Source organism: Salarias fasciatus, chromosome 6 (assembly GCF_902148845.1).
Source record: "Salarias fasciatus chromosome 6, fSalaFa1.1, whole genome shotgun sequence".
NCBI lineage: Eukaryota > Metazoa > Chordata > Actinopteri > Blenniiformes > Blenniidae > Salarias > Salarias fasciatus.
In genome coordinates, this window is record NC_043750.1 from 24,123,645 (window position 1) to 24,193,436 (window position 69,792).

The following is a 69,792-nucleotide window of genomic DNA, read 5'->3' on the forward strand; positions in this document are numbered from 1 at the left end:
GGCTCGGTCTGTAGCCTGTAGCCAGAGTGGAGGCAAGGGGGCGGTCGCCCCAGGGCCCACAAGGTCATAGGGCCCTGTTTCATGTGATGTGTTCACATTTACTCGGAAATGAATTATTATAATAAAATGTGCAGCGTGTGCCAGAAGGTATACGCATATGAGTGTGGGCTCCAATTTGCCAATTCTTACATTCCGACTGTCCATGAATGCATCAGAGCTGTAAGCCAGCGCTGATTGGCTGTGCGGCATGAACGAGTTTTTTCTTTGCACTTGATCTGAACTCTTTGGAGGGAAGTTAAACAGTATGCTAAACACTATGCTAGCCGCTAGCGGTACTACCCAAAACCTAACATCGGAGCCACTAGTGAGTCAGTGAAACCTTCAAAAATATTATCTTTATCAGAATGCTGTGGTCTTAAACACCTGCCTATTTGAATGTGCCTTGTGTTGCTTTCAACTACAAGAGACTGCCGAGTCTATTTTTTTCTAATACACGTGAATTCCCAAAGATATAGATAGCTGTGTCTATATCTATCTGAATAGATTGTGTAATTTTAGACCAGCAGTGTTCATTTTATATTTAAACTGTATCAAAGATGATACAGATGTAGCCCGTGACTTTTTCTCTGAGATTTCAGCACCATGGACAGCGGACACTCTGAGATTGACAGCTGTCAGGCTCTGCATTTGTGTATATGTGTGTGTGTGTGTGTGTGTATGTGTGTATGTGTGTGTGTGTGTGTGTGTGGTGTGTGTGTGTGTGTGTGTGTGTGTGTGTGTGTGTGTGTGTGTGTGTGTGTGCGTGCACATGTGTATTTGTTCTTCAGAACAAGTTTGTGAACTGCTTTGTGACTTTATTTTGCTTTCTGAGGCATATAGGTTTGCTTGGCTCAATTAAAGTGAGCATTAGTGTGTTGTTTGATGGTAGGATGGGGTATTGTTTGAATGATAAAATTACTATCATAAGGGCCCATTGAGAATGCTCCGCCCCCTCTGTACTGAGACCAACGCTCCGCCTCTGGGCTCAGTGTGTTCTCTGTGGAGATGTATGCCATTTTGATGGCATTGAAGTGGATCAGAGAGTAAGACAAATAAAATCATCTGCAGTGACTCAGTGTCCGTATTAAAGAGCATCCGGTCAGGTATATCCCACAAATAAAGTAATGTTGGAACATGCAGAAATGAAGGGACAAGGGGTGGAAATTATATTCATGTGGGTTGCTGCTCATGTGGGTGTTGGAGGGAAAGAAAGAGCAAATAAATTGGCCAAAGAAGCTGTGAGGTAGGAACATATTGATACACCCATTAGACTGTCCAGATCATCCAGATCAGAGGGAAAGTCCATAGTGTGAACTGTGGAGAGAAATAAATAAAAAGTGGCAGTTGCGATGGACAAAGAAAATTGAGGAAGGCACCTTTACAGCATACAAAAGGAAGTGGGAAGTAAGAGGATGAGAGGAGGCAGCAGAGAAGAGGAGAAAACCATTACACGACAAAGAATTGGACATACTTACCGAAATAGTACAAGACATCTAAATGGCAAATATCCAACAGGACTCTGTGATGAATGCCACGACCCAGAAACAGTTGAACACGTTTTAGTAAACTGCAGGAAACATCATCAAGAAATAAGGAAAATGATAGCAGGATTAAGGAGAGGAGTGGGTGGATAAGGGGTGAAGGAAATATTGAAATGGGGAAGAGGGGGAGGACATCTGATTGGCTTCCTAAAAGAAACGGCCTCGGTGGGGAAAATGTAAGAATATTATAAGATAGAGGTACAATGACTAGCAGGTAGCGGTAATGCAACCAATGCGATGCAATCTGCCGTAAAACATCATGGAAGAAGAAGAAGTGGCCTAGTAGGCGGAAGGACCAGAAGTTTACACAGAATAAAACACCTAAAGTAAAACACACTGTAGTCTGGAAAGTAATTTTATCAGATATTGTAAGTGTAATGTGTTACTTAACTTCGTTTCCCAAAAAAGCATTATCAACAACACTGTCCACGAGTACATACTGTTAAATTGCTTCATTTTTTGCAATTATAGGTGAAATTCCAGTCATGTACGCAGCATGTGTTCTCCCTCTCTTGCACACCTGAAGCCCATCATCTGTGTGCTCCGAATATGCCTCCCCTATCCTGCTCCCCCTAGAGGTCAAATACTGGAAACGATAAATGGCTCCTCCAATTGTTCAAACAAAATGGCTCATGTTTGGACTGTTGATGTGTCCCGGATCCAGCCTGCCTTCACCCACTGCCGGCTGAGAGGGGATCCAACCATGTGACCATTTGTAAGACAGAAGATGGATGACTGGATGGGGTGTATACAGTTGTCTGCTTACCATGAAGCTGGGTTTGAAATGTGCTGAATGACATGGAACCATGAGACCACAGAGATGGGTTTTTTCTTTATACAACCTCATAGACTGTCAATTTTTAAAAGTGGGTTTATCATCAAAATTGTGTGGTTTTAACTCTCTTTAAGTGTGGCTTTTAATTTAATCTAATGTAATTAGTGGTGACTTTTTAGTTGTGCCGGAGCTATTACACATTAGGTATGTTTGGAATTAACTTTCCTTGATGCTGCAAACTATGTCAACAGAGAAAGAAGCAATGTTCTCAACAGCATGTCCTGCTTTCGTTGTGGAATAGTGTACAGCACGAATCAAACAGTGTGAACAGAATATCGCTTAGATCAAAGAAGCAACAGTGGTTCCATCTTCCTTTGTCAATCGTGGACTTTGTCATCATGTTTACGTGTTAAACAAGTGCGACTTCTTCTTAGAAACTGACAGTGTGTGCTGTAATTCATAGCAATTTTTTCTCGAAGAAACAAAGTATTTGCTTTACATGGCGGCCTTGTGAGGTGTGCTCTGAGGTGTTTACTGTTATACAGGCAGCACCTGATACTGTGTGAAAAAACAGTAATTGAAATCTAATTTTCACAAGTGAATCAAAGCTGAGACTTCAAAGTGTTGGTTTTTTGATGTGGGAAAATTCATTTAGTCTTCGATCTTAGCTGTGAGTGCACCTTGTCTCAGCTCAATACAACTTACAGGGTTCAATCCATTAGAGAAGCTCCTCTTGAATCAATGCATACTTGCTTCTCTGTGGGATCAGTGTCTGTGTGTAACAGAAAGGCAATTATCTTCTTTGAACAATGGTATTTGTCTGTTTTATTCAGGTTAGAGGCAAATTAACATTGGCTATTGATTTTATTTCTGTACATGGGGGTAATATATATGTGGCTCGTGGGAATTTACATATTTAAATTGTGCTTCAAGGACAAATAAACCAGATGACAAGATGTAAGACAATAGAAAGAAGATTTAGTGGCTGTGTTGTAAAGAAAATATTTTTCAAAATAAAACAAACCCTGGTTTATATGCTATCTAAAGCCATTGAGTGATTGCATATTTAGACAAGCAGGCAGCCTCTGAGTCCTGCAGCATTTTGAATACTAATTGATGCTGTTATCCATTCAGCTTTCACAGCATGTCACTAGAACTGGGAATATGAACAACGTACAGACTCAACAATGGGATTTTTATGTCGTGGCCTATTGTGATCGTCCTTGCTGCGCTCAGTTCTCTGCTAACCGCCACAATACAAGTAACAGCTCATAAACCGTCCTCATCATGTTTTCTTGTCACATTATTCCTACATGCCTGCTCTACATGTATATCGAGAGATTGTTCTTCTCTCATTCAATCTGATTTTATGCTTTTAGGATTCAGTTTTTCTATAAACAAAAGGATCTTAAAATCTGACATCTGGAATAATTCAACTGGGGATTTATTTACTTGTTTTCAAGATTATAAAATGTGTCTTGGAAAAAAAACTGCCAAGGAGTATGTGCAATAGTTTTGTAGACAAAGACAAATTGACCAAAACAAACCGTTATGAAGATTAATTGGTGTGTATTAGTATTCATTGTCCACCGCTGAATGTCTCTGTTGACACATGAAACCATTTTAAATGTTTTTCCTTTTTGCCCAAACAAATACATTCAATCAATTTGAGCAATTACTATTAAATATCCTCTGTATTCCCATCATGTGTGTGTGAGAGACCTTTTTATTGACATACTCTGGATTACTTAAAAGCAGCTTAGGAACATTGTGTGCAGGATGTTGTTGCTGTTGCAGTGACATTCTCTGCAGGATTATGGTCGAAACGCTGAACCGTCTCAGACTGTGAGAAGTCTGTGACTGCTGGTTCTCAACTTGAAGTGACATGGTAAAAACTGTTTTACTTACATCAGATATTCAGCTTTCAGCCCAATTTTTCAATATTGTGCTAATAGTAGTCAGCTCTGTATTTCTATTTGTCTTTTTTAGATTTTGGCATGTTTTATTCAGGATGCTGGTGAAGTAGCTTTAATGACTACGCAGAGGAGATGAATCTTGCAATCTAATTTATACTCCAACTCAGAGGAATAAATAGCAGCCTGACAGTGTTCCCATAAAGAGTCCATTTATCATTTTAAAGTGCTGCTTTTATCCATCCACAAGTGTTTAACTGTGATGGTTAAAATGACAGAAATGTTTGATCTTTCACACAAGGACAGGAAGTCAGGTACAAATGCATGTTTAATGAGCTGCAGAAAAAAGAAAAATGCAAAAACGAATTTGTCACAATTATATTACAGAAGAATAAATGTATTGCACTGTGTCCAAGCCAGCAGTTAACCTATAACACCATGAGAGGATGGTCTCACACTGACTACTTTTCTGGATGATTGCAAAGGCCAGTTTCCTGTCGCTTTTCGCGGCGTAAAGAGAAAATATTTATCACAAGATATTACCAATCCGTGTTGGTCTCTTTGTTGTAATTCATCAGCTGAACTTTGAGTCTATGAAGCCAAAGAAATCTGAATCCATTCAAAATTTCTGAGTAAAGCTGAGCATCAATGATGAATAAAAGACAAACATATTCATCTCATAAAAAAAGATCCAGAGCTTTGAAGCTATTTGGAGCAGATTAATGCATTTACAAGGCAGACAAGTCTGGTAATACAGGTTTTAAAAAATCAGAATATTTTTAACAATCTACAATTTAAAAATAATGATATATAGCTATATTTTTTTTTTTTTACAAGAGGTGGACATGTGAGTTTCCCAGTGCCTTTAGTCACAGAGTGGGGCTTCCACCACAGTCTTTTTTCAGGGCTGATCTCTGCACAGATCTTCAGGCGGCCATCCAGATGGTGAAGGAGATGAGCAGGGTGGACAGAAGCATGAACGGAGTCATGCAGCCCACATACAGCATCATGCACGCTCCACACAGAGCCGTTAGATAAGCACTCATCCTGCTGAAGAAGATCTTTCGTACGTTTGTACAGAACTGGAAAAATAAATCAAAACAAGAGAGAGAGAATTAGATGAGTAAACAATAAATGAGAAGAGGGTCGAAGACCTAAAGACTCATTCATGTGGGCATAAATTAACACTAGGTGGAGCTACTGGCCTCACAAAAACATGCAGCTCACTTTAACCTCAGAGAAGGGAGCAAAGGTCAGGAACCATCACATGAATCCACGGTAAGTCGATTTGAGTTTGAAAGTTAGACTAGTCATTGTTGGTGATTTTAAACTGTTTACCTTTGTCACACAGCTTCATAAGAACAAGCTTAATGCTGCTTTGCTCTGAGTGTTACAGCCTTGCAAAAGCTGCGCATGTGCTCACACTTAAACCCCGGGCTTTTGCAGGTGACCTTTGTCTGATTGATCACCATCAAACTTCTGAATCATGGGTATATATTTTAAAAGAAATCTGTCTCTCATTTCAAAATTAAAATACAGCTTGTTAAACTTTTCAAAACCATACTTCCTCTACGAATAGGGCTATTTATAAAGGATATGTTCATGTATTAATCGTAAGTAGTTCTCATGCATGCATTCATTTTCCCCAGAGGACCTCAGAAAAATGAGAGATATGAGAAAGAGTTGAACTTTAAATAATTCTGCTCCACATGAATAAACTACATCCCATTTAGAAGGGCATGCATGATGTTAAATAGGTTTCAATCAGCTACTGTTCCTGCTCAAGGTTTTTTTCTTTCTCTATAAAAGTGATTCAAAAAGTTACTTTCGACACTGAAATGGATAAAAACACACCCACGCATACATGAACTTAGAATACTGGAAAAATATTCCCTCTCTTCAGAACATAAACAAAGCAGCTGCAGTGCATGTACTGATCCATTTGTTTTCACTCTTGAATAAATCCCCATGCAGGCCGGCCTGGGACAACCTGCGAGCCAAATGTGGCCCACTGGCTGTACAATGCTCAGGTTGATGTATTTACTTCTGTGCCTCAAATATCTTTTAAAGTTTGTGTGAAAAGGGTACTCCACCTGGTACGTCTGGTAGCTGATGGCCATGCCGTATCTGCAGTACATGACGTAGTGTTCACAGTTGTACCACAGCAAGCTGTAGGTGACGGATCCCAGCAGCTTCTCGGCCCTGCGCGCCACCTCGTCCCCGTCCAGAGGAGGCTGGCTGCACACTCTGTCCATGTGGTTGATCAGAATTTCCGAGCCGTAGGCGAAATCCGCCACGGAGTCCACCCTCACGCTGGCGACCTTGGTGATCACCCCCACCAGCAGCCGGTTATTCGTCACCATCTTGGCGATGGCGGCTTTGTTCTTGGTGAACACGGGCAGGATGTCTGGGATGAGATGAGCCACGCGGTTGTCGCCCAGGTAAATGCCAAAGTGTGTGAACATTGTCCGGGGCACCTCCAGCAGGTCGCCGCGCTTGTACAGAGACAGGTCATATTTGGAGTCCTCCTCTTTTTTAGAGGCCGAGAAGAAGAAGCTGAGCAGCTGGTAGAGAAACATGTTGGCAGTGTGCAGCTCGGCTCACACCTGAGCGTTTTATCCATTTTGGAAATGGGCGGATCTGGTGCGGCTTGGAGGATTAAGCGTTGGCCAATGTTTTAGTTCCATTTTGAAGAGAATAAAGGAGCTTTCTCTAATCACTCTGCTGTGGTGACTGGATTTTGAAACTCCTTGTTTGTGGAGTATTAAGGTCACGGCTTCTCATTAAGAAAGCTGACTTGGCAACAAGTGAAATCCTCATTTAAAAAGGTTACAGACATTAAGCCATCCCAATTAAATGACCTTTGTTGATCAGCAAGTGAATTGGTACAATTTGAGTTTGCATCATCGTTATTCGGCATATTTTTGGACAAGCTGAGCTATTTGTAGACATCAGACCAGTCTAGAAATAGAGCACTTTGGACTCAAGTGCCAATTTGTGAACATAAATCCCAAATTTGTTCATTACTTTGGAAGTAATCGTGCCTCAAAATAGAATAATAAATCGATGGCATCTTGATCAGTTTTATTATTTTCTCTCTGCGGTGTGGGAGGAGTGAGATGTTTGAAGAATCTGACTCACACAAAGCACTGAGTAAAAATAAATTTATTCAAGGACTGTCGTATTCGCACAACTTTACAACAAGTATGCACTACGGTAAAATAATCTATGTAAACATTCATATGTTTTAGTCCTGTTTATACACAAAATGATAGCAAAAATAAATCATTATAGTCTTAAATCAAAGATTTCATGCATTTCCACAAGCATTTCTGAGAGAACATTTTCATTACATTCAACATCTTCTGCACATTCATTTTAAGGACAGGTTTGCAGAATAAGGCACCAACACAGTAGTGCGTCACTCTGAAGAGGTTTCTGGTTATTCGTCTCTGACGAGCAAAAAGTTCAGTTCATTTCCTTGAGTCAAGCTCTCCTAACCGGCCATCCACAAAGTGAAGGGGACGAGGATTGTGAGCACTGTGGTTGCGGGGGCCAGCCCAAAGTAAGCGATGGAGATAAATCCAAGCAGGCTGGTGAAAATGACGCTGCGCTGGTCTCGGATTATGGATTTCAGGCACTCAAAGAACTGCAGAGAGAAGGAATGAGATGCAGTGTTTATATGGTTATACTGCTAATCGCTGCACAGTGATGGAGCTCGATCAGGGCTGCCAAACAGATGACCCACGGATCAAACTCCACCTGCCAAAGGGTCAAATACAGTCACACGCCCTCTTTCATACCTGATGATAATTGCACTAATTGGACAAAAAAAAAGAGATTAGCTGCACTTTTTTAGATGACAGTAACTGCTGGGCCTGATTTGTCTGCTGTGGGTCAAACTCTTTCCATAAGAACAGCTGGAATAACAACCAGGAACTGTAGCGCTGATTGCAGGAATCTGTTCAAGTGGAAGCAAGCTGACACTTTTTCTAGAGATTATATTACCGTGAGGGGGACTTGTGAACATTTTGCATCCGTAAAAGCAAAATATTTCTGTTGCCAGTTGTATGAAGAGAATCTCTCAAGAAAAAAAATAATCAATAAAATAAAATAAAATGTATCTGTTCAATAAAAATGTATCTGGACCCAGTCAACTGGGATTAGGACTGGTCAGTTAGAAAAAAAAGTAAAGATAAGCACTATGGCTCACCTCACCACTCTCATGGTGAACACCCTTAAGTTCAGGGTCAACCTTGGGCTAATATAGATTAAGGGGCCCTATAAACCCATGTCTATGCATGCTAAGATTTACAGATCTGATTTTCTGATTTCTTTACAAACGGATACTTTCTAAGTGAAATTTGTACTCTGCATGAAGAACAGAGTTAAAACTACAGTTTGTTTGCTTATTTTTTTTATTTAATTTGGGGAGATGATTATCTGAACTTGAGGACCTGATGGATTTCATGACCTTGAGAGCTATTTATTGCATTTATATGCACGTTTCTTTCTTTCTGTTATAGAAAATAACTTAACAGTGATTGTTATTTTATTAATTTATTTATGTTTGCATTGACTTTTACGCCTTCCACAGCATGTTGTCCACTGCTTGCAGACTTAATCAGGTAAATGCTGATGAGTTTTTTTCATCCATAATCGTGCAGGCTGAACATGTTGCACACAGAATATATTAACTTCTGTCACGCAGCTGATTTAATTTGCAGATAGCAGCTCCCCTCCCGCCATACAAGCTTATCACCAACTTCATGCACTCAGTCAAAGAGGTTTTCCTGGTGGACCGTACCTGCTCCGTCTGCCTGCTGGCTGCAGATCCGTATCTGCAGTAGGTCACGAAGTGCTCGCAGTTGTTCCACAGCAGGCTGTAGGGGAAGGCGCCCAGGAGCTTCTCGGCTCTCCTGGCCACGGTGTCGCTGGAGAACGGCTGCGTCTTCACCGCGTGGTCCATCCGGTTCACCAGGATGCTGGAGCCGTACGCAAAGTCCTCCAGCGTGTCCACGCGCACCGTGGCGCATCTGTAGGCGCAGCCCAGGATGAGCCTGGTGTTGGTGATGACCGAGCCGACCAGCTTGTTGTCGTCGGTGAACACGGGCAGGATGTCTGGGATGAGGTGAGCCACCTTGTTGTCTCCCAGGTAGATGCCGAAGTGGGTGAAGAGGGTCCTGGGCACCTCCAGCAGGTCCCCCCGGCGCAGGGCGGGCGGGGGGCCGCCGTGCGGCGCGCGAGGCTCCCTGTTCTCCCCGTCCAGCCAGGACGGCTCGAAAAGTTTGAACTTGTAGAGGAGCGAGAACTTCTCCACCAGGAATGTCAACAGCTGCAGCATGGTGAGAGTTTTAGGAGAAAAGTTTCCACGAGCGCTTCAGTCACACTCGCTTTTTAACCTCACTGCCATGAGGAGGAGAATCCTGCACGAGGACACGATTGGCCGCGAGGGCTCGTGCGCACGTGCACATTGTCCTTTTTTGACCTCTCGAGCATCTTGAGGATATTTCCTCCTGAAGTTTTGCTCCTTTGGTGCACAGATGTGTGTTTGTTTTCTATTAAACCCGCTTTAATTTGACTCCCAAGAAATGCTGAACCAGACAAGAATTTGATGCATATTAGGGAATTAATGCAGATCGTGAATGGTAATGACGGGCTTATTGGCCTCTTAACACTTGTTTCACGTGAGGCCAGTATCAAAAACGGCACGTGAGTTTACTAGTCCTCCTTAAGCTTTCTAATCCAGAATTTATTGTGGTGTTTTCACTTTGAAACATTAACAGCCTAATTCATAGCACATTTGTGAAAAGCCTTCCAAGATGACAAATGGAGATTTATAAGATGAATCAGGCCTTTCTTTCAACCAGTTCTGACTAAATAGATGTCTCCTCAAGAAATATGCATGATGTTTACATCTGGAGCCCTGATGCATCTTGTATTGCATCCTCAATGTAGAAACTTTGCTCCTACTCCTGCCCTTTCCTTTTTTTCTAGTTCTTCCATTTCTAAAACTCTTCAAACATCAATCTGCTAAAATCAGTGTCAGTCAATTGAGCCTCTCCTCCTGACACAAGCTTTATGTAAAATGGGATTTTATCAGCATTTAAATTAAAATGCTTCTATCACCAACAGCACAATAATGAAGAGAAGACACGGTGTAATGATTTCACCACTGCATGTTTTAGCATGTTCTGCAGGTGGTCAGGAAAAGTCTAGACTAGGATGAAGTAGAAAAAAAAATACTTTTTGAGTGGAAGACTGATTCTCACTTGGTGCATTAGCTGAGGCTCCATATAGGGGGATTGCCAGTGCGCTTTTGCAGAGAGGGGTTTTCAAGTTGTGCTGTTTCTATCAATCAAATGGCGTAAACTTCATCCATCTGTGGCAGGCTCAATTGTACACAGCAACCACAAGTAAGTGGGAACCTGACGTATTATGGGTTCCTTCGTCGTCATATATGGACACATCAACCCCACTTCAACATCCATGAGTGAATTGCAGTAATCCACTCAGAGTCCTTTCACCACCAGGAGTACTGATGAGCATCAAGTTCCCAAAACTCTGTCATTCTCTTTTTTCTAAACTTCATTTCATCTAACTGGCCATTAAAAATTAAAAACATAAGAAGACACAGTCCTATTTCCATTTTAGCATCTTAATGCCATGTTTGAATGTAAACAAATAACATCTACAGAAACAGACTTCACTGATCCCCACAGGGAAATTGCTTCTCTCCATTTAACAGGTTCTGTTCATAGTTAACATTTTCTCTTTATATGATAGTAGTGAACCCTTTGCAATCCCAGCACTCTTCTCCAACATCCACTTCAACTCAGATGGGACTGGAGTTGACAGTCACCAGTTCTGGAAGCTAGTGGCTTATTGATTAGACCACTGAGTCGTCGCATGTTTGGCATCACATTTATAAATCTGGTGTGCATTAAATGCCGGAAATTAAATATTATATCTTAATTACTTGAATAACTTGTGTAAGTAATAAAAATATGTGTAGATCTATTTTCATTTGGAGGAGGATGAAAAAAGGCTTTTTTCTCTTTTTCAGTATTTTTCTTCAGTTTAGTTGTGCATTACATATGTTTTGACATATTTCGTCAGACCTTTAGGGTTGATTAGCATCAAATTAAATACTGGTCGAATCTGTTCTGGGTCAGCCTGGTAAGAGAAAGACAGTGTCCACGGCGTTCACTGAGGCTGTGTAGGAAGAGATGAAACATTTCCTTGACAAGATTACCTTAATCCTGCAGGTCTCAGTTTTTCATGTTTTAACAGAGAAAGCACTGTGAGAAAAAAAAAACTGCTGCCTTTTTGATCTTGTGTATTTGGATCATTTGCTACAGCATATTTGCTGACCCACATTCCTATAAAGTGGAGGAATGATTGCAGCAGCACAGCTTAGTGCAGCTGCTTTTCAGTCTATGGGAACGTGGCTCTGACCCACAAAGCATACCCCACTTTTGAGGAAGTGTGTGATTAATGAGCATATGCGTAGCTCCATGCTGTGTGTTTCATTATAAGAAACGAGTTCCACTCATGAATTATCGGCAAAGGCAGGATCATACGCTCATATTACTGTTTGTACAGTGGGCGTGCTAAAACTAACTGAGCCCTCGATGAATTACGTTAATATTATATCAATATGCATCATTTAAAGATGAGTCTGCTGAAGCAAAGTCAGCAATAGTAAAACCATTTCACGAATCTCTACATTTTGATTATTTGCAATATCCCGGCAGTTCGCCCTCCACAGACTGAGCTTTTTGTCTTGACTTATGCAAAAGAGGAACATTTGTCCATGAAACTATCTCACACTCTTGTTTTCAGTAAAAGATGTTTTCACACGTGCTCGGCCGTCTCCACTCGTCTTAATTTTTCATGTTGGCTGCATAAATTCCTCACATCTTTAACCGGCTTAGATTTTTTTTTTTTTTTTTAACTGACTATAGAAAGTATGTTGGAATGACTGTCCCATGAGTGACCAATTGCATAGATAATGTATTAAAATATACCAGATTCCGCTTTCACATAAATTCATTATGACATCAGTTTCAATTTGTAAGGACCGGGCAATAAGTGTTGTAGAAAAAAAAACTCTCTAAAAGTCCTGATAACACTTGTCCTATATACTGTATGTGTGACACATATTCATATACAATAATACAATGTATGGGATTCCCATCTTGATGCCTTGTCAGTCGTTCTAAACTTTGCCCAGTGGTTCAGTAGTTCAGGGTTCAGGCTGATTCCTTTTCTGATTGAGCAAGACTTCCTTTATGAGTACATTTTGTTGGATTTATTGGTGAATCATAGTTATAGCCCACATGATAAATCAGTTCAGCTCAAGCCAGCCTTAAGAACACAGTGTAACAATGTGAAAAAGAGCAAAAAAAATCCTTCATTCAAGCATAAATCACTCCAGTAATATAAGTAAAATTAAAGCCTTTTATGAACTGAGTGTTCCTGTCTGAACTGATAATTAACTTTGAAGATGATTTATATTTTCTGTTTCTTTTTCTCTCTCCTGTTCCCAGAATGTGGTCCGTCTTCCTACCATCATCGCCAGTTACCGTGAAACACCTGTTTTTAGACTGCAGGAGGAAACTGGACACACACAGAGAGAACATGCAGTTTGCTCACAGAAAAGCCCAAATCCAGACCTGAACCAGGTTTTCTTGCTGTGAGGTGAGAAAGATAAACACTACATACTGAAGTGGTTCTGTGTATATCTAAAGCATGTCTCTCAGTTTGGCAGGAATCCATTATTGTTCAAACACATTAGTGAGCTTCCATCACGGTATGACGTAATGATAACAGATATTCTTTTGCTTTAAATACAAAGAAAAAGAAAACAGGTGTGATCCGCACCAACTGTGTTCCGTGTTGGTCCAGGTCTTTTTGTTGTGTTCACCTGCTACAACAATAGAAAAAGACAAAATACTAATAAATGTGTCCTTTAAAAGCACAGTTTTGTTTTGTTTTGTTTTTTATTCTTTTCACACCTAACTAGGGTGGCTGTTGCTGGGTTGGTCGATTGGTTTGTACCAGATTTGATTCCCCATCTTCATTGGTATGGGTGAATGTGATGAGTTAAAGCACTTAGAGCGCTGTTCAAGTGATAAAAAAAGTCAGTGACGTTCACAAAGATGCGGTAATTTGATGTGAGGACATGTAACTCTGAACGTCATTGCATATTTTATTGCAGATCACACCATATTCAGCTGAGCCGACTTACCGTCTGTGGCCGCAAGCTGAACCCTGGCGTGGCATTAAAACAAACCTTTGCCCCCCCCCCTCCACCCGCCTCCCATCCTGGGAAGATTTACACTATGGTCAAGCCACACCAGACTTATAGTGGTGACCGATCGGAGACCCTAACAAGGCTCTTTAAGTGTAATTCCCGGTCAGGCCACCTCTGAACTGTGCTGACTTTGTTTTGTAGCTGTGAAACTTAAGTTGTTTACAGGCGACTGGACATACTTCTACAAGATGTAAATATTTTCAGGAAATCAGTTCAGCGTCATACCTCCGCGTCTTGATTTATTGAGTGAGGGTTTTGGAATTTCGGCACTTAAATACAGAAAACCAGAAAGTGTGAAATAGTTTTCTGTTGCTTTGCTTCCCGATAAAGAAGCTCCAGGAATGTTATCCTGGCATCACATCATGCCAAGACAGACCCTAAACATCCCGGACGCAGCGCTCACAGAGAGCGCCCATGCCTTCATGGCACTTAGAGAAAGACTGAGACACTTTCCATCTGGTGTTTCGACACAAAGAGGCCAGTTCAGCAAAAGTTCAGCTCTGTTTAGGTTCATGGGCCTGGCAGTTCATTCTCAGGTCAGCCAGGCTTTATATCTGCCCAGGGTCTGTTTCTTTCCACATAATAAAACCAGGTCACACAGAGGTAGTCAAGGTAAGATTTATCATCCAGTGTCAACGGAAGGCCAACAGATGAACCTATCTCATCACATGCATCTCCACTGTTTGTTTTGGTCTCATAAAAAACGGGTGTGTGTTCCAGCAGCACCTTGAAGAGTAATCACAGATTATGCATTGTCAAACAAAGCATCCTTTTCAAACCGCGCGGCAAGGGAAAATTCTGGAAGGACAAAGCTACAGTACAGTGACCTTCAGTGAAGTTAATCTGACGGCGGCCGCCCAGATTCAAGCTTGCTTGCTGATATTACGGCAACATACTGTTGTGTTTTGCATCTGTAGGTTAGAATTGAGATCCTGCCTGAAAAATTGAACACCAGATCCTTTCGCAGGTTGTGGTGTGTGCCTGTCAGTTGTTGGCCGTGATTAACCCTGTGTGCTATTTGAATCTTTCTCAGGTTAGCATGACAGATGTAAACAGATTCACATGTTTTGCTGTAACTCCACCTGAGCTTGGACAATTAACCCCGTCAGTTTATTAAATGGAATCTGCAGACCTCCATTAATCTTTTTGAAAAAGATCTGGACATGTGTTGTTAATAGACCTTGTGAATGTTTTGTATATCAGAGGTAATTTCATTTCAGACACACTGATTTGTTGCTCTGTGAATGAAGTATCAGGGACAAACTGAAGGCTGGGATGGCTCAGAACACTTTTGCAAAAACGAAGACAAAATTGTTGAAGTCATGTGGCAGAATCTCTTTTTTAAGGTGCAAGTTTGTTTGCAGATATTATTTCCCAAGAAGTGAGGAAACAGAATTGTGTTTTGCAGGTGATAGACGGACTCCATGCCGGACAGCGAACCACTCCATTACCAGATGAATGTCTAAAGACTGAAAATCACACGCCAACCTCATAACCAGAGACCAGATGCAAGAATACTGTTGTTTTTATTGAGGAGGAAGCGCAATTCCACCATAATAGGAACATTTCTCAAGACCATTTTTTGGTGCAGTTATGACAGCTACAGCCCTGCATGACATCTGCTATAATTTTTGTGATTTAGTTAGTTTTGATCACTGAGCATGGTCAGAGATCTCTATGAAACCTTCTACATATAAATCACTTCATCACGGAACCCCAAGGTCAGTGACTTGTCTGTTGATAGCATGCTAAGAATGCTGTCAGTATTCATGTCATGTATTTTCTCTGTTGGGATTTTCTTGATCTGCCTTCTTTGGTTGTTCTGTCTTGTGTCAGAGTGTTTGGCTCCAGTTCAGTCAACAAAGCGTCAGCTGCACATGTTGTCCTAACTAAGCAAGCCTTAAACATAGCCTCTTTGCACTCTCAGAAAGGCAGACTTCAGGAAAAATGATTTATTAACTGTTAAATACAGACGAGATAGACATGAAAAACCATCACCCATATTAAGATAGTGTTCGGATGCTGTCTAAATCTGCATAGAAACTAAGAAGAATGTCTTTTGCGCAAGTGTATCAATATTTCATAACAATTAAGAAGCGTAGAAAGATGGCTTTAAAGGTGTATGATGTTTTTATTTAACGTAACTTAATAATCAGTAGAATGAGACAACTCAACAGTCTTCATGTCGTATGTAATACAAGTTTGCACCACAAGGTGGTATATTGAGTCATTTACTGAATTAAGTGGAGTTAGACAGTGTTTTCCACCTAATAAGCAGGTGTAATCAGTTCCCCCACCAGGGCCAGTCAGAGGACTCAATCTACCAACCAACGAACTGTCAAAACTGTGAAAACCAGATGAACCAGATGACTTAAATCAACTCAACATCGCCACCCAGTGTACAGCAGAAACAATACTGGAATGGTGCACAGTCCCCCTCTAATGTCATCTTATTTGATCAGGATATCTCCTTTAAAGCACACATCAACCTGCCTTGTAAAACAGCATATTTCCACTTGCGCAACATAGCTAAAATAAGAAACATTCTACCTAGAAGCGATGCAGAAAAACTCATCCATGCATTTGTTTCCACTTGACTGGACTACTGCAACTCCCTTCTTGCAGCCTGCCCAAAAAGTGCGTTAAAAAACTTTCAGTTGGTTCAAAATGCGGCCGCCAGATTATTAACCAGAACTAGAAGACGTGAACAAATTACTCTCGTTCTAAAATCTCTTCACTGGCTTCCTGTCGAGTTTAGAGTTAGATTTAAAATCCTTCTCCTGACTTACAAAATCCTAAATGGGATGGCTCCGACCTATCTCCAAGATGCTTTAACGCCTTATCAACCAATCAGAGCACTTCGCTCTCAAAATGCAGGGTTACTGGTGACTCCTAGAGTCTCTAAATGGACATTAGGTGGAAAAGCCTTTAGCTATCAGGCACCATTTTTATGGAACCAGCTTCCAAGTGGTGTCAAAGAGGCAGACACAGTCTCCACATTTAAGGTTAGGCTCAAGACGTTTCTCTTCGATGCAGCCTATGATCAGGTCAGCTAGGGATTCTAAACTAAACTAAACTAAACCAAACCAAACCAAACCAAACTAAACTAAACTAAACTAAACTAAACTAAACTAAACTAAACTATCTAAACTATACTAACTAAATACTAGTTTAAATACTAAACTATTCACAAAGCTGCCCTAGGAGCTAGAATGCTGTGGGAAATACGGTGCACTGAGCCCTATCCTCTAATGTCTGAATGTTATTCCCTTTAGTCCGTTCATTGCTTTTCACCTGTTGTCCCCCCCTTCGAGGGGGAGTCTTCTCCAGTTTCAGTTGCTGACTCCACTATCACGAGGGCCTACGAACAAGCTCCGTCCGGACCGGGAGGACACTCCTGTCGGTGCTGCCCGCGGACTGGCTTCAGTTCTACTTCTGGGATCTGTAGTTCCTGTGCTGTACCGTCCAACGGACTGTACTCAACATAGTCCTAGGCTTTACTTCTTATTGTCTCATGCTAGCTGTTGCCAAAGCTGTCCGTCCCTGGGAGAGGGATCCCTCCATACTGTGGTTCTCCCCAAGATTTCTTCTTTTCCCACTGGGTTTTTGGAGTTTTTTCTTGCCGGATGTGAGGGTCGAAGGCGGTGGTTGCTTCGTTTTGTCTCGTTACTGTAAATTTGACATGTTAATATTATGCTTATTCACTGTTTTTATTTTTACCAATCAATGTAACATCTTAAAGCCCTCTGAGGCAACTGTTGTTGTGATACTGGGCTATACAAACATAAATTGATTGATTGATTGATTGATAATGTAGCCCATTAAACTGACTGGAGGACCATATAGCATATATAGTAGATATATATATTAGATGTATTGTCCAGTTCGCTCCATGTCTGACAGAACTGCAGATTGAATATATTGTTGTTGAATGCAATTGGTAATGAAATTTTCAGAACAATGTTACTGATTCTGAAGTTGAAACCTTGAGTGGCCCTGCTTTACAAATGGGTGTTCTAAATGTTATTGTTGACCCAAGGACAATTCAGAAAGACATTGTATGGCAGCACAATTACATCCACAATACAACCTTGAAAGGAGAAAACGAGAAAACGGTGAAGGGAGCAAATCTTGTAATTTTTCTATCTTCTTTGTGTGTTCAAGACGATCTGCGTTATGAAGGCTTGATGTGAACCTCATGAACAGTTCAGGTTCATTTTTTAAGTTAATCATCCATAATTCTTTAAGCTTACAGTGGAGAAAGACCTCTTATTATCAGCTTAGAGTTTAAAAAGCAGCATCCTTAATGGACTGATCTCCTCTTTCCTCCAATGTGTCGTCATTGTCTCTGTCCTACCAACAGGTTGCAACATCCCTCGCTCTTCTAACTTGAATGAACTCTCCCATTTTATTAGCGGTCTGATACTGACATGTCCTTGTGTGCCTCATTCACAAATATGGAGTAAGAAAACCTGAGTCATCATTACCGGCACTGAGATATGCGCAAATGTACAGCTATTGGCACACGTTTCTCTCCTAATCGCTAAACTACAGACATTGATTGACCCTGCTTGATCTGGGAACTGACCACTGTCAGACATTTGAGTCAGAGTTTTCTTTTCACAACAAAGTTGGCGGGGTGTTTGTTTTTGAACCCCTTATCACAGGGCTGCACAGAGGACCTTGGTCATATAAATATACCTCCGGGTTGCAGAGCGCATCAGTCCAGCCAGAGACAGACAGCACAACATGGCTCCATCACTTCTTGCAACAGCAGGAGGACTTTTGTTACTTTTCTCCTTCTCGTCAGCAGTAAGTCACTCTGCGTCTGTTACTTATTTAAAAACACTTTTCGAAACATTAGAAAAAAATTTATATTTTATTTCCATTTAGCAAATCAGAGGAGACAACCTTGCAACATGCAGTCCGAATGATGGCTTTGTAAGTATGCATCGATTAGGATATGATCTTACAAAGTGTTGAAGAGTGAATAGCATTTAGATTTATGTTTATTAGTGCACGGTAAAATGTGTCTTGTGTTCTGTTGTAGGGGAAATATTGTCCCACTACGTGTGGTGTGGCTGATTACATGCTGAATTACTGGGCCAGGGTGGACCATGAGCTGGACTCAATGGAGAAGTCACTCGAAATTGTTACTAATTTGACTCGAGAGGCAGATGAAACTATTACCTACATGAAAGATTCAACGACTTCCGCTCAGAAGAGCCAACAAGGTGACGCACTTAAATTGATGCCACTAAATCATCACTTCACAATCACAATCCGCACAACTTTTGAAAGAACGACTTTTTTTTTCACTTTTTAGTTGATATTTGTTTCAATGTAACACACAAACACACATATAGATAGATAGATAAATAGATAGATAGATACTAAACTGTCTACTTTTTTCTTTTCAGATGTCTACTTCAAAAAGTCATCAAGTATGTTGGATGACATCCTACGATTTGAGAAGGCCATCATCGCACAAGAACAGCAAATATAGTAAGCTGACAAACATACATTTGCTTGCAGTGTATTAAAATGATATAACCTCTTCCTATACGGTATCAGAAAATAATGAAGAGAGTTGTTTTCACCTAGATTCTTAGTTGTGCACAAGTGATGTGCAACTTGGATCACTGTGAACGCCAGAAAAGTTTCATCCTGATGATCAGAGGGAAAACCGTAATTTTGGTTGATTTGATTTATTTGAAATGTCAGTGAATTGTTGCCATCAGCATCCACAAAATGCTCATGATCTTTAACACACATTCAGCTCGGTATGTTGTACCAGGTGTGATGTGGAAATACTTCCTCGCTGCTTCTAATTTGAAGTGATAGGATGAATTATATAATGTCCTGAAGGGACTTTTATTATTTGTCATAGCCAGGATTGTACTTGAAAGTGACCCTTTTTTTTCACCACAGTGGTGCTGTCGCTGCCCACGCACTCAGGTCATTGCACTCCAACCTGAACAGAGGTCATGGACTCATATGCCGCCCACACATCTCCCCCCTGTTGACCCCCGTACCTCAATACTCCAGATATTTCATTGTGTCCTCATCCTAGCAAGAGTCTTTTTTTTTATCGTGATGCATGAGTTAATTTTTTTTTCATTCTTGTCGATTACTTTATACACAAAGTGTATTTCTGAAAGCTGTCATTGTTTTCTGATACCTGTATAAAAATCCTGGAACCGATTCACTCAGAAAGATGGTTCCTACAGGTCAAACTTGTTTCTCTCTTTTCAGTGACCTCCAAAATATAATTGAATCCAATGAGAGGCGAATGGGAGAACTCAAACAGCTCTCCATTCAGCTGCAGCAGAAGTGCACTGAGCCCTGCCAAGATACCGTGGCGATCCAGACTACAACAGGAACAGGTAACGAAAAGAAAAACAACCTGTGACCCTCATGCGTTCCTATTTCACAAGCAGTTTTTCAGTCTTGCCTCATCTGCTCAAAATGTGTCCTTGCTGAGTATTTGCTCAGACAAAAATCAATGTGACGCATCAGTGCCGAGCAAACATCCAGTCTAGATTTAAAGCTTTGTGATTAAAAGTTTCAGCTCTTACACTCACTCAACAACAACTGGAAGTTATAAACGTGATTCATTATGACCGTATTTACCTCTAGTTGTCTTTGTTAAAGCAGACAAATGCCTTGATTTTTACCGTGACCTCTTTCATCCAATCAGATTGCCAGGATATTGCAAACAAAGGCGCCAGTACCAGCGGACTTTACTATGTGAAGCCAATCAATGCAAAGGAGCAGTTCCTGGTCTACTGTGAGATTGACAACTTCGGACGTGGTTTCACAGTGCTGCAGAGGGTATGTCACTGCAAAATGGCAAATGGAAAATATTGATTCAAATGTGAAGCACTGGCCAGTATCACTACAAATGATGTTATCCAATAAGGTGGCGGATTTTTTGTCTATTTACACCTTTATATATATATATATATATATATATATATATATATATATATATATATATATATATATATATATATATATATATATATATATAGATAGATAGATATATATATATATCATCACATTTTAGCCCCAGTTTTTCTTAAGTGTGTTGAATGTTGTTACAGCACACATTATTGTTATCATTAATACTCCATAACTTAGCATTCCCTCTCATATTGAACTGCAGTTTGCTGCTTTTTTGCATCTGAAATCAACATTTCACTGTTATGACAAAAGCATCCCACGTAATATTGTACCACATTTAAAATATTCATATAAAAACATTGCATATGAAACATGCACAATATGTATCAAGTTTTACAATATGTATCAATTTCTTTTTGTTTTTTTTCTGGGAATCATAATTTGTTACATTAGTTGTTACATAATGTAGGGCAGACTCTGCTTGCATGAATTTGGGATATTCTGAATAAGGCAAAGAGAAAACTTTTGTCCCCCCTCTAATCTAAACTGTGTTCATCATTAGAGGCAATCAAGGTTTTTCCTTGTTGAGTAAATGCAGAAACAAGACAGCCAATCCTGACTCTGGCCACTTTCTCATGCCTTCAGAGACGGGATGGCAGCGTGGACTTCCACAAGGACTGGAACCAGTACAAGAACGGCTTCGGTTATCTCTCCCCAGACGACACCACCGAATTCTGGCTGGGAAATGAGAAGATCCATCTGTTGACAGCCTCCAACACCATGCCAACTGTGCTGAGGATAGAACTTGTTGACTGGGAAGGCAACAAAAAGTACATACGCACACACGCATGTGAAAACAGATTATATAAGAAGGAGCTGACAAAGCAAACATGCTCCTCCGGCAATGAGGTTATCCAGCTGGGCAGAGGTTATCCAAACTCTAACCCTGATGCCTGTGTTTTGTTTTCTGCAGGTACTCCGACTACAACATGTTCAGACTCGGCTCAGAGGCCGACATGTACCGCCTGACCTACGGTTTCCACTTCGGCGGCGACGCCGGAGACGCCTTTGACGGATTCGACTTCGGCGACGACCCGAGCGACAAGTTCTACACGTCGCACAACGGCATGCAGTTCAGCACCTTCGACAGGGACAACGACAAGTACGACGGCAACTGCGCCATGCAGGACGGCTCCGGCTGGTGGATGAACAGATGTCACGCTGCACACCTGAACGGAAAATACTACACAGGTACGTTGGCTAAACCAACACCACGGTGCGGTTTATGGTGCAGTTTGGTTTATGGTCATAAGAACACACACACCGCGCCGAGTCGGGGGTGTGGACCAGTTTGAGATTCAGTCTTTCCCTGTTGTGTTGACCCAGGTGGAAGGTACACAGAGAAGGATGCGGGTGAATTCGGCTACGACAACGGCATCATCTGGGTCACATGGCACAACCGCTGGTACTCCCTGAAGGAGACCACCATGAAGATCATTCCTCTCAGCCGCATCACGGCGGGCGGCGGGCAGCAGGCCGGGGCCAAACAGTTCGGAGGACTCGGAGACGCATAAAAAAAAGCAGACGTGCTCGTGGTCTGCCCACTTTTTGTTTATGACAGCCTCAAATTCCCTGTTAGTCCCAATAAAATGCCTCCATGGAAAGTTTCTGACTTCATGATGTGTTTTTCTGTGATCTCTGCACGTTTTAGTCATCTGACCCAGCAGGATGATCATGTTCTCAATTTCCCGTCCTCCTCACTGCTGTTTCTTTTTTGCACTAAATAAACGTGTTTTCTTGAATAAATTTGTTTGGTCATGACTTCGCTGGGCAGTGTTCAGCCTGGAGGCACAACAACAGTAAAGCTCAGGTGGCAAGCAGCTGTTTTATTAACACACGTGGAGATTAAACATAAGAAAGTGGTTAAAAGAAGGAATTTTGTACCCCATGTGTGCCCAATGATTTGGCCTCGTTTTTTTGTCATGATACACATTTATATGGCCGGAAAACAAAATAAAATACTGTTATAAAAGTTTGGCCTTTTTCTGCTTCATTTGTTGTGTAATTGAATCAATATGTAGGCAGCAAAGTGTCCCCAACTTGTTAATTCGATCCTTTGTTTTCTTTTGTTACAATTTGCATGACTTTTTCAACATTGTTACATTTTAAGTACAGCAGATTATGATCTTACACATGGAAAATAACACTTCATATTAAAAAGACACAGCTGGCTACATCAAAAACCTCTTCTGGTCATAAAACCCATTGTTTAATGGAAATGTAACTGAATAAATTTGGCATAAATAGTTGGTTCCTTCTAATTAAACAAATAATTAAAACACAAGCTTTCATAATGATCCCTAAAAGCATTCCTTTAATGCTCCTTAATTACGATGTAATTTTAAGAAGTATAATTAAACTGAACTAAAAGTGCTCTTGGTAGTAGTCAGTTTTAATTATAGTGATTCACCGGAGTCTGAAGAATTCCTTATGAGTTTTCAAGAGTATTTTATTGAGTGTGTCTCATGTGTCTCACAAAATGGAGAGTACTAATTGACATCAGCATTTATCAGCTGATCTATTCATCCTGTTCACTGGTTTATTAAGCTCAGGATTGGAGGAAATCGCCGCTGGCTACAGGTGAATGCAGGATACATCCTGCATGGGTCACCAGTCAATCACAGGGCAAACACACACACATTCACATTAACACAAGTTTACCTCGACTGACATTAGTTAAACTTTCAGAGGAAGCAAAAGTACCCTAACAAATATAGAAGTATGCATACACGGCATTAAGATGCAAATTCAACACAGAGAAACTCAACCTGGACCAGAACTGGGCTTTTTCTTGTTAAGAGGCGAGAGTGCTCGCTCTTACACCATTGTGCCGCAGGCAGACTGTCTGTCCAAAGGCATTATACTTTAATCCTGTTGGAGTTTCCCTCAACATAAAATTAGTTCCACTTCACATTTCATCTAACATTGAACCAGTTTTGATGTTATAAGGATGCGCTGCTTTTCCCACAGCGGCCCTGAAAAAAAACCCTTCATGGAAATTGCACTGTATAAGCCTGAGCCGTGCTGTCGGATTTTCAGGACACCAGAACCACTTTTGGCCGAGTTCCTGTGGCAGAGTTATCAAAACATCATGGTTACCATGTTTATTTTGATCCACATTTGCACAGCAGTTTATTTGCTCGGCATTGTGCACTGCTTGTACTTGTCCCCGTTCATCAGCAGAACTCACTTCCATCACCTCACATTCAGGTCAAATTCCACCTGACTCATTCTTCACGAATGCATCACAACAGAAGCACACTTTATCTATAAATCTATAAACTATATATAACATTTTTTGTAAAACTTAGCTGGAGACACAGAGTTAAAAATCAACCGCTGTTGTTTCGATGCTGTGGGATTTGAGTTTATCCGATTTTCATTTTTGAAGTTCACCCAATGAACTGAAGAAAAATCTTTTATAAAACCAAATCTCATTCCTGGAAATTGCACAATGTTTTGTAACTTTCCGTCTTTTGTTATTTAATTAATCATGAGACACTCTCCACTGCTGTAACAGCGATCAAAGCTCTCTCTCTCTCCTGACAGTAATCCAAGAGGTTACCAGACATGTTACTATGTGATCATGTGTTACTGTCCATAAACTGACTGAATGAGGTTGATTTTTTTTTTTTTAGCTGATGAGCTTCATGGCCTGAGATGACTGTCCTGCTTTCCTGACGTGGTGTGTGCCCTCTCACATGGGGAAATGTGCTCAGGAAATGAGCACTTCGAGTTACACAGAAAGGTTAGAGACGAAGCATCTCTGAGTCAGAACTTCAAATATGATCGATGTTTAGACAAATGTTTCATTTTGTGGTTAATTTTTTGTAGGCCCGTGTGATTCTGAGCTCATATCAGACTTCCAAGAGATGACGGAGGGCTGTTTGAAATTCTGAAAGGACAATATTCATAATTTAATTACAAAAAATTAAGAATATAATTTTGAATTTACCTTTCAGTATACTGAAGTTACTAAGAAAATTTGGGCTTCTGCAGCAAAATTGAATTATTTAATGAACAATCACAAAAAATCAGAACTAGCACAGTAATATGCTGTTAGAATTTATGAATGTGTCTCTTTTTCACAGGACAAATCTTTCATGAATGAAGCTTTTAAGGTTTCAGTTTTTTGAGGACTGCTTCTTTTTTTTCACATCGCTACAAAGGGAGACTAAACTGTGTTTGCTCAGTTCAGGGCTGTGCTCTGGTGTTAAAGGTTTTAAATCCCACATTTTTGAGATGTGCAATGTTCAGTTAAAATGTGCCGTATATTCAGCTACACGGGGCCATTCATAAGGTAGAAAGAACCACTCAAATTGCATAGTAAAGCAGAGTCATTTTTGATAAACCGTCAACTTCATTTTTTAGAGATCAAACAACATTAATTAGAATAATAAGTCCATGACAAACGCAAAGACAGACAATGATAACTTCTGATTTGTTTGTTGTCTCTTCTGTTTTATTGGCCGTAAATCTACATCGAGCATTTTTCAGAAAAGCTTGCTGCAGTATTGATATTATTACCTGAACTCTTTCGTATTATTCTCAGACTCCTCTTCAGTTGGTCTCAAACAAAACTCTATTACAATTTTTTTTTTTTTTTTTAATGTTTGGCTTGGGTCTAAAGAGATCGTTCGGTTCTACCTAAACCTACAACCGCCTCTGCTATTCTTTGGATTAGATAAAGATTAATCAGTGTTATTTGCTGGGCAAACAGAGTCGAGCACAAAAACCGATAAACCCACAGATTTTTCACAGTCAGCAAAATCTTGCAATTTACGTGTATATGAAAAAATGTGAATATTCACAATTTTTACTTTTTTATGTGAGATATTAAAGTAGAAGATGACAAAGAGCTCTCTCTCGCGTTTATTCATAATTAGTTGTAGTACCACCTCCAGCCTTGTGCGGGCGCTAGTTACTTTGTGGCAGCGTTTTCTCATGTTTACTTCCGGGTTCAGTTTCCGTCCTGTGGCGCTCATGTCTCAGTGGTCTCTGCGTTTGTGAAGAAAGTCGAGTTTAACAAAGAGAGATACACGGGAAATAGGAATAATATCACCAGTTGGGACACAGGAGGAGAACTTTTAAGAGCACAATGACTGAAGTGAGATGATTATAACATCTAACATCATTTGTTTCTTGTCGCTCCCGCCGAGCTCACACATGTCGGAGCCGTCTATTTCCTCGAGCGGCTCATTATTTCGTCCGATTGTTTTACCTTTTTATGATATGAAATCGATCATAACTTGTTCAGGTTGTCTTCTTCGTATTGTCTAACGTGGTATTTGTGTCACTGTGGTCCCCAGGACGTGCAGAAGCACTCGGTCCATACTCTGGTGTTCAGGTCTTTGAAGAGGACTCATGATATGTTTGTGTCGGACCATGCCAAAGCCGTGTCCCTGGATGAAGAAAGGTAACTTCACTAAAGCACACTTTGTATTCATCACTGTTGCTCTTGGATAACTTAATCTCTTTAGTCAGTACTTCTGAAGGTTAGCACATGTGCGGTTTGATTGTAAAATTCGATTTATTTTGTTCAGAGTCCAAACAAAATTAAGTTAAATGAGTTGTCTGCCAAGAAAGTTACAGGATAAGAAGTAACATCTTAGTTGAAAATACTCTCAGAAAAACTCATCTTTGCTCTAACTTTCTGTTCATGTTTTTATGTGATTTCACTTTGTAAACAAATGTGTAAATACAAAGCTACAAGGAATAAGGGTAACTTAAATGCATAGATGCATTTAAGATCGTTCAGTATGTTTTTCTATTTATGCTGCTGCTTGAACACCCAGATAAATGATAACATGAATGTCCAGCTGTGTATACCTTTTCACTCAATACTTCTCCCCATCCCACCTGCTCCGCTGAAGTGACTTTATTTCTCTTTTGCTAAACTGAGGACTGCAGAATTACACAAACAGCTTGTTGCTCTGTTATGATGTCTTGCCAGTCAAAATCCTTTCTCATCAACCAAAATGAGCTTTTATGGGGATTTGACGAACATGCATCACTTGTTTATTGTATTTGCAGCCACAAGCTGAAGATGGGTGTGAAGTTAAAGGCAGATTATAATGCAGTTCTACACATGCCTATCCTTAAAGAAGGGAAAGGCAGAGCACAGCTCCCAGATCATCTGCAAGGACCCGGCGGCTACGCTCAGCCAGGTGTGTAAATAACTCTGTGTTCTTTTCAACTCCGATTTAAAGAGAAAGAAATGTTTTCAACTGACTTGAACATCGTATTGCAATTGAACTTGTTTAAATCACAAAATCTAAACTTTATTTGTGTTTTAGATGATGATCCAGAGTACTTAATCACTGGGACACATGCTTATCCCTCTGGACCTGGTAAATCGTGATTATATGAATTGTTGTTAAACCTTTTGATTGAGCACCATCAACATCGTTCTGGTGTTTCTAACTACTCTTTACTGCACAGGAGTGGCATTGACTGCAGACACAAAGTTGCACAGGAATCCCAGTGAGGGAGGAGTGCACTCCATGGCGCTGGCCTTACCGCCTTCACAAGCAAGGTAAGCCCATCAACATGCATCTTAAATGCTGAGTAGTTTGTTTTGGAAATTAATGCCTGAGGTTAATTTAATTCTGCATTTCTTTCCATATAAATGATTTTTTTCCCCATATTATTCAATTAAGGCAGGAAGCCAGCCGCACAGCAGCCAGCGTTGCAGACATCCATCGACATGCAGGAGGAGCAGAAAGAGTTCACCCACCGTCGACCGCAGTGGTGAGCCGCCATGTTTCCTCATTCATTTGTCTGACTGAAGAATTGCAGAATAGAGCTTATAATGTATGTGCAAATATTTCTATTTCAAATTTAATTTTTTAGTCTCTCCTCGAGGGCGGAGCCACCAGAAACTCTGCGCTCATGCGGAGAGCTCCAACGATGCCCAAACCTCAGTGGCACCCACCGTGGAAACTGTTTAGGGTGAGAAGAATGGTTTATTTTTAATTATCTGTAAGAATACCTCTGCAAGGTGTCCTGACTTGTTTTTACTGCTGTTTATTCCTTCTGGCAGGTCATCAGTGGTCACCTTGGCTGGGTGAGGTCCATCGCCGTGGAGCCGGGGAACCAGTGGTTTGTCACAGGGTCTGCAGATCGAACTATTAAGGTGATTGACCTGAAAGTCCTCCTCATTATAATTAATCGATGCTTGAAATGTTCTTGTGAATATTGTAAAATTTAATTGCAGACAAAATGCATACAAATACGAAACAGTGGTTTGACAATATAATGTGAAGCATGGGTCTGCTTTTGTCTCCAGAGCTTCACACTACATGTGATGGTCTTCATTGGCTTGTTAATAATAATAATAATAATAATAATACATTTTATATCAAGGCAATTTTCAAAACCGTCAAGGTCCCTTTTGCAGAGTAAGATGAATGGACTTACTTTTCATGAATCCTTCAGAATGTAATCATACAAGGACAACTTCAAGGCAACAACTTCAGCAGTGCTGCACAGAAACCGTAATATATCTGAGCATCTCTAAAAACCTTTATTTTATTCAAACCATTTAGACCAAATGCACGTTGTATAGCACTGAACCTTTTCACATGGTCTGTTAATTCTCTCATAGCTTTGACCTCTAGGTGGCACTCTAAATACAGTGTATCTGTAATGCTCTGTGTTTTACTTGAGGGCTGCTTGTTTTGACAGATCTGGGATCTGGCCAGTGGAAAGCTGAAGCTGTCTTTGACGGGACACATCAGCACGGTGCGCGGCGTGGCGGTGAGCAGCCGCAGCCCGTACCTCTTCTCCTGCGGAGAGGACAAGCAAGTCAAATGCTGGGATCTGGAGTATAACAAGGTACGCAGCGTTGGAAAACCCCAGAGTGAATCTCCAGTGTCCTCCTTTTGGTTCAAGTATCCAGAAAGTTTGCTGAAAGTGCTTTAATGTGTTGTAGGTGATCAGGCACTACCATGGACACCTCAGCGCCGTGTATGATCTGGACCTACATCCGACCATCGATGTGCTTGTGACCTGCAGCAGAGACGCTACAGCAAGGGTGAGAAGCATTTCTGATCTGTAGCCTGATTAATAATACATGTCGCCTGTATTTCCGGTGTAGCTGTTGTTACCTATGCCTCAATTTCTGTATTGGCTAAATCTCCTGCATGGTCCTGACATGGGGTTTGTGTGTTTTCTGCTTGGTTTGATCGTTGACAAACTTTGTGGCAAACGTTGATCATTTGTCACAAAGTTTCTGAATGACTGTTGAGATAAGGTGAAGGGTTTTTTGTGAATAGACAATCTGAAACGTGTGTAAAAATGTTGAGTTCCACCACTGTGACTGACCTGGACATACAGATGAAGATTAGCTCTGGACAGATAACACACCAGATACATTCACCAAGAGTGTGGCAGTTATTCAATGGTCATTTTTTGCAGATGGTGCAGAACATTACTATTGAGACAACATGAACTTAAACTTAAAAGCTATCATAGATTGAAGAAGTCAATATGCAGAGGAAAAATGTGCATATTTATTTATGCAATTATTCTTTTTAAGGAATATAAAGGAATAATCTGACTTTTTTTTCATGTGAGCCCTCCTTCTTACAAATCCATTGAAAAGACCCCAAAGTCAGTGTCCTTGATTTACGACTCTTCTATCAAATCTGAGTTATCCATTTAATATAACAGATTACTTAACTGAGGCCAAGAGGTTAGAGGAGCGAAGTTGGGATTGGAAGATAAAGGTTCACAGGTTGAAATCTCACTGCTCCACTGCGCGTGTATTTAAGGTTAACCATGGCTTTAATGCACAGAAGAAATTTCCCCAAGAGGGTTTATGAAGTGATTTTTTTTTCTTCTGAATCCACCATCACACAATTGCCTTGAGTTTAAGTTTGGGTTTCTAGCAGGACAGTATTGAACTTTCATGTCTATTTCTTTAAGATTAAAGGTCTTCTTTTAAGGCTGGTTTTATCTTCACTCTCCTTTTATAGGGCATTAACTGTGGTGTGTGAGTGCCCTCTAGAGGCAGGTGGAGGAAAGCCATGAATACCACTTAAATATGGAGTTAATTTTACAATGGCTAATATAATTCTCTATATATTATATAATGTATAGTTATTGGTATTTATTTGGAATGTGAGAGATAAACAGTTGCTGCACCTTGTCAGGATGAAGGTATAAGAACTGACTCACTCGCTCACTCCTTCACTCATTGGGCTTCCTGTCTTTGTACTCAGGTGTGGGACATGAGGACCAAAGCCAACGTGCACACACTGACAGGTCACACCAACACAGTGGCCACAGTGAGATGTCAGGCAGCAGAACCACAAATCATCACAGGTAAACACATTTTACGCCTCAGAAACACACCTCAGCATCGCACAGCTACGCAGTAACACTGTTCATTATAAAGCTGCGGCCAGTCGTCCCTGTTTTCTGACTGGTTTATCGGCTGCTTTTTGCAGGCAGCCACGATTCAACCATCAGACTGTGGGATCTGATCGCTGGGAAAACCAGAGCGACGCTGACCAACCACAAGAAGTCCGTCCGAACTCTGGTGCTGCACCCCAGACAGTGAGTACGCACAAACTGAAACACACACAACAGATTTGAAGGTTGTTACGGCTCTATTTTACTGTTCCAGTCCACTCAAGCTGAAGGTAAGCTGTATGGGGTCCCTGAACTGAAATGTGTTTTCCAGCTCTGAGTCAGAGGATGGATTATAAAGGTGCGTTCACTCTTTCACAGATACACGTTTGCTTCTGGATCAGCCGACAACATCAAGCAGTGGATGTTCCCAGATGGCAACTTCATCCAGAACCTGTCGGGCCACAACGCCATCATCAACACTCTGGCTGTTAACTCCGACGGAGTCTTAGTGTCTGGAGGTAAAACAGCCTCCTCTTTTCTTTTAGCCAGTTTCTATTGAGCTGAAATGTTTGCCACATGACATCTGAGCACAGCGTTTGATTAAGCGAACATCAACCTCATTTTCTCTCCGCTCCTCAGCCGATAACGGGACCATCCACATGTGGGACTGGAGGACGGGATACAACTTCCAGCGGATCCACGCGGCCGTGCAGCCCGGATCCCTGGACAGCGAGTCGGGAATATTCGCGTGTGTGTTCGACAACTCGGAAAGCCGCCTCATCACGGCAGAAGCCGACAAGACCATCAAAGTTTACAAAGAAGACGACACCGCCGTAAGTCACTTGAAGAAATTATTTATTATATTTTTGCTAATTGTTGCAGCGCGATCTTTGACCTCTTTCTCTCTCTTGCAGACTGAAGAAAGTCATCCGATCAACTGGAAACCAGAAATCCTCAAGAGGAAAAGATTCTAGATATTTTTTTTCTTCTTCTTCTTTTGTCTCATCACATTTTCTTCCAACTCGTGTTGCGAATACATTAGCGAACCTCCCCTCCTACTGAAGCTTCCTGACGGTCGGTTTTACTCTAAATACCATCTGCAGTCCTGGTTGTGCGACGCCAGTCCAGTGAAGCTGCCGTCTCGAACGGCCAGGAACCTGCCGGACTGTTTGTTCTTGATGACGACGGCTCTCCGGTGACTCTGGTCCGTCTGGTCCACCAGCAGCAGCCACTCCCCGGCTTCAGAGGGGCGGGGCTCGGAGTGGAGCTCGTCCCTGCTGCTGTCGAAGCCTCCAACAAAAAAATACGTTTGAAAATACAACATGTATTGAGATCAACTTAGTTTCCAGTTGTACAAAGAAACTAATGTCGACCGTTTTCCAGTTTTAAATGTAAGTTTATTTTGCCCCGTTTCAATAAAGACCCTTTTTTTCACGTAGATATGCGCAGACAAGTGTGAACTTACCGAGGTACCTGCCGGTGACGGCGTTCCGGTAGTACTTACAGCCGGTCACCTTAATCTCCTCCCAGTAGCTGTGATCTCCGGGCGTCTCGCTGAGCTCCACGCTGCCTCTGCTGTCCTCAGCCGGCTCGGTAATCTGCTCGCCTGCGAGATCCACACGAGAGTAGCTGTCACACTGCTGACACCACTGGAGCAAATGTCAGGAAGTTTAACATCTTTCGGCGAGTGTTAATCCCTTCACTATCTGGGCTGAACTGGATGATCCAGCAGTTCACACCAGAGCAACTTTCCCCTCTGCTCAAGGATTGTATTGATAGTTTTGAAAGGTTTCTCTGTAAAACAATGCAGAACAATTGAATAATCCTATTTTAATACCCTTTTTTATTCAATCTTTTTACTCGTTTTGTAACAGTGACAGTTGTCACTGCCTCTGTTATAAAGAAGTACAAATCAATGACCAAAGATGAAAAAACAGCCGCGTAAACAGAAATTCTTACATATGTATTGAAGACATTTATAAATACAACCATTTAAATAATCCTCAGGTCTGATTAGTATAAAGACTTCATGTTCCCATGCTTACTTGACTCTTGGATGTAGAGCTTTGTGTGAGCATGTCGGAACCCTCGTCCAGGTTTGGCCTTCAGACGAGGTTTTGCCGGTTCCGGCTGGTCCACCTCCTCTTTCGGAGCCTCCTCGGTATCGAGAAGGTGACCTACGTTAAACATGATCTCCTCCTCCAGAGACCTGACGCACAAGTCGAACTGCTCCTCATTCTCCTCTGCGTTTCTAACGGAACACAGTCATTTGTCAGCACAGGAGAGCAGCAGCATTTCAAGCCCACGGCGGGTTTTTCGTATATTTTGCGAGGATACTGGGAGTTGGAGAATCACCTGAAGTCCACCCACAGCAGGCCTGCAGTGACCAGTCCCAGCCACTCGCTGGCCTCCCAGTTGTCGGTGACCATGAGGGGCACGACGACGACCTCCCTGGTGTCGGCGTAGCTCAGCTCTTTCTTGCAGCTGCGGGATGCCTGATAAGCAGGAGTCATGAAGGGACAGATGACTGCAGCCTCCTCCACTCCTGCAGCCATCCTGGAACACACACACAGAATTCATGAAGCACTCAATATGGATTGTTGCTGAAAGTCTTTAAACTCACGCGTCGTTGATGTTCCCGGTCACCCCTCCTTCGATGTCCATCCACACCGCCAGTCCGTCATCTTTCAGCCGCTCGTAGACCTTCTTCACCAGAGCCTGATGGTCCCACTGGTAGGACAGCATGACATGAGGAGGCATGGTTTTTAAAATGGTTTTTTCCTCTAAAATCTGCAAGAAAGACCTCTGGGTCGACTGAGAGCTGAAGTTTCTACAGTTACTGAGCAAACTAAAGCAGACAAAAGAGGGCCAGCGTGGTTCTGCTGCTTGTTTTGCAGGCGTACAGCTCAGGTTGCATCTGTTGCTGGGTTACTTTACCTGAACGGGCCTCAGTGGGTGAATGCATGATTATCACTGCAACAAAGATAAAGGTTTCAGTATTTTTTCACCAGGATAAATGTACCTGGGTGTAAGTTTGTTTCAAGGAAAATCACCTTCTAATCAGTATTTTAAGTCAACTCATGGAACTGATTTGTTAACATGTCACTCACCTTTTTGAGTGAGTAGTCAGGATAAGAAAAGCAAGGTTGCAGGTTCCATCCCCCTTTGTGTCCACATATCCCTGTGTCCTGTGATACTGAATCTCAAACTGCTCCCACTGGATGGACTGAGCTCCTGAGTGAATTCGACTGAATCTGGGGCTGCTCAAGCGATTAAATATTGCTGTATAAGTTAATTACATATACAGTACATTCATAATCCCAGCACTGTGCTTTTCTGGACAGAGATCTCAGATGTTCCCGGTATTTCCTGGAGCCATGCATCCAGCTTGAGGGTCACTGCCCCTAGTGCCCTGATCACTACTGGCACCGCTGTTGTCTTTAGACCCCACTTCTTCTCCAGCTGCTCTTTCAGCCCTTGGTATTTCTCCAGCATTTCCTGTTCCTTCTTTCTGATGTTGCTGTCACTAGGGATTGCTACATCCATCACTACTGCTCTCTTCTGATGTTTATCCACCACCACTATGTCAGACTGACTGGCCATCACCAGTTTGTCAGTCTGAATCTTGAAGTCCCACAGGATCTTGGCAAGGTTGTTCTCCACCACTTTCGGGGGTGTGCTCCATCTAGACTCTAGGGTCTGTAGTCTGTACTCAGCACAGATATTTCTGTTTTCTGTGCCCAGAGCAGAGGAGTATGAAAAGTTCCCTTGTCTTGATATTGGTAGCTCATTGCCGATATATATGTGTGTGTGGATGACTTGTTTACTCAATATCTAGTATTGACTGAGTAGCTAACCTGAATTCATAGTCAATGTTCTTTTGTGATATAACGGATTTGACATTGTTATGCACGTTTGATGTTCCTTGAAGTCTTTGCAGTGGAAAGTAAAACACACACACACACACACACACACACGTTTGTACTTACATCGTTGTGAGGACACTCATTGACATAATGCATTTCCTAGCCCCTTACCCTAACCCTAACCATCAAAAATAAATGCCTAACCCTAACCTATGCCCTAAACCTAACCTAATCCAATTGTAACCCTAAATCAAAAACCAAGTCTTAACCCTCAAAAAGGCCAAAAAAGGCCTTTTGAAAAGTGAGGACCGGCAAAAATGTCCTCACTTTGCAAAAATGTCCTCACTCTGTTGGTGAAATATGAATTTTGGTCCTTACTTTTGGGTATGTACAAGAACCAATGATGGCAAGTAACGAAGTACAAATACTTCGTTAATGTACTTAAATACACATTTCAGGTACTTTTTACTTTTAGAAGTATTTATTTTTCTGACAACTTTTTACTTTTACTCCCTACATTTTGAATCTAAATATTGGTACTTTCTACTTCTTACGTTTTCCCAAAAAGCTTGTTACTTCTTTAAATATATATTATTTATTTTAGGGCTGGGCACGTTAACGCACTGCTTCCATAAACGCCGGCAAACGTTACACACAGCTGAGCGTCAAAAAAGCACACAGGTCACGGCGCTTTTAGCAGTGAAACACGGTCCATTCCTATTTGCCATATTGAACCAGGCCGAATTATCAGAAAAATCACGGGGGAAAGGCTGGTATAAGGCACAAATTGAAGTAAGGAGCGCAAATATGGCAAAAATGAAAGTGAAAGTTAAATCGCGTGTTTTGCCGCCCGACGTTTCTGCACCCTGGGCATTCTTCAGGCGCGGAAAACACGCAAAACAAAGTACATTAACCTTCAACACACAATTTGGCTTAATACAGGGAAGTATGAGGCACAATGGGCTATTTTCACAGCTTCACTACTTCCTGAAAATAACTATGCACATTCATTTCCTGTCTTGCATTATTGGCCAAACTGATTAATCCAGGTGTATCTGGTTTAGACTACTGCAACAAGACACACCTGGGCTGTGTTCGAAACCGCATACTGTCTACTACATCCTTACATACTCATACTATCCATCCTGCATCCTGCTTACTCAGTCCATCAAACAGTATGCGAAGCGTTTACACTACAGCATACTACATAATAACCCACAATGCATTGCACTTCTTCCATGAGCAGAAATCGATCTGATTTCACTGATTTCACTTTAGCTCTAAACTCGTCAAATGTATAACTTCATCGAGATTTTTTTTAAAATTAGGCGACAAAGTGGTGGTTTAGAGCCCGAGTGTGTCGTTTATTTGTCCGAATATCAGCCGTTTAGGATTTTGTTCGGACGAATTCGGCGAAATTCAAGCCAGCCGCAGTGAGCAACGCACTTCCGGTTATTTTCACCAAAATAAACCACCCCTTTCCCTTTCTCATGCAAAACAACCTCAGTGATAAATCTGTGCTTTTACTTTGAAAACAAGAAGGCAACCTTTCAGCAATATATCTCGCTTAACATCGCCGTTTGGACCGGTGTCCGTTAACGGACCACTTATTATGCCAATTATGATGCTTTACCGACGGAGAGTTTTTTCGGCTCTTCAACAAAGATCGGCTCGCCGTCTTCGGTGCATCATGGTCGCTTTCAGCATGGACTTGTTCTCAGATGTAAGGTTTTTTTTTTGTTTTTTTGTTTTTTGTTTTTACTATTTTTAATCATTGTCAATCCAATCAGAAATCTCGTAACATAACATACCTACGAGCACAAACAATGGAGGGAAGATTAAATCTAGAACCATACTCAGCTTGCTAAATGTACATAATGAAGAAACAGTCAATGGCTGTGTTCGAAACCGCATACTTACGTACTACTCATACTAACTTACCGAGTATGCAGTGTGTTTACACTGGCAGTATGCGATTTTGAGTATGCGAGAAGTTCCCGGATGCATACTGCATTCGCCAGAAATGTTGAGTATACATCGTGTGTTCACTACTCATACTTAAATTGCCCAAGATGCAACGCGACGGACATTTGAATAAACTTTATTCAGTTCACAATGACTGTTTCTTCGTGATGTACATTTAACAAGCTGAGTATGGTTCTACATTTAATCTTCCCTCCATTGTTTGTGCTCGTAGGTATGTTATGTTACGAGATTTCTGATTGGATTGACAATGATTAAAAATAGTAAAAACAAAAAACAACAAAACAAAAAAACCCTTGCATCTGAGAACAAGTCCATGCTGAAAGCGACCATGATGTACCGAAGACGGCGAGCCGATCTTTGTTGAAGAGCCGAAAAAACTCTCCGTCGGTAAAGCATCATAATTGGCATAATAAGTGGTCCGTTAACGGGACACCGGTCCAAACGGCGATGTTAAGCGAGATATATTGCTGAAAGATTGCCTTCTTGTTTTCAAAGTAAAAGCACAGATTTATCACTGAGGTTTTTTTGCATGACAAAGGGAAAGGGGTGATTTATTTTGGTGAAAATAACCGGAAGTGCGTTGCTCACTGCGGCTGGCTTGAATTTCGCCGAATTCGTCCAAACAAAATCCTAAACGGCTGGTATTCAGACAAATGAACGACACACTCGGGCTCTAAACCACCACTTTGTCGCCTAATTTTAAAAAAAATCTCGATGAAGTTATACATTTGACGAGTTTAGAGCTAAAGTGAAATCAGCTTTAGCAGATCGATTTGTGCTCATGGAAGAAGTGCAATGCATTGTGGGTTATTATGTAGTATGCTGTAGTGTAAACGCTTCGCATACTGTTTGATGGACTGAGTAAGCAGGATGCAGGATGCATAGTATGAGTATGTAAGGATGTAGTAGACAGTATGCGGTTTCGAACACAGCCATTGTGAACTGAATAAAGTTTATTCAAATGTCCGTCGCGTTGCATCTTGGGCAATTTCAGTATGAGTAGTGAACACACGATGTATACTCAACATTTCTGGCGAATGCAGTATGCATCCGGGAACTTCTCGCATACTCAAAATCGCATACTGCCAGTGTAAACACACTGCATACTCAGTAAGTTAGTATGAGTAGTACGTAAGTATGCGGTTTCGAACACAGCCCTGGATTAATCATTATGGCCAATAATGCAAGACAGGAAAAGAATGTGCACAGTTAATTTCAGGAAGTAGTGGGGCTGTGAAAATGGTCCATTCGGCGTGACTTCCCTCGTTATTAGGGAGGTCAGCCTATTGTTTGCCTCTGTGCCAACTGAAGGCAAATCTAATGAATCCAAAAAAATCAGTTATCTCATTTTTATCAGCATGTGTTGTTTGGCTGTATAAGGATCTGTAGTATGTTTAAAAAATCCTTTGAATTTCATCCAAATCGGTTACCTGTTTATTATTAGTAGGGTCTAAGATTTTATATTTGGTATTTTCAGCTTGTTGTTTTCTAATTCGCCATGCTAGGAGTTTGCTTGCTTTAGGTCCTACCTCATAATACCTCTGCCGCATGTACCGTAAATTTTTTCTACTTCCTAACCCAATATCTTATCTATATCCTGCTTAGTCTGTCTAATTTGGCGAGTTACATCAATATTTTTATTCCTCAAATGTGATTCTTCCAGAGCCTTTAATTTATCCTGTAATTGTAGCAAGTCTTGCGACTTTTTCTTTTTAAGCATTTTGAGCAGTCTTACAGAATTCTTGCAAAAAAAAAAAAAATCCTCCCTGGCTGGGGGCAGGATGATCATTACAGAGCACTTTTTTTTTTTTTTAACTAACTATCTTTATTGGAAGCAATTTCAATACAACATATGATACAGTGTGATGGACAGAACTTCCAGAAAATCATTTTTTCCAATATTTTAAACATCCACCCACCCCCTACCCCACCCCAAAGGAGAGAGGTTCTCAATGAATGTGTATTGTCCCAATGTAAACAACACAGAATATACAACAAATACAAAAACAAAAGAAAAACAACAAAAAATAGCTAAATGACATTAAAAAAATCAAATTAATTAATCAAAATAAATAAGTACTAAAATAAATAAATAAAACATAAAATGAAGGGAGGGCTCAGTCATCATAATCAGGCATGAATGTCAACGATTCAGTGTAATTTAAGAGAGGTCTCCAAGTCTTCTCAAACAAATTTGGGGAACCATGAAGAGAAAATCTAAGCTTTTCAAGCCGGATGGACAGTAACACCTCCCGTTGGAAATATTCTGTTTGATTATCATTGCTAAATGCATTCATTGTTAAATGTTGTCTTGAACTGCACAGAAAGCTTAAGTTGACTCAGCAGGATGAGTGACTTGCCTGCATTCTCCAGAATGCTGACTGAGAGCATCTTACCTATGCTGACAGTGTGTGTTACCCTTTTCCTGTCGTCAGTGCCACATTTTACCTAAACTACAAGAATTTTTATATTAATCTATCACCGCAAGTGAAAAATCTGGGTGTAATCTTCGATTCTGAGCTGAATTTTATCCAACACATTAAGAACATCAGCAGAGTTGGTTTTTATCACTTAAAAAACACAGCCAGAGTCCGCCCTATTCTCTCTCGGGCCAACACGGAGACGCTAATGTATGCTTTTATCACCAGTCGTATTGATTATTGCAATGGCCTGCTTTCTGGTCTTCCGAAGCAGAGCATTAAAGGTTTACAACTTTTACAAAATTCAGCAGCTCGTGTCCTGACGAGGACTAGAAAGTAGGCCTACATTACATCAGTTTTAAAATCGCTGCATTGGCTCCCTGTTTCTCTCAGGATCGATTTTAAGATTCTCTTAATGGTTTTTAAGTGTCTTAATGGTCTTGGGCCTTCTTAGCTTTCAGATCTGCTTTTACCCTATCAGCCTCCGCGGACCGAGCGCTCCTGTGGCATGCGTCTCCTCCAAATACCTCATGTTAACTGAAAGACTCAGGGTGAGGTATCTTTCAAGTTCTATGGTCCTAAACTCTGGAACGACTTGCCCCGAAAGCTCAGGGACGCGGAGAATGTTCACATTTTTCAGAGCAGGCTCAAGACCCACCTTTTTGGTCTATGTTTTAAATGATATTTATTTTTAGTGTAGTCTTGATTTGGTATCATTTGTTACTTATTCATCTGCTTTATTTATCTTATTTATGTTGTATTTGCTCATTGTCCTGTTAATATTTTATAATGCTTGTGCTTTACTCTATATTTTAGCCTCATTTAGCCTTTTTTAGTCTTAAGTTTTTATGTTTTTACCTATTGTTATTTTCAAGTGTTTCCTCTGAGGGAGCCCTCTGCATCAGCAGCGGGGCTCACTTGTGGCTGCCAGACTGCTGTGCTGTGGGTTCTTGGTGGAGATTTGGGGATCACTTCCCCATCTCCTCTGGGTGTCCTGTGCAGGAGCCCTGGTTGCCATGGGCGACCTGCTGCTCTCGATGTAGATGGCTCCTGGGTGTGTTTCCTCTTCTAACTCATCTGTGCCCAGCCTTATATTCTATTTTAATACTCACTTCATTAGTTTATGGTGGAGGAAGGGGGGGTGGAGGGATGGTCTGTGTTCTTGTGCTGTATCTTTGGTTTTGGGGAAGACGGATTGGTGGGAGCAGTGGGTGGAGCGGGTTTGCTTTTAATCTGTGAAGCACTTTGTGTTGCAATTTTTATGTCTGGATTCAGGGTTGTTGGGTGATGCAGGTTGAACCGACAGCACAGATGAGTCTTTGTATTTCATGTATCTACACATGCACACGCACACGCACACACACACAGTTGTACCCCCCCACACACACACACTCACACACACACACAGTCTTGTATTTCTATCCTTGTGGGGACCGTCCATTGACTCCCATTCATGTCTAGCCCCTAACCCTGACCCTTACCCTAACCCTAACCCACACCACAACAAAGCCTAACCCTAAAGAAATGTTTTTGCACTTTTACTTTTTTCAGTAACAACAACATGGTCAAGAAAACACTGTTTCTCCTACTTAGGACCGGAAAAAGGTCCCCACAAGGCACGTCGTTCCACGTTTTGCTATCCTTGTGGGGACATTTGGCCCCGACAAGGATAGAAATACAAGAACACACACACACACACACACACACACACACACACACACACACACACACACACACACACAATTTTGGAAACAAACTGACAGCCTTCCTATTAAGGTGTGGACTTAAAAGGTTCTTCAGACTCCTTTTCCATCATGTGAACATACAAACTGCACTTTTCAAAGACACATTCTTCAACAATTGTTGTTTTTTTTATTATTATTATTATTATTTTTTATTTTTTTTTTTTTGCATTTTCATAATGAAGATATCAGTAAATTGATCAATATTTACAGAGGGGGGCTGCTGCTGGGGGCTGAGGGGCTTGAGGGGGCCTGCAGCTGGAGGCCTGAGGGGCCTGAGGGGGGCCGGAGGAGGGCTTCTGCGGGTGGGGGCCTGAGGGGGGCCGGAGGAGGGCTGCTGCTGGGGGCCTAAGGAGGGCTGCTGCTGGAGGCCTGAGGGGCCTGAGGGGGGCCGCAGGAGGGCTGCTGCTGGGGGCCTGAGGGGGGCCGGACGAGGGCTGCTGCTGAGGGCCTGAGGGGGGCCGGAGGAGGGCTGCTGCTGGGAGCCTGAGGAGGGCTGCTGCTGGAGGCCTGAGGGGCCTGAGGGGGGCCGGAGGAGGGCTGCTGCTGGAGGCCTGAGGGGCCTGAGGGGGGCCGGAGGAGGGCTGCTGTTGAGGGCCTGAGGGGGGCCGGAGGAGGTCTGCTGCTGAGGGCCTGAGGGGGGCCTGAGGAGGGATGCTGCTGGGGCTCGGAGGAGCCTGAGGGGGGCCGGAAGAGGGCTGCTGCTGGGGGCCTGAGGGCTGCCTGAGGAGGGCTGCTGCTGGGGGCCTTATGGTGGCCGGAGGAGGGCTGCTGCTGAGGGCCTGAGGGGGGCCTGAGGAGGGCCGCTGCTGGGGGCCTGAGGGGGGCCGGAGGAGGGCTGCTGCTGGAGGCCTGAGGGGCCTGAGGGGGGCCGGAGGAGGGCTGCTGATGGGAGCCTGAGGAGGGCTGCTGCTGGGGGCCTGATGGTGGCTGGAGGAGGGATGCTGCTGGGGGCCTGAGGGTGGCCGGAGAAGGGCTGCTGCTGGGGGCCTGACGGGGGCCGGAGGCGGGCTTCTGCTGGAGGTCTGAGGGGGCCGGAGGAGGGCTGCAGGTGAGGGCCTGAGGGGGGCCGGAGGCGGGCTTCTGCTCAAGGCCTGAGGGGCCTGAGTGGGGCCGGAGGAAGGCTGCTGCTGGGGGCCTAAGGGGGGCCGGAGGAGGGCTGCTGCTGGGGGCCTGAGGGGGGCCGGAGGAGGGCTGCTGCTGGAGGCCTGAGGGTGGCCGGAGGAGGGCTGCTGCTGGAGGGCCGATGGGCCTGAGGGGGCCTGCTGCTGGAGGCCTGAGGGGCCTGAGGGGGGCCGGAGGAGGGCTGCTGCTGAGGGCTTGAGGGGGGCCGGAGGAGGGCTGCTGCTCGGGGCCTGAGGGGGGCCTGAGGAGGGCTGCTGCTGGTGGCCTGAGGGGGGTCGGAGGAGGGCTGCTGCTGGGGGCCTGAGGGGGGCCTGAGGAGGGCTGTTGCTGGGAGCCTGGCAGGCCTGAATGGGGCCGGAGGAGGGCTGCTGCTGGAGGCCTGAGGGGCCTGAGGGGGGCCGGAGGAGGGCTGCTGCTGGGGGCCTGAGGGTGGCTGGAGGAGGGCTGCTGCTGGAGGGCCGATGGGCCTGAGGGGGCCTGCTGCTGGAGGTCTGAGGGGCCTGAGGGGGGCCGGAGGAGGGCTGCTGCTGAGGGCTTGAGGGGGGCCGGAGGAGGGCTGCTGCTGAGGGCCTGAGGGGGTCCGGAGACGAGGCTTCTGCTGGAGGCCTGAGGGGCCTGAGTGGGGCCGGAGGAGGGCTGCTGCTGGGGGCCTGAGGGGGGCTGGAGGAGGGCTGCTGCTGGAGGGCCGATGGGCCTGAGGGGGCCTGCTGCTGGAGGCCTGAGGGGCCTGAGTGGGGCCGGAGGAGGGCTGCTACTGGGGGCCTGAGGGGAGCCGGAGGAGGGCTGCTGCTCGGGGCCTGAGGGGGGCCTGAGGAGGGCTGCTGCTGGTGGCCTGAGGGGGACCGGAGGAGGGCTGTTGCTGGGAGCCTGACAGGCCTGAATGGGGCCGGAGGAGGGCTGCTGCTAGGGGCCTGAGGGGGGTCGGAGGAGGGCTGCTGCTGAGGGCCTGAGGGGGCCGGAGGCGGGCTGCTGCTGGAGGCCTGAGGAGCCTGAGGGGGGCCGGAGGAGGGCTGCTGCTGAGGGCCTGAGGGGGGCCGGAGGAGGGCTGCTGCTGAGGGCCTGAGGGGGGCCGGAGGAGGGCTGCTGCTGGGGGCCTGAGGGGGGCCGGAGGAGGGCTGCTGCTGGAGGGCTGCTGCTGAGGGCCTGAGGGGGGCCGGAGGAGGGCTGCTGCTGGGGGCCTGAGGGGGGCCGGAGGAGGGCTGCTGCTGGAGGCCTGAGGGGGGCCGGAGGAGAGCTGCTGCTGGGGGCCTGAGGGGGGCCTGAGGAGGGCTGTTGCTGGGAGCCTGGCAGGCCTGAATGGGGCCGGAGGAGGGCTGCTGCTAGGGGCCTGAGGGGGGTCGGAGGCGGGCTGCTGCTGGAGGCCTGAGGGGCCTGAGGGGGGCCGGAGGAGGGCTGCTGCTGAGGGCCTGAGGGGGGCCGGAGGAGGGCTGCTGCTGGGGGCCTGAGTGGGGCCGGAGGAGGGCTGCTGCTGAGGGCCTGAGGGGGGCCGGAGGAGAGCTGCTGCTGGGGGCCTGAGGGGGGCCTGAGGAGGGCTGCTGCTGGTGGCTGAGCGGGGCTGCTGCTGCGGGCCTGAGAGGCCCGGGTGGGGCTTCTGTTGGGGGCTGAGGGGGGCTGCTGCTGGGGGCCTGGTTGAGGTCACTGCTGTGGGTCTGTTTGGGACTTCTGGTGGGGGCAGATGTTGGCCTGAAACCCTTGGCGCACGTGGGGCTTTCGCCGGAAATGTGCGTTTGGCTCCAGCTGTGGGCACATATTGTTTTTCAGTTGGGGGCCTGGGTGGGGCTTCTGCTGGCGCTCTGGCTGGTGTTCCTGCTGGGGTCCTGGGTGGAGCTTCTGACGGGGGTGAACGTCGGGCTCGTGCCCTGGGTGCACCCGGGGCTCTCGTCGGGAATGTGCCTGGGTATGGAGATCATTTTATTTCTTTATTGTTCAATCAATCAAAAACGGTTTTGCAAACGAAAAAGAGAGTTGAGACCAAAAAACATAAAGTTGCAATTAAAAAATAAAAGTTCAATCAAATAGAATAGATCTGAGAACTAAATAATTTAAGTGACAACCCCACCATTTTTTTTTTTTTTTTTTTTTGTAGATCAAAATAGAAAAAGCTTTGGTTTTGAATTCTGAAGTTTTGCTTGCAAGCTCAAAAGTTTTGATTTTGAATTCAAAAGTTTTGCTTGCAAATCCAAAAGTTTTGCTTGCGAATCTCACTGAACTCAATGGGTGGGGCCAACACTGGTGGAAGAGAGAAGAGCTGCTATTGGTCGTTTTGACCTCGCTCCACCGCCTGTCTCTGCGCTGTTGCTGGCTGCTTCCGCATTCGCTAAAGGCCAGGCCACATTACAGGCTTTTTTCAGTCTTCCCCGATTCAGAGACCACACACTAGAAGACAACAGAGGACAGATCGCACTAGATCTTCCTCTCCTGATCTTCTAGTGGAGTCGCTGTGGAACAGACTAGAAGATTCTTCATCAGAGAATCAGCTCCTCACTCTTCCAAATCTCACGGAGTGAAACTTGACTTTGAGCAGTTTCCCTTCAGTCCTGTGTTCACATTAATCTCCACTGTTAATAATAAGCGAAGAGCTCATTCCCTAAGGATACATTATCAAAAAAGCGATTGTTTGAGTACTGCACTTGAAAGGCGGTTTCAACCATTACATTCATAGTTAGAGCGGGTTTGAAAATGTTTATATTGTGTTATTTTATGACGAATAATTATAAGTTTATGTACCTGGGGCTCCTGGCTGAGCGAAGTATTAGTTAAGTATGTTGTGTTTCGGAAGTGTTCAATGGAGATCCTGGTTGGTAAGTTTGGATTGTGCCGAGTGTTCGGGGAGTCGGTACTTAAAGGGAGGGGAAGGGTTTAGTTTCTTCTGTGTTTTTATGTTTGGTTTTATTGTAAGAGAAGCATTTTCTTCAGGTTTTTTGCTGAGAGGCTAGGAGGTATATTACTGTCAAACCACTTTTCTTTTCTCATGAACAAGGTTGTAAAATTTGTCAGTTTTAATGTTAATGGTTTAAATGGGCCTGTCAAACGAAAAAGAGTGCTAACATACTTAAAAAAGATTAAAACTGATATAGCCTTTATTCAGGAGACTCATCTCACTATAGAAGAGCACAAAAAATTAAAGAGAGGGTGGATAGGCCAGGTTTTCTCCTTGTCTTTTAACTCCAAGGCAAGAGGAGTCGCTATTTTGATAAATAAAAATATTCTCATCACTATCCATGATACAATTACTGACCCATTAGGCCGCTACGTTTTGATAAATTGCCAACTTTACTCAGAACAATGGACTTTGCTAAATCTTTATGCTCCAAACTATAATGATGTTTCTTTTAATCCAGGACATTTTTCTTAAGGTATCAGGAGGTCATAAACATATTCTTATGTGAGGAGATTTCAACTTCTGTTTGGATCCAGTACTGGATAAATCTTCAACCTCCATTTCCAAAACAAACTCAGCCTTAACTACTTTGTCATTTATGAATAATTTAAATCCAGCAGACGTCTGGAGGCAGATGCAGCCCCAAAACATAGACTACTCATATTATTCGGGCCATCATAATTCACATACAAGAATCAATTTTTTCTTACTGTCAACACAGTTGAGTTACAGAGCATTAGAGTCCGAATATTTACCAAGGATTCTCTCTGATCATTCCCCCCTTACTCTGTCAATAGAAATGCCAGAAAAAGGACCAACTTTATACAGGTGGCATTTGAATCCAACCCTCCTAAAGAAAACTGACTTCTGTACTTTTATCAGGGAACAAATCAAACTATTTTGTGAAACAAATTGCGCCTCCTCACCCAATAGTTTCATATTATGGGATACATTAAACGCTTATTTAAGAGGACAGATAATTTCCTATACAAATAGACTTAAAAAATCTTATACAGCAGAATTGGAAATTTTAGAAAGTGAAATTCTGAGCCTGGAGAAAAATTTTCAACATCATAAAGGTAAAAAGACTTACAATTTATTGGTCAATAAAAAACTTAAGTATAATACATTAAGTACTTATAAAGCTGAGAAGAATATTTTGAGAACAAAGCAAAGGCACTATGAATTGGGGGGAAAAGCTCAAAAAGTCCTGTCTTGGCAGTTCAAAAGGGAGGAAAGTTTAAAAACAATTAATCAAATTGGAAATAAATGTGGATGTATAACCCAAAATCCAAAAGAAATAAATGAAACCTTCAAAAACTTTTATGTTAATCTATATAAATTAGAATCACCGGAACATCTGTCTGCAGTAGATATATTTTTATCTAATCTAGGACAAGAGGTATCTAGATCTCCCATTGACTTCAAAAGAAATCCAGGAGGCTTTATCTTCTTTACAATCCAATAAATCACCAGGGGAAGATGGGTTTCCTCCTGAATTTTATAAAGAGTTTAAGTATTTGCTTGTGCCTCTTCTTATGGATGTGATAAATCTAGCATCCAGAACACAAAGCCTTCCTGACTCCTTTTTTTTGGCTATAATTACAGTGATCCCTAAAAAAAAACAAAGATCCCCTAAAGTGCTCATCTTATAGACCGATCTCCCTTTTGAATGCTGATTATAAAGTGATTTCTAAAGCTCTAGCAAATAGGCTGAGTAAATATTTACCAAAACTGATACACCCAGACCAGGTGGGTTTTATTCAGAAGAGATCCTTCTCCCAATAATTTATGCAGGTTGTTTAATATTATTCATGAGGCAACATCCAGTGCTGAACCCAGTATAGCTGTCACTTTAGATGCTGAAAAAGCCTTTGACAGGCTTGAATGGCCTTATTTATTCAAGGTGTTATCTAAATTTGGATTTGGTTCTTATTATATCAATTGGATTAATACACTTTATAGAAAACCACAAGCTAAAATTATCACTAACGGACAAATTTCCACTGTTTTCCCCCTGAACAGGTCGAGCCGACAAGGTTGCCCCTTATCCCCTGGCCTTTTTGTTATCAGGCAAGATTCAGAGATAAAGGGGGTAAAAGTGGGTAGGACGACACATAAAGTTAATCTTATGGAAGATGATATTATTCTGTATTTAACAAACCCGTTCAATTCTCTGGCTAAATTACAATCAATTTTACATCATTTTGGGTTTGTTTCAGGATATAAAGTGAATTATGAAAAAAGTGAAATTCTTCCCCTCTCAGACTTTGATTATGTGGAAGCCCATTTAAATAGGACAAGATACCTTGGAATAATGGTGGATGAAAATTTAAAGAATCTGTACAATCTTAATTATGTGACACTAATTAGTCAAATAACAGAGGATCTGAAAAAATGGATAAATCTACCTATTACCTTGATTGGCCAGATAAATTGTATTAAAATGAACATATTGCCTAGACTGCAATACCTCTTTCAGTCCTTACCGATTCCATTACCATTCAGTTTTTTTAAGAACCTTAATAAACATATTAGACAATTCATATGCAATGTTAAACCTCCAAGGTTTTCAACTGAAAAACTTACCTGGGACTTTAAATTGGGGGGTCTTAAATTACCAAATCTGAAAAAGCATTATTTGGCAGCCCAAATACAACTTGTTTCTTTTCTTTTTGGTAGGGAAAATATCCCACCGTGGGTTTTAATTGGAATGTACTAACTCAAAGAAACTGTTCCTGCGGATTTTGTTTGTAAGTGGACACCCAAAACTATTTCTATTAGAACTGACAACCCTGTATTAATACATGTCATCAAAACATGGTAGGAAATTCGTAAAAATGTTGGACTGGAAAATAATTTGTTACCCAAAACACCTCTGAAACAGAATGGACTCATACCCATGTCACTGGACAATAAGACCCTGGACATCTGGCACCAGAAAGGAGTCTGCTATCTGGAGGACTGTTATAAGAACGGATCTCTTATGTCTTTTGAGGACCTGAGGAGGAAGTATGATCTGTCCAGCAGAAACTTCTTCTGTTACTTACAGTTAAGATCCTTTCTTAAAACTACTCTTGGACATCAGATGACTCTGCCTACACTCAGTGAGCTGGAGAGATGACTTCATGAGGGCAACGCACCTCGTCTTATTTCAAAAGTGTACTCTGTCCTGATGGAGGATACTCCAAAACCAGGTCTCCATAAGCCAAGGGAGAGATGGGAGTTGGACTTGAATATGTCAATTCGTCCAGAGCTCTGGTCTGACTTATGTCAAAAAAGTTGAACTACCACAATTAATTTCAGATACAGGCTGACCAATGATCATTTTCTCCATCAAACCTACATCACACCAGAGAAGCTGCATGAATATAAACCTGAGATATCCAGCTTGTGCTTTAGATGTGGTCTTGAAAAGGGCTCCTTCCTGCACTGCACATGGTCTAGCACTAAACTTAATACATTCTGGCATGATTTCTCAGACATTATAACAAGACTCCTGGGAGTACATCTCCCATCATGTCCTCAAATGTGCTTGTTAGGGGATTTAACAAATATTGAAGCTCATTTGAGAAGAACTCAAAAGAAGTTTCTAGCTTTGGCCTTATGTGTTGCCAGGAAGTGCGTAGTCACTACATGGAAGTTTGATTCCATGTTTCCATGATTGATTGAATAATAAAGAAACAAATTTATCTCCATACCTGGAACCCCAGCGGGTGGGGTTTCTGTTGGGTGCCTGGGTGGGGGCACGTCTGAGGCCCCCACCCACTCGGTGCAAACTGGTTCATCTTGGATGACTGCTGTAAATACATCGGTTCAGAACATGTTGCTTTCACAAATGTCCAATATACACCTGCCTCACACACACACACACACACATCTGCTAAATCTAACAATATGAGCAAAATGAAACAGAAAAAGCCAGTAAAGTTGTTGTGGAGTGCTGCCAATTCAGAAAACGTTGGTTTTGTTATTTATTTCCAGTAATAATGTGAAATATTGACTTGAAAACAAGGGTTCTTACATTTCTCAGTGAGCGGTTGGTTCTCCTGTTGGCTTGTCCTCCGCCAAACGCCCTGGAAAACTTGAATTAGCCAAGAACTGGAAACAAAAAGCTCGTTCACCATCTATAAGGGCAGTTTTTTAATGTTTGGATCATGAAGGTCTACAGCAAGAGGCTGTATGTCTGCATTGGAAGACGAAAAAATTTAAAATGAAACCCAGTTAAAACTGGCTGCAGATTTGAGTGGATCAAACAGTTGCTATGGAAACGGAGTCGGACTCTGGTCACATGACCTGGAATCGAGTCTGACTCGGTTCATGAATTTGATGATTCTCGAGTTGACTAACTTTGACTTGGACTTGAGTCGAGACGCTTTCACCCAAACACAGACTGAAAAAGAAAAGTATGTGAACGTGTGTGTATGTGATGTGCGCGTGCATGCACGATACGATTAATGTACTAAAAGTCTGCGAGCATTAAACCCCACCGCCCGACCCGGGCTACGGCCGGGTTGTGAACCCGGCGGGCACGCGGAGTGACGGCAGGGCGGGACGCAGCGCGGATCGGTCCGGTTCCGAGCTCACGTTCCGGGGTCAGGCCGGGCCGAGGAACCCCGCGCCGCACCCCCTCCCCGCATGCTGCCCCGGTGACGGCCGTGAGAGAGCCTCCAGCAGAAGAGGTGAGGAACCGGAGGCTGTGGACTCTGGTCCTCGTTCTTCAAGCGGAGCAGCTGAGAGCAGTGGCGGTTCTAGCTGGTTTAGCGCCCCGGGCTGTAGCAGCCCAAGCTGCTTTGCGGGGTGGGGAGGGTGGGGTGGCTATGGCTATGGGACTTTTAATTCTAAGAAGAAAAAAAAGTTAATTTTGCTTCAAAATGACCATGAAAGCACCTGAAATCTTTATTTGGAATTTACCTGCCAGTTTATTTTACACCCTAAAAAATGAATGGTAAAAAACAACCCAAATTGGTTTATTTTTTAACCCAACAGTTAATCAATATTGAACCAGCCCAACAGTAGTTATTTTTACCCAACAAAATGGGTTGGTCTTTTTAACCCAACAGATGGGTTCATGGGTCAAATCAGTTTTAGTCCGGGTTGATTCTACCATATGATTGGGTTGAATATTGGGCTCATTTTTAACCCAACTGTTGCATCAAATTAATTTCAGCCCTGGGTCAATTTTACCATATATATTGGTTGAATGTGCCCAAATTCTGGGTCAAATTGACTACAATTCTGTGTTAATTCAACTAAACACATTGGTTTAGTCTTCCAAAAATTTTGATTCATAGATGAATTAAAGAAATACAACAGACAGATCCCTGTTTTCAGCCTCACTGCTAGTGTCCAATAGAAAGGAGACACTCTTACAGTTGGTACCAGCTTGGCCACAGGAGTTGCTGGAAGGTGCAAGGACCCACTACCTTCAGGGCTCCACTCCAGATTTTTTTTTTTGGGGGGGGGGGGGGGGGGGGGGGGGTCTCCCTGAGCCTTTGTCACTCCCATGACGACCACAAGGCAATGGTGCTATTTTACCCATAGCAGGGGGGGTTGCGACATGCAGACAGGAGTCGAACCAACAACCTCCCAATTGTAAGACAATTGCGTTCCCCACTAAACCACAGCCGTCCCGACAGCTGGCAATGCAAACGTTATACTTATTGTGTAGCTAGCGAGCTACACACTTTAGCTAGCTATTTGGTTAACGCTAACTACATGGAGGGCGCTCACTCAAGCATATTTTTCTGTGGATGACATTACATGATGACTTACTTATTTACATTACATTTCTAATTCACATGACATGACGCTGCACAGTTGCGTGAATTAGATATGTAGACTAAATAAGCACAAACCTGCACTGCATCAGAGAGCCAGAGGACTACTTCTGTTCTTCTGTGTTGCAGACAGAGAAGACGGAAGTGACACACGGACCGCTGACAACCCAACAGTGGTCAAAACAACCCATGTGCCGAGTTTAAAAATCTGTGTTGGGTCTGATGGACTCAAACCCAACACAAGAGTTGCAATAAATAACTCCAAATGTATCATAATAGCCCAAATTGGGTTGCCGATTTCATAATCCAGCGATTGGGTTAACAAAATGACCCAACATTTTTTAGTGTGTATGCAGACATATTATACAGCTGTAGCATCAAAGTTAACGGAGAAAGAAAGAGAGAAAGCTCCAGCGCCAGGATCTGTTTACTTCCTATCCTGTGGCTCCTCTCTATTTTTTTTTTTTTTAATCTTTTTTCAAATGCAACCATTTAGACCAACAGGAACAATGATTATTTCTGATTACATTTCTGTGTACATCTTGGGTGACGCAGGTTGAACCGATGGCACGGATGAGTCATTGTGTTTCATGTATCTCCACGCACGCACGCACGCACACACACACACACACACACACACACACACACACACACACACACACACACACACACACACACACACACACACACACACACACACACACACACACTCCACATCACTGTCCATCACCACACAGTGTCCACACCTGCACCAATTTGTGTTACTGTCAGTCTATTGATAAACTCTCCTCCTCTGAATCACTACCTTGTTTGTTTGTTTTTTTGTCTTGTAATTTCTTTCTCATGAGAAATTGTATGCATTACAGGTCTTTATCCCATTTTTCCATAGATCAGGAGTATTCTGTGTGTTTCTCTTCCCCTTTAACGTCTACTTCTAATAACAGTATGTAGTTTCTTGAGAAAGTTAACACTTATGTATTTCATCAAACATACATGTCAGTGTAAATTGCAACTTTGGTTGGTAGAAAGAAATAACCATGATCCAATAATCAGCATAGGGCAGTATGAAGATTCTCATCAATGTCTGTATGCATTTGTCCAGGTAAAGCTCTTGAAATGCCTCTGCTGTGTGAAAAGGAGTCATAGGTAGATACCATTCAACCTGACTGCAGCCCTTTAAACTGATGCTGACATGAAATTCTGACAACTGAAATTCTGAAGTTCTGTAGTTTTCACATCAGGCCACAAGTCAGCGCTGTTTGTTTAAGTAATGACACCTCACACACACATATGCATGCAGAAAACAATACACATTAACAATGACAAGTACACAGATGTTTAGCCACCGCTGTTGATATAGTCCATCTCCTCGTTGATATATAGTCCATCTCCTCGCGCATGTGCAATAGTGCCATTAATTACGGCAGCCACCTTGGGGTCCCGACCCCACTTGGAGACCAGAAGTGATTTCTTGGGAGCGCCAAATAATTTTGGAAAAACATAAATGTGCATAATTAATTTTGAATTAAATTATTTTGGATAGGGAGCATTTTTTAAAGTGTAAGATAGCTGTCAATTAGAATTTGTATGCAGAAACGCATCTGTGCAAAGCCTGAAAGGCATTCCACTGCTTTCCTCCAATAAACCCAATGATGAGGCCAATCAGTGAATGTGTGAACGCTGCCATTTTCAAACTGATAACTTAAAGGCACAATAACTAAGAAATTTACTCTTCCCATTTTTCACATGTCATCGAAGAAGCATTCCCTTTCAATAATCTGTTGTCTCCATCAACAAATGTCTTCATCAAGTTTTTTTTTCTTTCAAAAGTTTCAATTTCAGGACAGAATAACTCCGATGGGCGGGGCTGGACTGTCACACTTCTGGGTTCCAGAGCCAATCATATCGGTATGTGAGTTCCTGAGGTTGCCAAATAAGCAGTGCAGCAATCCATATTTTCTGACTGCGTGCGCGCTACAATGGCAAAGCACCTGAACTTTCTAAACTCACTTAAACTCAAACTGTCAACCTGCACGACGCCCTCCAGAGAGGAGGAGGGGGAGGAGTTATATGTAGTATGTCGGAGTACGTTATTAGTTATTATTAGTTATTAGTGTACTTGCAAATCTACTGAGCCACAATCAAATGGAATTTTGTGAGCAATTTGTGCCGAAATAGCTCATTTGGGAGAGCGTTAGACTGAAGTTCTAAAGATCCCTGGTTAAATCCCGGGTTTTTGCAGGCTATAAGAACTTTGCAGTCACAGGGTACATCAGGTCTCTAAACTGTCTCTTTCCTACTGTGAAAGAACAATGGAACAGTTCCCAGTTTTTAGTGTTTCTGCCATTGCCATGTAAATGTTTCTGGAATGAAAAAACAAAAGCATTGACCATCTTTCGTAAAAGAGCACGCCTCCATTCTAAAAACTTTGAAAATCAACTTTTTTTGAAGTTGAACCACAAACACCTGTAAAATACTTGCCAAGAGAACTGTCTGTCTTGTTAAATATTATGCCAGAATTGTAAATAATTCACAATTTTTGAGCTTGTAAAGCTTTTGTTTACAATGCTGTGTTCTAAATAACTTTGAGCAGACAGTGTTTTGCCTGGTTCTTATTTTGAATATTTACTACATTCACAATTCCCGTTCAATATTTTACATTTCTGCATTTTTTTCATCAGAAATAAATACTTTTACTTTTTACTTGCAAAGTAAATTTTAAAGCAAGTACTTTTGTACTTTTACTGAAGTAAATTATTCCTTGGGTACTTTGACTTTTACTTAAGTATTTTTTTGCCCCAGTATCTGTACTTTTACTTAAGTAAACAAAATGAGTACTTCTTCCACCACTGACAAGAACACACACACATACACACAAATGCAGCCTGACAGCTGTCAATCTCAGAGCGTCCGCTGTCCATGGTGCTGAAGCTCAGATAAAAACTCACGGGCTACATCTGTACCATCTTTGATACAGCTTAAATATAAAATGAACACAGCTGGTCTAAAATTACACAATCTATTCAGATAGATATAGACACAGCTATCTACATCTTTTGGAATTCACGTATATTAGAAAAAAAATAGACTCGGCGGTCTCTTGTAGTTGAGAGCAACACAAGGCACATTCAAATAGGCAGGTTTTTAAGACCACAGCATTCTGATAAAGATAATATTTTTGAAGGTTTCACTGATTCACCAATGGCTCCTATGTTAGGTTTTGGGTAGTACCGCTAGCAGCTAGCATAGTGTTTAGCATACTGTTTAACTTCCCTCCAAAGAGTTCAGATCAAGTGCAAAAGAAGAAACTCGTTCATGCCGCACAGCCAATCAGCTCTGGCTTACAGCTCTGATGCATTCATGGACAGTCGTAATGTAAGAATTGGCACATTGGAGCCCACACTCATATGCGTATACCTTCTGGCACACGCTGCACTTTTTATTATAATAATTTATTTCCGACTAAATGTGAACACATCACATGAAACGGGGCCCTATGACCTTCTGGGCCCTGGCCCCTGGGGCGACCGCCCTCTTGCACCCACTCTGGTTCCGCTACAGACACACACACTTGTTCATTTTCAGTGTGGTGGGTCAGTAGAAGGTACCAGATGTCTGCTCATCTGGGGGAACTCAAATACAAAAATCAGCATTCGACCTAAATGTGTGTTTTCAGATTGTGGTGTGATAATTTGAGGACTTGATTTGAAGTGAGGAACTTCTTAACACAGTCCTGACCACCTTCCATTGGTACATTGCTATATTGTCCAGTAGAGGGAGCCAGCACAACATTATATTTGATTTCTGCTCAACTGAAGAATCTCATCAAACCACCTGATGCGCTTTTATCTTCAAACCACTTTGCCACGAGGTGAAATATAAAGAGGCATTTTCCATAAGCCTCACTTCAGATAAATACAGAGTTATCAGCATCCCCTCCTCTTCAGCAGCTCGTTTTATGATCTCTCACAGGTCAGACATGTTACACCACCTGCCAGCACGCAGCGCCGGGGGTAAATCTGTCGGCTTAATTAAATCTGAAGCAATCAGGTCCGCAGATGGAGCCGATCAGCGTGGGACGCGCCGCCTGCCAGGAGGTGTGTTCAGTCAGTGCGCGCGGCCGGTGAGGCGACACGGGACGGGAGCGCCCGCAGTGCGCGAGGGGAGAACGGCGTGGTAGGTGCGTCAACATGTTTGGATTTCTTACTTTTCAGGACTATTCCACAAACCGCTGTATTAATGTGAAGTGACGTGATCGTTGACTGTTTTGCCGCGCGCAAAAATGCACCTTGCGCATTCCTGTTTTTATTCGGAAAAGTGCTCCAAAACGTGACTTTATTGGTCTGGCTGTCTGGCAAGAATATGTAGTCTGAATCTGTCTGACCAGGAGCTTGAAGCTTTGCATGAAATAGTAGGAATGGGCTGCCAGAAGGCCTCGACTTGGACGCTCGTCCTGCCGCTCCTGTGCGCCCTGACGCACGGCCAGGTGTTCAACCTGACGCTCTCCGTCAAAGAGGGTCTGCCCGCAAAGACCATAGTCGGAGACCTGGGAGCGGGTTTAAGCAGGCCGAGCACTGGATTTTTCATCTCGGAGAGCAGAGACTCGTATGTGTTCAGGGATCTGGAAATAGACGCAGACACGGGCATCATCTCCACGGCCGTGATCCTGGACCGAGAGACCAGAGATAAGTACGAGTTTGTGGCAGCAACTCTCACGGGAGAGATGATAAAAGTGAAAATTGAGGTGAAAGACGTGAACGACCACTCACCTGTGTTTTCTCTGGAGGAGGTTGAGCTGAGAATATCAGAGTTAAGCCCACCAGGGAGCCGGTTTCAGCTTGAAGGTGCCAAAGACCAGGACGAGGGGGAGTTTGGTACCCAGGGCTACAGGATCATAGAAAATGAGATGGGCGAATTGTTCAAAATGGAGTATCGCAGCGGACCCGAGAACCATCTCAGCCTGGATCTCATTCTCAGCCGCAGACTAGACAGAGAAACACAGGACTTCTATTCCATGACGATTGAGGCCTTCGATGGTGGCGTCCCAGCCAGGACAGGGACGCTTCAAGTTAATGTTCACGTCCTGGATGAGAACGACAACCCTCCTGTCTTCAACCAGACTGAGTATCACGCCACAGTGCGTGAGGACGCTTCCCTCCTGTCTGTCGTGTGCCAGGTGCACGCCACTGACCTCGACCTGGGCGACAATGGCAGAATCACCTACGAGATCAACAGGAGGCAGAGCGACCCAAATGAGTTTTTCTCCATCAACGAGACCACTGGGACGGTTTACCTCAACGGGCGTCTTGATTACGAAACTCAAGCCTTTCACGAGTTGATCATCAGCGCGAGAGACAACGGGGTCCAGCCTGAGTACAGCAGCACTTTTGTGGGTATCAGGGTCCTCAACATCAACGATAACAGTCCAGCTATCAGTGTGCTGTTCCTCAGTGAGACAGGAGCTGCTGTGGTGTCAGAAGCTGCTGCCGTCGGGGACTACGTCGCCCGGATCTCAGTGTCAGACCCCGACCTTGAGGACCAGAGGATAGCTGTAACCCTTGAGGGCGGCGGCGGAAAGTTCGCCTTGAAGCAGACCGATGACTTCCTGTATGCTTTGTGTGTGAACTCTGAACTCGACCGAGAGGACGTGGATCTGTATGAGCTGAAGGTGCAGGCGTCGGATTCTGGGAGCCCTCCTCTGGTCAGTGAGTTCCTCATCCTCCTGAAGGTGTCTGACACAAACGACTGCCACCCTGTGTTCGAGAAGGAGGTCTACGTCACGAGCATCGCGGAGGACGCTCCTCAGGGGAGCTTCCTCGTTCAGATTCGGGCCCGAGATGCGGATGAAGGCGTCAACTCAGACGTCAGGTACTCGATCCTGAGGTCCAGCCAGGGCGCCATGTTCAGTATCGACGCCGAGTCCGGCCTGGTCACCACCGCCGCAGCTCTGGACAGAGAGACCCAGATGGAGCTGTGGTTCCTGGTGGCGGCGACAGACGGAGGGGAGCCGTCGTTGACTTCCACGGCTACGGTCACGGTGATGGTGGAAGACGTGAACGACAACGAGCCGGTGTTCCAGCAGCAGCTGTACAACGTGTCCATCCCAGAGCACAGCGATGCTGGAAGCTGCTTCCTTCAAGTAAGTTGTTAAGGTTTTGCATAAAGAAAACCCGCTTGAAAAGCCACAAAAATATATTTCAAAGATTTGGCTTCAATTGCGTCATCGAAATAAATGTTTTGGAATTTCTACACGTTGGAACCAGTATTTTTCACATTTACCATATGCCATTCATTTACAGTTAAAATAAAAAAACCCTAAGAGAGTTAGTAGTGACACCATAATGACTCTCACCAAATATTTTGAGAGCTTTTGATTTGATTTCATTATTTTAATGTGGGTTCATCTGAATCCTTTCAGAAAAAGAATCATCCTTTACAACTGCAGCTGCGTGACTTGGGGGCAGCAAACTCTTCACAGGACCAGTTCTTATATGAAACTCATGAAAAAGTAGAAAAAAAGAATCTACTTCTCAAAAACTCTCCATATGCAGCATTTTACAGAGAAAAATACCAACTGACAGTGTTTTACATAAAAAAAAACCCTGAACTTTTCAAGCTCTCTGCCCCGTTGTGTCTGCTTTACGTCCCTCATAACAAAAGTAGCCTTCAGTCTGTTTGCACAAAGGCGTCAGTGTCCGTCCTGCACGCACACGGCCTCGGCACACACTCCTTCCAGCTCAGCTCTGTGGCCTTAATATGACAGATGTGATGACACTCCTGCAGCCTGGCACAAGCCGAGGCCCAGAACAACGGCGGCCTTATTTTTCAGTCCGTTTCTGTAAACACGGCTGAGTTTTGGTTCTTAGCTAAACACTGAACGTGCATCATTGTTTTCATTCTGTTCAGAGGAGCGTTAAGTCAGTACCTCGTACTTTCAGACAAGTGCCAGAATCAGTCATGATAATTGAGAATCAAACAGTGAGACGGATGGAGGAGGTTAGGTGAACACTAATTTCATTCATATTGTTCATTGACTCTTTATTCTTGCAAATGTAGTGTATACCTGTAAAAATACACAGAACTCCATTACCGGGGGAAATTGCGAGTCACATGCTGCATCTGCTACATGACGAATCAGACCTTGACCCTTGTGTTTCAAGCTTCCTGCGATCAGAGGTCATAAACTGTGAGGTGATATCACATTTATGGCTGGAAAGTGAGCAATGTATCTGTTAGATGTGTCATTCATCACGGAGAGAAGCCGGGCCAGATCGAAGGCCCGTTGTTACTCCAATGTTTGTTCTCTTTCTCTTTCCTCTGCAGTTCTCTTTTCATATCCTCTTGACCTTTGCATAGAGTTTTTTATATAGACTTTTATGATGTTGACTTTCTCTGATTAGCGTTATCATTCAGTTACTTCAAAGTTAAAACTGATACAGTAACAATAGTTTATAGATTCAGGTGGAAATGTTAGAATTGTGTATTACACAATGCAAAAAACAAAAAGGTGGATTTCTTGATTTTAACTGTCCACAATGTATTTTTTTTTTGTATACACAGCAAATCTGTACAACAAATTTAAATTTTGTTTTCTACACATAAATACTGTATATATGTTAAGTAACTGTGAAAAATAATCAGCAGACCTCAGATAATTCTTTTTGGGGTTAAATGACCAACTTAATATTGACATATTGTAATTGGTTTCAAAAAATGAACCCGTTTATTTTTAAACAATTTAATGAGGGATCTTCTGTTGTGATATTCTAAAATAGAAGTAATCATTACTCTATGTACAGTTATGGACTTTTCTTGAAAATGAAATGAATGATTTCAAGGAAAATCTTCACTTCTCATTGGCCTCTCCTGATCTGTCAAGAAACGAAAAAGAAGAAAAGTCAGTCCACTCTATAAAGCAGAATAATAATTCCGCACCAGGATGTTCCAAGTTTGGATTCACAGCCTAACGCAGGTGAATGAATACTGGATCAGTAAAAAACATGAAACACATGGAACCTGTTTCAGAAATCCAAGCTAAAGTGATCTGAAAGCTAGTTTATGGTATTAAATGTACAAATTTACCATCTGAACAGTAGGTTTTCACCCTTATAGAAACAGTATCTTCATGATTTCAGTCACATCAGTCCACATAATGAAGGGAATCCTGGCAGAATCACGTGAATTGTTTTATCTCATTAATCAATCAGCCACTGCAACAAGTGGGAGACTGAACATCTTTTGAATATTTAGCTTTAAAAGAAAAGAAAAGATTCTGCAAAGCAAGTCCATTTATCCTCTCTGTCTGCTTCATTCATTTGCATGGTAACAGTTCCTGACATCTCCATGCTGCTGAGCATCTCACCAGCAGCGCAGACGATTTGCTGTTCATGGCAGATGTGTAAAAAGATCAATGCGACTCAAATGACTCAAATGCCAAAAGAAAAAAATGCCATGCAAGTAAAATCCAGTCGTAAAACTTGCCAACAATTCAAAGAACGTTCATAACTTCAACCATCCTCTTTTATGTTTCACCCTGCTGAACGCAGCCTGGACTCGACGTTTCTAAGGTTATTGGGTTCAACAGGCACCGTATCACTGTGCAAACAAGCTACTAACCACAGTGTGAAACTCAAATTTGGTTGCGTGTGTTTTAGTTGATGCCCTCCTTCAACAGTGAACATTTTTTTCTGTTTCTCAGGTTGTGGCCACAGACGCAGACAGTGCCGAGTTCGGCTCTGTGCTCTACTCTCTGTCCGACGGCTTCGACGATCAGGACAGACATCCTCTCTTCCAGATCCACCCTCACACAGGAGAGCTGTGTGTCCTGCAGGATATTGACCGGGATGCGGGACAGACGCACCACGATATTCTGATCAAAGCTGAAGATCCGGTAAGTGAGCCCGACAGTTGTGCGTTATGTGCGTTTGTGTGTGTGATTGTCTGTCTCTGTGTTTTCCCTGTCATGGATTGTTGACATCGAAGATGGATGCATAAGCCATAAAGTCAGATTGGTTATGCACCAATTCCCCAAAAGTAAAGTTGCCTGCTCTCTTCCAGGGAGGACTCAGTGCTCAAACCTACGTGCACATCGAGATAGACGACCTGAATGACAACGCTCCGGTGTTCAACCCAGAGGAGTACGCCGTCAGCATCAGCAGCCACGCTCAGCCCGGCACAGAAATCGTCAACGTGATCGCGACTGACCGAGACTCCGGCCGGTTTGGAGAGGTCACCTATGGCCTTGTTCCTGGGGACACTTCTAGTCTGTTCACGCTGGATAAACACACAGGTAGACACACTCCACACTGATCACAGGTTCATGTTCCATTTGGGAATTTCCAAACCGTGTTTAGGCCAGATTTGTCATCAGCATCCGCTCTGTCGTCTTTAAGTAACTTGTGTGACTGGCAGCTCCGCTGTTGAGGGATAAACAGCTACTTACTTTGTTTAAGTCCTCCTGATATGATTGCCAGTGTCACACAGCTCAGCAGGGGGGGTGCAGAAAGCCCCAAAGCTTTATATCCCCATGTGGCTGAGGAGGAAACCAGACTGAGCCACAGGGTAACACTAAGTAAGTCTGAAAATGTATAAATTAAGGAGAAGTCGCATGAATTGTTCTCCAAGCATCATCAGTGACCATTTAAAGGCTGCAGAAAGAGATTGCATAACAGATGTGAGTGCTCCAACTCAACCGCATATCAAAGATTTATTATCACAGTTATCAATGAACAGACAGTGTTTTATGACGAACAAATGATCGGAACTGATGTTTTTATTTAGCTTTGTACTCTTTTTCACAATTTAACCCTCAAGGAAAACTATTTAAATCGATTCAAACAACATTTTTACCAAACGCTTTGTACTCACTGAATGAAGTCAGACTTTTTCTTCAGCGCTTTGTGATGACTCAAACATTCATCAATCTGATATAAATTATCTGCAGTTACATGACAAAAGCAGAGATGATGCATACCCCTGTAATAATTTACACAGCCGGCTAGTTGATCAGATAGTTTTGGTGCTTTCCTCTGCAGGGACCCTCTTCCTGACTTCCGCTCTGACCCACCTGGGAGCAGCCAACATGAAGATCTTCATAACGGCGCAGGACGGAGGCGGCGTGAGCTCAGTGAGGCCGGCAGCGGTCACCATCAACGTGTTACAGAGCGCTCAGGCTCCAGCTGTTTTCCAGAGGTCACGCTACACCTTCACAGTGCCCGAAGACGCACCGCTGGGCACATCTGTGGGGACGGTGAAAGCCATCAACCCAACCAGTGAGTAAACTTAGAATAGTCTCCAGATTTCTTAAAACTGAATGAAAACTTTTTATGTCCCTCATTCAGCACCAACTGCCCTGCCTTTAATCAAGCTCCAACAGTAAGATCTGGGAGTTAGATCTGATACCTGTTTATTTTCCAAAGCAGGAATATCTGTTTGTTGTTGTCATCAGTTGATTTACACAGGAACAATCATATATCTGAACTTCATGAAAATGCTGCTGCATAGCTCATTACTGACGGCAGAGTCAAAACTTTAACCATGTCTTTACACTGACTCGCTGTTAAATAGAGGATTTATTTTGACATTTTTTCACTCACATGTGAAGTTTTAAATGGCCTTCTTATACCTAATATCCTGATAATTGCAAATAAGACCACTTATATTTGTAAATGAAGCTCTGCCAATCACTTTAAGGTCTGTTTTTTTTTTTTTTTTTAGAAATAGTGACAAAATATTTTCTATTGAAGCAGCCACACATTGGTAATGTTTGTCTGTTTAGCTCAGACTCACCTGGACCATAAAATTGTTTAAATCTGGACTCAGACTTTCTTCTAAAGAAGACTTTCAGTGTTTGAAACTCTGCATGTGAAGCCTTTACTGTTTTAATTGTCTTTTATAAGTTAGAATTGTCTATCAATTATTTTATTCTCTAAAGACAAAACATTTTTTAAGAGAGGGGCTACATAAATGAAGGTTTTTTTTCCTCAACATACTGAAAAGCATTGCTCCGCTGCCCTTTTCCTGCCCTTTTTGCATCGCTGCCAGTTCGAGCATCAGCAGGTCAGTGAGGTAGAAACCGAATCAATCTCTCGCTGTGTCCCAGCTTTAAAGGTCAGAGAAAACAAGATTTTCAGGGAGTGTCAGGTTACTCCTTAAGACACGAGCATTGGTTCACAGGATGACACGAATTAGATATTAAAAAAGAAAAAAAAATAGAGCAACTATATTGAATTGAACCATTATTCATTTACAAGTTATTTTTTTATGATTAAATAAAAATCAATTAACTTGCTTGAAAGATCTGAGTTTGGGGCGTTCGTGATCCTGCTAGAGTCATGCTCTAGACCAGCCTCACCTGTACTTGCTTTTACATGTTTCTAACAAAAACTCCAGTTTTTCAGTCATTACTGATGATTCATAAACTCTTACTGCTGACAGGTGTGGAGGAAACACTGCATCTTGAAGTGTTTTACTGTGAGCAGGAGAAAGGCTGTGCTATCAATCAGAAATGCAGGTTAAGAACAGGAAGGATCTGGCAGACGGTTGTTGTTGAAACATTTGAGCGATCAGTGCGATCGCTCAAATCTCCTTCCAGACATGAAGAGGCAAACATTAAAGAGGAAGAGACTTGGTTTAATCTTTAATCCTCCTTAGCTGCATGAACACATGACAGATAATAACCGGTCAAAGACAGCCATACAGTAGGCTAGATTTTAAAGGTCAAACACAGTCAGTCATAAAAGTACACACTCGCACGCACAAAATTTTATTTGTTTTTTCAAGTATATACAAGTGAAACTAAGACATAATTTATATTTTACAGATGTTATATTTTTTATGATTTGTGCTCGGTGCACTCTGTGCTCCCCTCTGCGGTGGGATTATCACTTCACAGCCTTCCTGTTGGTTCACTGAGTCTGTTCAACACTTCCACCTCTCCTCTGCACGAGACAGTCATTTAAGGCTGTCTAATCACTTAACAGATTAAAACCTCAACCTAATGAGGGGGCACAGAACTGGGCCTGGTAGCCGGGGGTGGGACCCCGTTAAGCTCTGTGTTTGTTTCCTTGGTTTGTTTGTAGTGACTGTTGAAGTGCAGCAGCCACTTGGAGGGGATTAATGAGCTCTTAACTGTTCTGTAATTACTTAATGTAAGTGTGCTTAATTACAGTTGCAGGGACCTGAATCTGTTCACACAGTCACGTTATGGGATATTTTCTTTGTGGAGACACAGAGCGAGTCTTCATGACTGAAATTACTACTTTTGAAGTGAAGGAACTTTTTTAGGATGGATGAAATTTAGGGTTTGGGACACAGTAGTTGAGGCTGCGTGTAAATGGATTCCTGAATGGCCTCCATCAGATCAGAACCCTCTGATAGATGCCTTTTATGTTTCCATGTAAACCCCGTTTCTTTGATCATAGAGATTTATGTTTGAGGTTTGTAGGTGTTGCCTCCTGAGAGGAAACATCCATGTGTCCATTAATCTTCCATCCCGTCTTCCTCCAACACTTGTTCACTGATACTGGAGTCAATTCCTGATGACCATGAGTGACATGACAGTGCTCATACATATCTTGACACAGTTTAGAGTCAACAGCCTCAAACACAAACAGGACTAAACACAAGAAAGAACATGCAATCTACACTCGAGCTTTCTCTTTTCATGATGAAGCATTAGAAATCTGAGCACTGGAATACATTTGTTCTGTTTCTTAGTCACAGATCTGTGTCTAGTTTACCTGTTCTTCCTGAGCATATTTTGGGGGGTTTTGGGGTACTTTAGCTTCTTTTCCCATCTAGTTTATGAATTGATCACAGCTGCCCTGTTGACTGAACCGAGTGTGAAAGATTTGAGCAATTCCGCTGAACTGTCCACGAATAGTTAAACCAAATATGGAACAACAACCTGGAAATACAAATTTAGCCTGTTTGAATGAAACATGAAAAAAAATGTCCTTTTTGTCTCCATGAGAATAAACCCGTTTGTGTTTCCAGACACTGTGGAATCCGTATCGTATCGCATCTCTTCTGGAGACCCCCAGAGTTTGTTCACCGTTCACCCGAAGTACGGCCTGATCACCAACGTCAAACCTCTGGATCACGAGTCCCAGCCGTACGCTCTGCTGGTCCTTCAGTCCTACACGGACGCCTCTCCCGTTTACAGCACCACCCAGGTCAACATCACCATCGCCGATATCAACGACAACGTTCCAGTTTTCCCCAAACGCAGCGACGCCGTCACCGTGTCCCAGAACACCCTGCCAGGGACGGTGCTCTTCATCGCTCACGCGCACGACTACGACAGCGGCGCCAACGGGAGGGTGCAGTACCACCTGAAAGACGGCAGAAACGGCGTCTTCCTGGTTGACAGCACCCTTGGAACAGTTACGCTAAATCAGAGTTTGCAGGCCGACCATCAGCAGAGGTACAGCCTGGAAATTGTGGCGAAAGATGACGGCGAGCCCTCTCTTAGCTCCACGCTGACCCTCTCCGTTAACGTAGACCGGACGGCGGCGGAGGACAGCCTGGCGTTTGAGACTTTAGTGTACCAGGTGGAGATCGGTGAGGGCTACCGAAAAGACTCTCGGGTCATCCAGGTGAGGGCGCACCGAACACGCGGTCCTCACGTGTCGAACTCGGGCCTAACGTACTCTTTAGAGGCGGAGCCCGGTTTCTCTCCCGCTCCCTTTCGGATTCACCCGAAAACCGGATGGTTGTATCTCTCGAACAACCTGGACTACGAGGCAGAATCCAGGTACCGCTTTCGAGTGGTGGCCGCGGCCGGCGAGGCGAATACCACGGCCACCGCCACCGTCATCGTGCTGGTGCTGGACATCAATGACAACCCGCCGGTGTTCGGCAGCGAGGTTTACTACTTCACCGTGTCGGAGGGGTCGTCGCCGCAAGGCCTGGTGGGAACAGTGAAGGCCGTCGATAAGGATTCTGGGAAAAACAGTCAGCTGTCCTACATCCTGCTCTCTGATGGGAAATTCTTCCGAATTAATGCCAAAACAGGTAAGAATATTTTCAGCCTGTCTGTGTTTCACGGTGCCGCCGTGCGTCTTCAGCCCTTCTTTGTGTTGTTCAGGGGAAATCATTAACTGGGTGGCGCTGGATCGCGAGCAGCACAGCCAGCACAGTCTGAAAGTGATGGTGACGGACCAGGGGCACCCCCGACTCAACGCCACCGCCACCGTTCACATCCTGATCACGGACGTCAACGACAACGCTCCTCAGTTCAAACACCTGCCTGCCAACAAAGAGCTCAGTGTGCAGGTGAGAGATCAGTCAGTGGTGCTCTCCCCACGCCGGACGTGAAATGATGGATTGTTTTGGCGGAAACACTGTAGTTACTACTTAATTACACAGCAAACACGAACAGGCTATGACTGATGGTGATTTCATATTAGCTTTTTCTTTTGTAAAGGCACAAACCATCATCTAACTAATTTCCTCACGTCATTTACGTCTTTCCCTCCTGCAGGTGTGGGCCGGGGCACCAGCAGGATCACTGGTGACAAACATGTTTGCCAAAGACTCGGATGCAGGAGAGAATGGAACAGTTTTCCATTCACTGGTCACACGTGAGTTTTTACTGCGTCTTGTGATTTAGAAAATTGAAATACAGTGTAAAGATATGACCCTGGCAGGCACTCCATGGCTGTCAATAATCACGTTTGTCGCATGCTCTGTGCCATGTGTCGCCTTCCTTTCTCCTCTCAGTTGGTTTAGAAGACGATGATCTGCCGCACTTTGAGATTGATAGTAAAAGCGGAGACATCACAACCACAGAATCTTTCTCCCAAGACGCCAAACCTTTCTACACACTGAGAATCACTGCCAGGGACAGTGGAGCTGCTCCTCAAGAGGACACTGCAGTCGTTCACCTGCAGGTACAATCTCCCGTCTGTGCTTCTCTAGACTGAACTACCAAAGCTGGAAAATCCAATGTTTTCTTCTTGTTTTTTAGAAGCAGTGACCACAATATTCATGCCACTCTCACTGTCTTTTGCACTTAGAAACATATCAGAGCGATTTAAGCTCTTACTGTAAACTGGGAGTTTATGACCTGTCACATCAGTTTGATTACTATATAGATCGCAAAGAACAAATGCATCTCAGGGGATTAAAAATGATGAAAATGACACCTTTCAAAAGACCAGAATTAAATGTACAATAAGCATGTTACCTGTTATTTAACCTAATTGTTGTTATTTTGTCAAAAAAAATTACTAAGTTTTCTTGCTGCAGTAGAGCAACGTGTTGGGCCATCAACCTGTAGGTTTTTAAATAAATGAAGAAAAAAAAATCCCTTATTCCTAAACCCTACAAAATAATAGTTGTGCATTTTAATGTGTATATAGATCCAAAAGCCATTATCATTATTACCTAAAGACATAAAAAATATTAGAAAGTTTGGCCAATAAACATCAAAAGTGCTACTTGAGAAAAGGCAGGTACCGTGTGCTAATATGAGCCTCTTCATTATTCTCATGTGACACAATATTTCACTCATTTCCTCCTCCAGATTCTTGGATTAGACGATCTGTACGGCCGCTCCGACCACCAGACGGTGAGACGTTTCTCGGTGAGGGAGGACGCCGAGCTGGCGACCGTCATCGGCTCGGCCAGAGTGTCCGATCAGGGCAGATTTCTCTACTCCATCGCCGAAGGTGACGGCAGCGTCCACTTTGGCATCGACGCCTCCTCCGGGGACATCTACATCAACCAGCCGCTGGACTACGAGGCCGCCGCGCGGTACTCCCTCATGGTCCGCGCCGAGGACATCGGGCGCTCCCCCGGCGCCAACGTGACCGTGCTGGTGAGCGTGGCGGTGGAGGACGTGAACGACCACACGCCCTGGTTCCCCGACAAGCTGGCGGTGTTCGGTCTGAAGGAGGACGCCGCCGTGGGATCCCTGGCGTTCGCTTTCCACGCCAGGGACGCAGACGGGACCTTTCCGAACAGCGCCCTCCGCTACGCCCTGGTGTTCGACGGGGGAAGGCCGTCGGCGCGCTTCCCCTTTCAGATCAACCCGTTCACCGGAAGCCTGACCGTAACGGCGCCTCTGGATCGGGAGAGCACCCCCAGCTTCGCCTTCACAGTGACCGCCACGGACCAGGCCAAGAGGAAGAGCGAGCGCAGGCAGGCGTCGGTGACGGCGCAGCTCTTCCTGCTGGATGTGAACGACAACCGACCCGTGTTCGTGTCGGCGGACGCGGTTCAGGTGATGGAGGACGCAGAGGTGGGGAGCCTGCTGCATCACTTCGTGACCATAGACAGAGATCATGGCGACAGTGGGATCGTCTCCTACTCCGTGGTGGATGGAAACAAGAAAGGATTCTTCACTCTGGAGGAGAAAACAGGTGTGGGGTTTGGAGAACAATCATAACAACAACCAGGATTTTTCTTAAAATTCTGAGTTTGAAGTTTAAAGTCAGAATTCTCACATTAAAGTCAGAACTTGATATTTTTGCTTCCCATGGCCCTAATCCCCCTCTGAAGTCGAGAAAGTAACCCAATAAGAAAATATTTTAAAAAACTACAATCTATCTAAAGCAAAACAACTCTGGAGATAAACAGTCATAAAGTCATTAAATCTGAGCAAAAAAAAAAAATCAAATATAATCTACCTGATTATCAAATGATTCATAAAAAAAGGATTCTTTTCTAAATACATTTTTCTGAATAACTGATATTTTGTGATAGTTTCATTTTTTAAATCATGTTAATATTATTTTTGATTTTATATATAATTTTCAGGCCACATATCCTTTGATGAGGTACTTTTTTATATAGTTAGTACAAATTTCAATCATCCATAATTACTGCAGGCTTGAAGGTGCTGAAAGTCAGAAAATAAGCAAAGTTGTATTTATTCTTTGTGAAGCATGTGGACAAAGTGAACAAAAAAGGGAAGTAAAATTGATGGATAGATTTGTATTTATTTAGTCCGCAATGCATCATTTCAAAACACAGTTTCTGACGTTGCAGTGTTTGTTGTCAGGTCGTCATTCTGTTCCCTCCTCTTCAGGCCTCTTGTTCCTCTCTGCTCCTCTGGACTACGAGACGCAGCGTTTCCACCGCCTGACTGTCAGAGCAACAGATCACGGCCTGCCGAGGCTCTCCTCCACCCAGACTCTGACGGTGGAGGTCGGGGACGTGAACGACCGGGCTCCTGCCTTCACTCAGGACCAATACAACGCCAGCGTGGCAGAGAATCGGGACCCCGGAGAGCCTGTGATCAGGGTCTCTGCCACGGATGAGGATTCAGGTGATGATCTGTTTACATCATGCATTTAATTAGGTTATTTTCTTGTGATGGTTACGATGCCACCCATTAATATTCATTACAAAGTTAGAACTTATTTTAAAAGAATCAACATTACAGTGAGCCTTTTGCTGTTGCTTACGTCATCCCATATCACAAAAGATTCCTCCATTTCTCCATTCATTTATTTGCTATAACGTATGAGATGCATCACAGAGCAAACAGAAACAGACGGTCACGCACGCTCACATTTACCGGCCATTTTGAAGAATCTTGCATGAAAATGTCAGAGGCAGTACTGATAAAGATGCAGTTTATTTTCAGTTCCACAACTGACATTATAATGTTGAAGTGTTTGCTCTGAAGAGTCTGGACTCTTTATTATTTGACTTTCAGTGTAAAAACTTTATTGATCCCCTTGGAAAAAGTACTGACCTGCATTTAAATGTACACTCGGGACCGATAACCATGAAAAGACAGAAACTCATATTCACACTTGTTTGAATATGAGACATGTTTTTTTACTGCCGGGGGAAACCTGCAAACTCCATACCGAGTTGCTCCAGGAATATCCTTGCTGATAATCACCATGCAGTTCTCACAGCTTTCAGGTTTTACCTGAAATGGCAGAAATGGCAGTGTGTGCACGTGGCGCCTAGATGGCAGCACTAGCATATGTCCTGAAAAACTCAGACAACCCCAGACAACAGGAAAACACACAGTACACACACATATAAATAATCCCAAATGATGGCGCAATGTTTAGATTATGCCAGAATGCATAGATTACTTTCTCAAGGTAAAAAAAAAAAGTGATGAGAAGAGGAAACTCTTGGACAGCTCTTTCTGTTCAAGCAGGAGTCCAACAGTCGGTGCTTATTATTGTAAGCTCATTGAACCACATGAGAAAATACAGCCGGCAGCGTGGCAGAATGAGCCCCTGCATGTTTTGGTTGAACTTCAGTGTTGCATAGTCTCAGAGCGATCCTCAACTTTTCTTCTTTTTTTTTTTTTTTTTTTTTACTCCATTAGCACTTAATTGAAACCAACCCTTGCCCCCTTTTCTCTGTTGTTCAGTTTGTGTCTTTTCCTTGAGCTTCGTTTATTGCGATCTCAGTCGACACATCAGCTCTGTTTATTTTAACACATCGCGCGCAGGGCCTCCCGAATCCCTTTCCGTCTGGTCGTGTTGACAGTGGAAGTCTTTTTTAAATGCTGAAGGCGGAGGGCATGTGGCAGGAGGATCTGCACAGGAGGGGGGCTCAGTGGGAACTAACATTCTTGGGGGTGAGAATTGTCCAAGAACAGCAAGCACACAGCTCTTCTGGGAGATTTGAAAGGTCCTCTCTCATAATCATTTCCATAATCCAAACCATATGTGCCAATAGGCGCCGTGTTTTCATCTGTCTCTTCGAGTCGCCTCGTCTGGCAGCTCGGCCCACTCTCCCACCAGTCTTATTTGATTATCATTTGCTCTGCTTTTTCCCCCGCAAAACTCTCCCCCAAGATGACCATTGTTTGGTGCCTGTGATGGTGCCTGTATCTCGTGTTTCCATGTCAGAGTCAGTCAGACGGGATGTGTAATATCAGCGAGTGTGACAACTGCACTTTGAGCTACTCAGCAAATCCTGCTTTGAGCAAGTGTTCATATGTTTGGAGAGATTTGAGTTTTGAAGTAGCTTCAGGGTTACAGAGACGCAGATGCTGCTTTATAAGATGTGATCATGAAGCTCTGTTGAATCTCACAGTTGTTAAACGTTGTCATGAAGACACTGAGGAATTCATTCTTTCATGTCCTCCAAGGGGCGAATATGTCGAATGATCTGACACGCAGTATAAAACATTGAATATGGCTCAAACATGAAAACATTTAGGGAAAGTTGGTGCTCATTCTTGCAGGCGTCTTGCGTGGATGTTGCATGTTCTCTCTCTGCAAGACGTGCATGTTACGCAACTATACATTTAGCAAGCTGTGCATATTTCATGCAACCCTAATTTTGGTCAAACGGGTATGAAAGATAAATAAATGGTTAACTGATAATAGATAATTGATATTTACATTGGAATTGCTACCTATATTTACAGATTAAAACATGTACTGCATATGTAATGAATGTACTGTAACTGCATCGTAATCAAACTGATGATTATGAATGAATTAATCGAACATTGCTATTTTGCCTCCTTGCAACTCCTACATAAAAACAGTAAATTTCAGCACAATCTAACTAATTAACCACATAAACAAGAGATAGAGTTATCAAACATTTAAAACAGATAGAAGACAACTATTGTCAACACACAAATACGATATTTAATTAAGAATATTTGTCAGGTGTGGGAACAAAGGATTGTTTAGATTATTCCACAGCATCTCAACACCACTTTTTAGACCATTTAAAGCAGTTTTTCTCTTGAAACTTTTTCATACTGAACAAAGGATTTCTATTGCAATTGCACAGCATCAAATTTAAAATCTAACCTGCCCCCACGATGGAATAAACCGAGCTCACCTTGCCTATTAGTGGGTGAACAATCCAACAAGGAGAATTCACAATGATAGTAAGATTAGGTGCCGATGGAACAAACCATGATCTTACTATGAACACTTGGCCACAATAAGCCAGTCATCGCTGTGCTAACTCTTCCGAAAGAGCACTAGTGGCAAAAAATGTAGCAAATTAAATAGATTTTTTTTTTTCCATTTGGTTGTGTTGTAGTCATATCTGTAGGATGTGGACATGGTATATATATTTTTATAGCCAGGGTTCTCCTGTTAACATCCTGATATATTTTCACTATTATCTCTT

General features: G+C 43.1%; 6 protein-coding genes and 1 non-coding gene across 8 annotated transcripts in view; 4 read left to right on the forward strand and 3 right to left on the reverse strand.

The window, feature by feature from the left end:
- Nucleotides 1-5,154: 5,154 nt before the first annotated feature.
- LOC115390364 (lecithin retinol acyltransferase) lies at nt 5,155-6,847 on the reverse strand. The gene is made up of 2 exons (XM_030094207.1): nt 6,362-6,847; nt 5,155-5,350 (listed from the first exon to the last, which is right to left on the reverse strand). The coding sequence occupies exons 1-2, from the start codon at nt 6,845-6,847 to the stop codon at nt 5,195-5,197; spliced, it is 642 nt and encodes a 213-aa protein (XP_029950067.1). The 3' UTR covers nt 5,155-5,194.
- A 917-nt stretch (nt 6,848-7,764) lies between these two features.
- Nucleotides 7,765-9,612, reverse strand: LOC115390531 (lecithin retinol acyltransferase-like). The gene is made up of 2 exons (XM_030094435.1): nt 9,076-9,612; nt 7,765-7,917 (listed from the first exon to the last, which is right to left on the reverse strand). The coding sequence occupies exons 1-2, from the start codon at nt 9,610-9,612 to the stop codon at nt 7,765-7,767; spliced, it is 690 nt and encodes a 229-aa protein (XP_029950295.1).
- Nucleotides 9,613-18,283: 8,671 nt separating this feature from the next.
- On the forward strand, nt 18,284-22,489 carry fgg (fibrinogen gamma chain). Its single transcript, XM_030094276.1, has 9 exons — nt 18,284-18,399; nt 18,481-18,528; nt 18,638-18,821; nt 19,008-19,092; nt 19,843-19,973; nt 20,288-20,421; nt 21,139-21,323; nt 21,467-21,744; nt 21,880-22,489. Exons 1-9 carry the CDS (start codon nt 18,337-18,339, stop codon nt 22,065-22,067), a joined length of 1,296 nt encoding a protein of 431 aa, XP_029950136.1. The 5' UTR covers nt 18,284-18,336; the 3' UTR covers nt 22,068-22,489.
- A 3,033-nt stretch (nt 22,490-25,522) lies between these two features.
- On the forward strand, nt 25,523-31,348 carry plrg1 (pleiotropic regulator 1). Its single transcript, XM_030095061.1, has 15 exons — nt 25,523-25,660; nt 25,863-25,969; nt 26,587-26,720; nt 26,850-26,903; nt 26,995-27,088; nt 27,213-27,303; nt 27,406-27,504; nt 27,596-27,688; nt 28,240-28,389; nt 28,487-28,588; nt 29,778-29,880; nt 30,006-30,114; nt 30,289-30,428; nt 30,550-30,743; nt 30,825-31,348. The coding sequence occupies exons 1-15, from the start codon at nt 25,652-25,654 to the stop codon at nt 30,882-30,884; spliced, it is 1,539 nt and encodes a 512-aa protein (XP_029950921.1). The 5' UTR covers nt 25,523-25,651; the 3' UTR covers nt 30,885-31,348.
- Nucleotides 30,945-33,894, reverse strand: LOC115390988 (uncharacterized). 2 transcript variants are annotated; one of them, XM_030095063.1, is made up of 7 exons: nt 33,021-33,894; nt 32,848-32,883; nt 32,534-32,640; nt 32,266-32,466; nt 31,956-32,161; nt 31,376-31,516; nt 30,945-31,200 (listed from the first exon to the last, which is right to left on the reverse strand). In XM_030095063.1, the coding sequence occupies exons 3-7, from the start codon at nt 32,572-32,574 to the stop codon at nt 30,992-30,994; spliced, it is 798 nt and encodes a 265-aa protein (XP_029950923.1). In that variant the 5' UTR covers nt 32,575-32,640; nt 32,848-32,883; nt 33,021-33,894; the 3' UTR covers nt 30,945-30,991. The 2 variants fall into 2 exon arrangements, with proteins under 2 accessions (XP_029950923.1, XP_029950922.1); XM_030095062.1 differs by lacking the exon at nt 33,021-33,894 and having other exon boundaries at nt 32,534-32,953.
- Nucleotides 33,895-51,878: 17,984 nt separating this feature from the next.
- trnaf-gaa (transfer RNA phenylalanine (anticodon GAA)) lies at nt 51,879-51,951 on the forward strand. Its single transcript has one exon. It is a non-coding gene; the product is annotated as a tRNA-Phe (tRNA).
- Nucleotides 51,952-54,127: 2,176 nt separating this feature from the next.
- dchs2 (dachsous cadherin-related 2) overlaps nt 54,128-69,792 on the forward strand; it is a 27,769-nt gene continuing 12,104 nt past the window's right edge. Inside the window, exons 1-10 of the mRNA XM_030093355.1 lie at nt 54,128-55,849; nt 58,409-58,600; nt 58,768-58,999; nt 59,745-59,981; nt 62,707-63,726; nt 63,800-63,987; nt 64,196-64,295; nt 64,435-64,604; nt 65,240-66,077; nt 66,746-66,985. Coding sequence (XP_029949215.1) covers nt 54,128-55,849; nt 58,409-58,600; nt 58,768-58,999; nt 59,745-59,981; nt 62,707-63,726; nt 63,800-63,987; nt 64,196-64,295; nt 64,435-64,604; nt 65,240-66,077; nt 66,746-66,985 — 4,939 coding nt within the window. The remainder of the gene's footprint in view (nt 55,850-58,408; nt 58,601-58,767; nt 59,000-59,744; nt 59,982-62,706; nt 63,727-63,799; nt 63,988-64,195; nt 64,296-64,434; nt 64,605-65,239; nt 66,078-66,745; nt 66,986-69,792) is intronic.

What these genes read in the sequence shown, in the direction of transcription:
- LOC115390364 (XM_030094207.1), bottom strand. Translation starts at nt 6,847, where the DNA reads ATGTTTCTCTACCAGCTGCTCAGCTTCTTCTTCTCGGCCTCTAAAAAA. An exon ending in TCAGCTACCAGACGTACCAG is followed by an intron (nt 5,351 to 6,361) that starts GTGGAGTACCCT and finishes TTATTTTTCCAG; the next exon opens with TTCTGTACAAACGTACGAAA.
- LOC115390531 (XM_030094435.1), bottom strand. Translation starts at nt 9,612, where the DNA reads ATGCTGCAGCTGTTGACATTCCTGGTGGAGAAGTTCTCGCTCCTCTAC. An exon ending in CCAGCAGGCAGACGGAGCAG is followed by an intron (nt 7,918 to 9,075) that starts GTACGGTCCACC and finishes TTCTCTCTGCAG; the next exon opens with TTCTTTGAGTGCCTGAAATC.
- fgg (XM_030094276.1), top strand. Translation starts at nt 18,337, where the DNA reads ATGGCTCCATCACTTCTTGCAACAGCAGGAGGACTTTTGTTACTTTTC. An exon ending in GCAGTCCGAATGATGGCTTT is followed by an intron (nt 18,529 to 18,637) that starts GTAAGTATGCAT and finishes GTTCTGTTGTAG; the next exon opens with GGGAAATATTGTCCCACTAC. An exon ending in CCAGACTACAACAGGAACAG is followed by an intron (nt 19,974 to 20,287) that starts GTAACGAAAAGA and finishes TCATCCAATCAG; the next exon opens with ATTGCCAGGATATTGCAAAC.
- plrg1 (XM_030095061.1), top strand. An exon ending in GGGATCTGGAGTATAACAAG is followed by an intron (nt 28,390 to 28,486) that starts GTACGCAGCGTT and finishes AATGTGTTGTAG; the next exon opens with GTGATCAGGCACTACCATGG. An exon ending in GCAGAGACGCTACAGCAAGG is followed by an intron (nt 28,589 to 29,777) that starts GTGAGAAGCATT and finishes CTTTGTACTCAG; the next exon opens with GTGTGGGACATGAGGACCAA.
- LOC115390988 (XM_030095062.1), bottom strand. Translation starts at nt 32,670, where the DNA reads ATGCCTCCTCATGTCATGCTGTCCTACCAGTGGGACCATCAGGCTCTG. An exon ending in CTGCTGTGGGTGGACTTCAG is followed by an intron (nt 32,162 to 32,265) that starts GTGATTCTCCAA and finishes GTGTTCCGTTAG; the next exon opens with AAACGCAGAGGAGAATGAGG. An exon ending in GCTCTACATCCAAGAGTCAA is followed by an intron (nt 31,517 to 31,955) that starts GTAAGCATGGGA and finishes TGGATCTCGCAG; the next exon opens with GCGAGCAGATTACCGAGCCG.